This window comes from Syzygium oleosum, unplaced genomic scaffold (genome assembly GCF_021117445.2).
Source record: "Syzygium oleosum isolate NSW1041296 unplaced genomic scaffold, Sole_v2.1 Sole_v2.18, whole genome shotgun sequence".
Taxonomy (NCBI): domain Eukaryota; kingdom Viridiplantae; phylum Streptophyta; class Magnoliopsida; order Myrtales; family Myrtaceae; genus Syzygium; species Syzygium oleosum.
In genome coordinates, this window is record NW_026607502.1 from 1,679,855 (window position 1) to 1,737,875 (window position 58,021).

The 58,021-nt window shown below is 39.6% G+C and overlaps 3 protein-coding genes across 7 annotated transcripts; 2 read left to right on the forward strand and 1 right to left on the reverse strand.

Moving 5' to 3' along the window:
- The first annotated feature begins 2,933 nt into the window (after positions 1-2,933).
- On the forward strand, positions 2,934-6,393 carry LOC115686598 (NAC domain-containing protein 73-like). Its single transcript, XM_030611950.2, has 3 exons — positions 2,934-3,244; positions 3,386-3,578; positions 5,699-6,393. The coding sequence occupies exons 1-3, from the start codon at positions 3,101-3,103 to the stop codon at positions 6,265-6,267; spliced, it is 906 nt and encodes a 301-aa protein (XP_030467810.2). The 5' UTR covers positions 2,934-3,100; the 3' UTR covers positions 6,268-6,393.
- Positions 6,394-15,334: 8,941 nt separating this feature from the next.
- LOC115686597 (NAC domain-containing protein 73-like) lies at positions 15,335-19,345 on the forward strand. Its single transcript, XM_030611949.2, has 3 exons — positions 15,335-15,552; positions 15,721-15,913; positions 18,612-19,345. The coding sequence occupies exons 1-3, from the start codon at positions 15,409-15,411 to the stop codon at positions 19,178-19,180; spliced, it is 906 nt and encodes a 301-aa protein (XP_030467809.2). The 5' UTR covers positions 15,335-15,408; the 3' UTR covers positions 19,181-19,345.
- Positions 19,346-21,304: 1,959 nt separating this feature from the next.
- LOC115686600 (uncharacterized) lies at positions 21,305-31,597 on the reverse strand. 5 transcript variants are annotated; one of them, XM_056319659.1, is made up of 14 exons: positions 31,175-31,597; positions 29,212-29,373; positions 29,004-29,069; positions 28,642-28,785; positions 28,422-28,535; positions 27,770-27,871; positions 27,483-27,668; positions 26,125-26,214; positions 25,920-26,054; positions 25,173-25,295; positions 23,781-23,866; positions 23,079-23,691; positions 22,878-22,955; positions 21,305-22,642 (listed from the first exon to the last, which is right to left on the reverse strand). In XM_056319659.1, exons 1-14 carry the CDS (start codon positions 31,427-31,429, stop codon positions 21,602-21,604), a joined length of 3,195 nt encoding a protein of 1,064 aa, XP_056175634.1. In that variant the 5' UTR covers positions 31,430-31,597; the 3' UTR covers positions 21,305-21,601. The 5 variants fall into 5 exon arrangements, with proteins under 5 accessions (XP_056175634.1, XP_056175638.1, XP_056175636.1 ...); XM_056319663.1 differs by having other exon boundaries at positions 29,212-29,376; positions 31,175-31,315; XM_056319661.1 differs by lacking the exon at positions 27,483-27,668.
- Positions 31,598-58,021: the final 26,424 nt, after the last annotated feature.

Here is a 58,021-nt window from a genome sequence, read left to right on the forward strand (position 1 = left end):
CCAATCAGGGAAATTTATTCCATTGAATAAAGGAATAGACGAAGCATGCGAATGAAGAGAAACAGGTATAGATACTGCAAATATACAAGAATATACTCATACAATAATGCTTTGAGAATATCACATTATTATATTCAAATTAAACATTACATGTATATCATAGTTCTCTTTTGGGTGATCCTATAATATACAAACATACAATAAACCACAATGATGCTAATAACTTTTATTTGGTAATTATAAATACACTCCATTAAAATTTATTTGATATCTTTGGATATACAAACAAATTTAACAAGACATATTAATTACCAACTATTATGTTCATAAATTATAAGAAATTGATTAACCTTTGGGTTAATCCCTAAGTCCTTATAATAAATAAACTTCAATATACCCACGACACCAATAAAGATATGTAATATATCAATTCCAATCATAGCATCAATTAATCATGGATAATTGAAAGAAACATTATACAATTTCAAAAATTCAAGACATCATGGTTCGGCCACTTTGGTGACTGATAAACCACTCATAATTGAATTCGTGAAATTGTAAAACACAATAATTGTTTTATTTACAAACATTCACCAAATTGCATGTAAGGGCAAAATCATAAATTAATGCGTAAGGGCAAAATTGTAAAATCAGAATCGATAGGGGGCAGAACCGTAAATTCAGTAGCCAGTTGCAAAATGGTAAATAATTCGGTCAATGGTAAAACAGTAAATCAAACGGTCAAGGGCAGAACCGTAAAATCATGTGGAGAAGGGTAGAATCATAAGTAACCAGCGGAGAGGGCAAAAACATAATTAGCGGAGGGGAGAGAAGGCACGTGCACGGCACGCGCCCGTGTCTGCCCTGCGGGCGGGTGTAGTGCATGCGCCTACATCCGCAGTGCTGGCGTGTGCGTGACACGCGCCTCTCCTTCACTGCGCGCGTCAACGCGTGCACCCACGCGCCTGCAACAGCAACGCGCGTGTGGAGGCCACGCGCCTTCTTTATCACGCCCTTTCACTTTCTTGTTTTTTTTCGCCTCGTTTCCACTGAAACCATTTCAACAACAGGCAAATAACAAGAAAAGAGCAATATGAATCTTTATCCCATAAACCATAATCGAAATAACCATGAGATCCTAAACCACGCTCTGATACCAACTGTAAGTTAGAACGTAATCCTTTTATGCGGAAAATTTATGAAATCTAAGATCTTAGATCTTCATAATTTTCACAATAAGAGGGATGAAGACATACCTTTATCCATAACGTTTCCCTTGAAGATAATTGTTGCAGAAAATGGAAGAAACAAAGAAATCTAATTTCTCTCCCTTAACCCACTTTTCACTTAATGTATTTTATCGATGGAGGATAAAAAATACAGCGTTCTTTTTGTACGTTATCGTAGGTGGAGAGAGAACCAGACTCTTTTTATATATATCCCTTCAAGTGATGCCTTCCATCAAAGCATATCCCACTTCATAAGAATTGCACATCTTTGGAGGAATTTTAACTTATCAATAGAATTACACATTTTCATCTATTTTTCATAGGCAATACGTTTTAGCACTTAAATATTTATTAAACCATTAATTCATAACATCATGTTGGTCACATTATTCTTACATATTATACATATGTCAATCTAGTTCAAACTTTTGAATTTTATCAATTTAATTTTAAATCTTTGTATGAGATTTCAATGTAGTCATTTTGGCCAATCTTCACCTGAAAATCGTTGACGTGACGATCCAGTCATTGCCAGCTATCTTGCACGGTGCATCCCAATGTCAGTAATTTCCAATGGAAATTGGCCGGAAAATTTATATTGAAATTTCGCACAAAAATTCATCACAAAAGTTTAAGATTCCGTCGTACTCCCTGAAAAAAGTTTAGAATTGATTTTTCAATTTCTTCCGCAAAATCCGTCCGCGGGCGGACTTAAGTCAAAACGAATTGATTCTGATGTGGATGGTCGGGTAGCCGACTGAAGGAAACTTCGGCAGAAAGAGACCAAAAGTCGACGACAATCAAATGAAAACCCTGGTCCCTACGTTAGGGTCGCTGTCCTCACGAAGCTTAACGCTTAAGAGTTCCCCTCCTGGCCGTGTATCTTCCCATGGAAGCTAACGACGGACCATTCCTGTCCACACACAGTAAGTCGGCGGGGGCAGCGATCCAGTGCAACCGGTCTCATCTCTCGCTCCCTGCAACTGCTTACGTGGAACCAACCAGCACCCGCCTCGAGATCCTCCGTCCAGGCCGGGTGAATTTTACTTGCGCGGCTCCGATCTTCCGCCCATCTCCGGCCACCGATGCCGGCGTTGCAGCTCCAAGCTACGTCACAGCGTCTCCGCCGTGCCCCTGAAATCTCTCTCTCTCTCTCTCTCACTCCCCGGAGTTGTTGATGCGTCGAGCTCCGTGTCGACGGCGTGCAGCCAAGTCCGTCGAGTCGATGGCATCCTTGAGCTCTGTCGACGGCATGCAATCGAGTCCCTCTGAGATCTGGATTGAAACTCTGCATCTACTGTATCCCCCATCTCTCTCTCTGCGTGCGAAGGGAGAAGTAACAGAAATAACGGTAAAAAAACTGTTACTCGATCTTCTACAAGATCTTATGAAACGGGTTTCATGGTTGACTTTCTTCTGTTCTCTTTTGGTCAAAACACGGCTTTCTTCCGTAATCTCCTGCCTTTTCACCGAATATGTCGTAAAAGCTCATGCCAGTCGACAAAAAGAAAGGAGAGGGGGTCCCACGCTCCTGTTGAACAAAATGAAAACCTGATCGAGGGACGCGATTCAAGTCCGCCGTACGCTTGCATATACGTAATCCGAACCCAAACTTGCCGTGCAAGCTATTCTCTCCTTACGCATTGCATCTTCCCTATTAATAAATTATCGGGTTCCGACCTCCCCCTCGTAACATGCTAGTTTCTATAAGAACTGAGTTCTATAAATAGTTCAGTTTAGAAAGTTCAAACCCTCTTCTTTGCATGCAGTAATTTGTAGAGGTTTTGCTCAAACTTGACTTTGGAGCCTAAGGAGATAGATGAAATCTTGGTGTGGGATGTGCAAGAGAGCCAGAGAAGAACAGAAAAGAAATGGCTTGGCTAACAGAAGATGCAAGAGCCATAATCCCATCAACTTATAATCCTAGAGATGATGATGATGAGGATGATGACAGTAGTCTTCTTCCCACCGCAACATGCCCTTCATGTGGCCACAGCTTCCCATTATTTGATCAGGTATTTATCACTTACTTTTTTTCTGTTTGTTTTGGTTTTGTGTTGTATGTTTAGTTTCCTCTTGAGGGTTTTATTTATTTTTTTGTTATTATTAAGGATGTAAGAGATTAATGTGTAATTTATGAAATAATTGTGGTGTAGAGGGGGGTTGTGCATGATTTGGTGGGACTACCAGCGGGAGTGAAGTTTGATCCGACGGACCAAGAAATCTTGGAGCATTTGGAAGCGAAAATAATTGGGGATGTGAGGAAGATTCATTTTCTCATTGATCAATTCATTCCCACATTGGAAGGAGATGATGGTATTTGTTGTACACACCCAGAGAGACTTCCAGGTAATTCTGGAATAATTTTATGATAATTAATGTGTTAACCTAAATGTTATCAATCTTTTTGAAAAAAAAATGAAATTTTCCCTTTATAGAAAGAAATTTTTGCATTTTAGTTTTTCATTTTTTTTGGGGCCTTTTTGAATGTTTGGGCTGTATAGTGGGAGTAATTCCTCTGCCTAAGCTATAATTTAGAGGAAGAGATGCATATGTTTTTTATCCAAATTCTTTTTCATATGCAAGTCGAAGAGGTTTTATCAGTTAATAAGCCAGATATTTTTCAGATATAAATGCAAATGCGCACGATATTGGCACATAGTCATGGCACGCATAAAGGAAATCGCGCCGTTAATGCCATTTGATTCAAGAAAGTATAATCTTCTTCCGTATACCGATGTCTTAGATAATCAAATACCTGAATCGTCTGCAAAACATATACTACTTTTGGTTTAGAATTTGGCAGTTTAGGATCATGATTGCGTATTTCCATGAATACTCTGTATGATTAATGCTATCCATAATATACTGGAAAGAGAATTGTTTATGTAACTGTCCTTAATTCATTGCGAGAATAACAAATAATTACAAATTATTATGAGGTCCACTCCTTTAAGAATTTAAGAATTTGTGGCTCACAGCATGCTATTACTCTAATAGTGGCCCAAATACTGCTATGCTAGCAAAGCCCTACTGGAAAATATATCTCTATTGGCAGTTCGTATGATGATGTTTGAGCCTGTTCTGGGTTTAACTGGACATCTTTGGTCGGGGGATTTTACACTAATTGAAGAAGTAGCAACACTTTCAAAATCTTGTTGCATATATTGTGGTCTTTTATTGATTGGAACATCGATGTGTCTCCTCTCTTTTAATTGGAAATTTGTCAAATTATTATCCTATCTTCATGATAGGGACACTGCTTTTCATGTGTCATCAGTTTAGGTAAACCTTTCACAGAACATAAGTCTCTATAATTATATGGGTGCGATTTCTCTTTAATGAACTCTTTGAAGATTACCATGCATATTGCTCAATCCCAAATCACCTTTCTTGTTAGAAAGTCTTATCCCTCAACAAATTAGTTTAAAACAAAACATCAAATCGATCATCTTCGAGTCTATTATGCAGAAGTCTTGTAGATACAACTATTAAACTTCTGGTTTTGTGATCATAGGAGTGACTTCTGATCTATTATATTCTTTCCAGCCTGCGTAAGTTTAGTTTACAAGATTGTGGTAAATGCATGTCACGTATGAATTAGAATTTGTAATGTATATTGACCTTGCTCTCAAAATAGATAAACATACAAGATGATACACATTCACGACAATTTGTGTAAACCAAACTTGACATGTATACAAAAAAGTAACCCATTTTAACTTAGCCATGCATCAAGTAGGACTTTTGAAGGAGCTTTTCAAATTGATATCACGTGTCTCATAACTCCTATGAGATCTAAAGTTATGGCTCATCGCATCAACAATGTGAAATCTAATTCAAAGCTCATCTCTTGTGTTTGCCTATCTGCAATTGCGATTGCTTCAATTTGTTATGCAATTTAGAATAAAAGCTAGCTTAATTTAGTTAGAATGACCCAAAAAAGTGCGTTTGATTCGTATCAGTTGCATTGAGTAAGTAGTTTACGTTAAGAAAATACATATAACAAATTTATGGGGAACAACAATTCAAATTTCAGCTTTAGAATTTTCCCTTCTATATAATCAATTGCTCTTCAAATGTTCACATGCTCATGTTGATAGTAAGAGATATCATGCCATGCCACATACTGTAGACTCTACATCGAAATGTCGCATGACAAGTTCTGTTTGCATGCAAACTATAATGACGAGCTCAAAATTTAAGTTCTTCATATGTGGATGTAACAACAAAATCGAGACTGCAACTATCCATAGAAGGGTGAAACAATTTGCACTTTTTATGTGTTGAAACTGAATACGCAACCGATCGATGAGTTTAGAATCTTAAGTCTATAGAGAATGCGAATAGTAGGAAATATGATTACAACTCACCTCATCTTTATCAGTTAAATGAGCTAATCAAGTTTACGACACTCAGAGTTCCATTTTCTACAAATCTCATTTGAGTCTTCCATGCGCATTATGCAGGTGTAAGCAAAGATGGACAAATCCGCCACTTCTTCCACCGGCCTTCGAAGGCATATGCCACTGGGAATAGGAAACGGCGCAGAGTCCAGAAGAACGCTGATGAGTGTGAGACAAGGTGGCACAAGACGGGCAAGACAAGGTCGGTCCTCGCAGGCAGAGTCGTGAAAGGGTTCAAGAAGATACTTGTGCTCTACACCAATTATGGGAGGCAAAGGAAGCCTGAGAAGACCAACTGGGTGATGCACCAATACCACGTCGGTAAAAGCGAAGAGGAGAGAGATGGAGAGCTGGTCGTGTCCAAGGTGTTCTACCAAACGCAGCCTAGACAACCCAGTTCGACGACCCTCAAAGATCCAAAGGACACAACACCGAAGAGTGCTCAAAGCTTGAATCAGAATGTTCATGTACCTAGGAGCTCTATTAATGGGATTGAGTATTATAAAACTCCACCTTGTCGCGTGTCTTGCGACCAGCTAATTATCCCTAACTTCGCTGTTCATGGCGAGGCTGCTTCTTTGGTTCCGCTGACCGAAGATTCGAGCAAGGGAAAGCTTGTAAGATATTCATAGATGAATTTGGGTGATAGTTTTTGTTATGTGGCAGCAAAATCTCGAGCATTATTAGTTGAGTGTTATTGTATAGCTTTACAATGAGTGATTAGGTGTTTGATTGAGAATAATGAGGAGAGGATAAAAGAGAGGAATGATGGGACGGGTTCTCTCAAATCTTGTCTCGCGCAACTTTGGGATCTTCATTTCATTTGATTTGCCTATGAGAATTTTATCTCAAGGGGAGTCCCCACTAGCCTATTGAGATCAGCTATAAACCGAGTAAGGTATGTGATAATACCTCACTTTCTATACAATTAGAGAATTTAGATACATGGACTTGATTACATTAGTTGTACAACTAATGTTTTTTTGGTACCTTAACTCGATTGATTTATTATCTTGGTGTCCATGTGATCTTTTGTTCAATTATGAACCCTAGAGGTCTTGTCCACTAAGTGATCATGCCAGTTCTTGTGTGTTCATTGTGGTCCTAATGTTTAGTCTAACCACTTCACTAAAATAGGAAAAAGCACAATCAAGGAAACAAAGGAATGAAAGCACACATATCGAATATGGTGATAACAACTAGTAAGAATGCTAGTAAGTACAATACATAAAGTAACCCGATACAATGTTGAGCAAAGAATATTACATGAACTTGTTACATAGCCCCGAGACAAAATCCCCTTGTGAGCTATGCAGATATACTAAACATGCAATTAATTCTAAAGCTAAGTAATAAAAATTCCCAATCTAAATGATAGACACAGACATTACATCATGATGAGATGGGATAAACAAAAATAACTCTAAACATTAAGTCTACTACTAAATGAGATACCAATTTTCGTCCCTTATTTATTTATTTTTTATTATATATGTAACAAGAGTGATTTAAATGAAACTTCAAATTACTACAAGAGAAATGCAGCCCCCGGACTACAATGATGAATAAATATGAAATTATATGCAATCAATCAATGCCCATTTTCTTTTATCCTTTTTTCAAAAAAAATCTTTCTCTTATTTTTATATTGTAAACAAGGCCAATTGAACATGAATATGACTACATGGAAAAATTAATATCTATAAAAAATTATTTTTCAGTATTTCATTATTTAAAAAAAATTATTTTCTTTATTATCAATAGGAAATGATATAAGTTAAAATCAAAGTTATCCTAAAGTCCACTAAATGCATCGTAGACATTAAACTATGATTTAAACAAAAATGAAACTAGTTGAAGTTAATAAAAAAAAACCATTCCTAGATTGTACATCAACCGTTCAATGAAATGTTACAACCAAAACAGTAGTTTACCGAACCTGGTGCATCCATACATAAAAAATGACGGGAAAATTCCAAATTAGTACCTAAAGTGGGGTCATTTTCTCAAAAAAAAGGTCCAAAGTGGACATAGTGTCAAATAAGGGTCTGAAGTACACAATCAGTCTCAAATAGGGGCCCAAAGTGCTCAATTAGTCTCAAGTAAGGGCCTGAGTTCGCTGGCCGGTCAAATGCTTACCGGCTGGCGAGCACGTCACTGTTCTGATTGCCGGAATGAGAGCAATTTCGTCTTTTACTTTTTAATTTTTTTTATTTCTTTTTCCTTTTACTGTTTTTTTCTTTCCCTTTTCTCTTTTTTTCCTCTTTTCCCTCCGTCGGCCATAGCCGGGGCCAGCAGAGGTTGCCGGCCTCAGGCGAAGGCTGCCCTCGCCGGCATTGGACGAGAGCAAGGGTTGCTCTCGCCGGATCTGGCGAGGGTCGCCCTCGCCCGCCCAGCCCAGGCGAGGGCAGCCCTCGCCTAGCGCTGGCGAGGGCGGCCCTGGGTTTCCCTCGCAGACGTTGGGTAGCCTTCGCCTGAGGTCGGCAACCTCCGCCGGCCCCGGCTATGGCCAGCGGAGGGAAAAGAGGAAAGAAAAAAGAAAAGGGAAAGAAAAAAACAGTAAAAAGAAAAAAGAAACCAAAAAAATTAAAAAGTAAAAGACGAAATTGCCCTTATTCTAGCGATCAGAACAGCAACGTGCTCGTCGGCCGGCGAACCCAGGCCTTTACTTGAGACTAATTGGGCACTTCGGGCCTCTATTTAAGACTGATTGGGCACTTCAGGCCCTTATTTGACACTATATCCATTTTGAACCCTTTTTTGAGAAAATGGCCTCACTTTGGGTACTGATTTGGAATTTTCCCAAAAATGACTAAACCTAGCTCATGTTGTCAACCATAACTCACGGATTTATCATAAAAAAGCACAGAAATCTGCTGTGAGAAGCGGAATTCCTAGAACGCACTCCAACTGTTCGACGAAATGCAACGACCAAGAGTGTTCCAACCCATTTATACTCACTGTTTCTCTGTACAGCATCCACATGGCATATACTCCTCTCATGCACTCTTATCATCTACAACATATACAGCAGGTATACACAGCTTGTATACACATATCACAAACTTGTGTCAGTCCATTCATTCACAGCTCAGGTCCATAACTCGCTCATCGAACTCGCACAGCACAAAGGTGATGTACAACAGCCAACATACTCACTTATTTGTAGCATGTACGACAATTGTTTGCACATAATGCACATATGGCTTGCATACACAACCCATTCGATCCACCCATAGAGCTTGTATACATCCATAGCATCTTAAACTAGCATGGTGAACCCTTAGAATTCACTGACAACGTCTAGCTACCCAGCATGCCATTTGCAAGTGAAACAAGTTCAGGCTAGGGAATTCTTCATACCATGTTGATTGTTTTTCATTATTCTCATTAAATTCATGTAAAAACTGAAATAGAACCCTAACCTTGATTCCTAGTTGATGAATCTCGTGGTCGTTGTCTGAGAAAATCAAAATTTTGCCCTCCAAATGGTGATGGAAATTGGTTCTTTTGAACTGGAAAGGGGAACCTGCAGAAAAGAGAACTGACCATGAAGGTTTTTGTTAGCCTGTAAAACCCGACTCCTGGACCTCTCTTGCCCATTCCCTTGAAATCTACTTCAACTAGATGTATCCTAGTTTGATCCCTGAGTCACGGTTTGCCACAATTTTTGCCTAATATATTTCAAGAACTCTCACTTTCCCTCACTAATGATCGACTACCTTAAAATGAGCTTTTTGGGTTCATGGGCTTAGGCACTCTTCACGCCCTCACCCATGCAAATATAAGATTAAGGGACACTATCAAGTCTTTATTAAACTATAACATACAACAATATGTTTGGTTCAAAATTTCCTAGTTTTCCTCAAAGACTCTCTCTTTCCCCAGCCCACGGCTAGCCATTCAACAATTCCGAATTTTTTTGAGACTTCACCCCTGCCAACGAGATGACGTCACTTTCAAGGGGATTTTGACTGCTCTCTCAACATCCGCTTGGGACGAATCACCTACGGTTCGAAATCTCTTTGAGGCATTTTAACTCCCCAGTTGAAAGTTTGTGCTAGTTTTGGCTCGAAGGTTGTGAAATTTTCATTTTTCCTCAACATGTCACTCTGGAATTCTCTGGGTTGAAGTTGGTTTTTCTGTCTGTTTTGTGCACGAATTGATGGCTTATGGGAGAGCTCGATAAGCATGTCATTTGAACGAATATAAACCGGGATATGTGAGGTTTCTCCAGGTCCTCTCCTTCTCTCCGGAGCACACCATTTTGACTGGATGAGAGCCTCTCCAGTCCCTGCTGCAGCAGCTGCCCATGCTATTGCTTTATCCTTAATGTGTGCCCAGCTTCCTTATCCTCTCGCGCCCTTATCCTTTCAATTCAGACAAAGTTTTTGGTCAATTGTCGACCTCATATATTGCATTTCATGGCCCTTGTTGAATTATGGAGGTTTCTTAGCCATATTTTGCAAAATGGCACTTCAAATCTTGCCAATGTAAGTTCCAACACCTCCTTTTTGCTCTAATTTGACCCTTGACTCATTTTCTGGTCTTTGAGGTTGGGAATGATAACCATTCTGTTTCTCTATTTATGTTCCAGAAATAGGTTTGGAACAGAAATCCGTTTGATAACGCAATTCTATTTTCTATTTCTGGAACAAATTTTTGTTCCAGAAATAGATTTGAAACATAAATCAGAAATTAAAATATTTTGCTTTTCTATTTTTAGAACAGAAATGAGAAATTAAAATTCTTCTTATCGCTCGTCCTCGTTACTAGTTGGTTGCCCACCCGCCACCCATCGCCACCCACTTGTCGGCCGCCGCCGGTTGCGGCCACCCGCCACCGCCGCCCACCTCCCACCGCCGCCCACCGTGGGCCGCCGTCCATCGGCCACCGTCTCCTGCTGTCGGCCGGCCTCCTCTTGCCGTCGCCCGCCTCCCACCGTCGGCCACCATCTACCACTGCCGGCCACCCTCCTCCCGCCGCCTGCCACCGTCTCCCATCGTTGGCCTCCCTCTTCCCGTCGTCACTCGCCTTCGGCTGCCGCCACCTCCCACCGCCGATCGCTGCCCGCCGTCCACCGGCCACCGCTCACGCCTCCGGCCGCCCTCCTCCTGTCGCCGCCCGCCTCCCGTCTCTGCTTGCCGTCCACCGGCCACCGTCTCCCACCACTGGCTGCCCTCCTCCCATTACCGGCCTCCCTCCTCTCGCTGCTGTTGGCCTTCGGCCGCTGCCCACCTCCCATCACCGGCCGCCGTGGGCCGCCACCCACCGTCCACTGGCCACCATCTCCCGCCGCCGATCATCCTCCTCCCACAGCGGCCGTCCTCCCGTCGCCAACCGCCTCTAGCCGCCATCCTCCACATTGGCCTCATCGCTGTCCACCGCCGCCTCCCCCCTCCATCCGCTGCCCGTCATCCACTTTCCAGCCACCCGAGAGGGAGAAATTTTGTACCGTTATCAAACAAATTTCTTTTTCTGAAACAGAAATTTTGTGTCGTTATCAAACGTGTTTTTTTGCTCAGAAACTCCTCTAGGAACAGAACTAGAAAAATCAACTTCTTGTCAGAAATCTGTTATCATTCGCAGCCTGATTCTCCATTTGGGCTGAAATTTTGGTCGATTGTTGACCAAAATAATTCATTAGTTAGATGCCCCATCTGACCACCTTGCTAGTTTTTAGGTGAGTTTTGCAAACTGGTCCCTCAACTTTTGCTTAATTGCATTCGGCCCCTCTCATTTGTTTGGATTTCAATTGCAGCCACTACTTCCTTTCGATCCAACCCAATTTTGACCTTTGTTTGGTCTGATTTCATGGCAAATGTAAGGTCAATTCTACGGGACAGGATTTAGTGGTGCGAAGTGGCGCTAGGGGTTCCTTCGAGATTTTAGGGTTTTGAGAGTCTTGTCATTCCAAATCTTCTGATGTCGAGTCCGAGGTATTAAGAATTACCTTGTCTCTAACCACGAGATGCAATGAAATGAATGCAAAATCGTGCGGGATGGGTGCTTTTGGTTAGGGTTCGAATTACACCATTGTCAGTATTTTTTTATAAAATTCATTATCACTAAATTTTTTACCATGATGCTCCTAGTTTCAAAATGCAGAGAACTAAAATAAGAATGAAAGATGGTGAAAAAACAATCAATTTTTGGTTACAAGTTGAATTCTAGCTTTGTGGATGAATGTGGTCCCTAGTTTTTTTTTAAAAAAAAAAAAGGCAATAACCATCTATCCACCAAAATTTAGGTGTCAACAACTTTGTAAAACATTGTAGTTAAAAAAATCCAAATTTACGATTTTTTATTCTTAGTCATTACAGATTGTCGTCAGTCTTTATAAACTATCATTATTTATACATATCGAGTTCTAGTATTAGGTGTCCCAATTATAAAACACCAAACCAGTCTCAAATGCTGTGGTGATTTTAGCAATTCACCTCAAACCCGTTTCACTAATCTAAACCAAAAACTCGTTCACCAGACATTAGCGTGATCGGATCCCCGGTTATGTACCTGCCCCCTTCCATCCCTAGGGACGTCCTTGACCATTGACCAAGAAGCTTCACAAACCCCCTATTTTGCAGTCAAATGGGCAATCACCCAGCGGCTAAGTTTTGGCTTAGAAGAGAAAAAAATGAACTTTGGATCCTAGTAGGGAAATTATTGTCAATCTTTAGAACAGTCTGTTTCAGTACATTATATTCTTATTAAACTTCAAGTTGAAATAGAATCAAGAGATTCCAACTTTGATTTATGATAGTCCATTCATTCACTTGCGGATTTCCCTTTTTATCATAGAAATGATCCATTCATGCACTTATGGGTTTCTCCTTATGCATTTCAGATATAAATTACAACGCCTGTCATTCTCCAACTGTTTAAACTTTCAATAGATAGTGTTCTGCACTAAATTTTGAGTATAACCCAACACGTGTCATCTTATTGGAAAAACGACATGCTCCTTTTGTCGTTCGAAATATGTAGGAGAGCAACGCGTGATGATAATATCTCCTCGTGCATTCGGCAATTCTTAAATAGAAAAGCTTGTCGCTCAATATCATTCTATTCACGACGTTTTGTATAAATGCTTACCCGAACGGTGTGTCGTCATTTCGTGGAATCTGTCCTGCGCTCGCACCGATGACAGGTGGACCCCATTGAAGAAACTTTGGACAAGGAGACAAAGCTGGCGAGAATGAAGAAAACCCTAATTCTTACGTTGCAAGTCGTTGCCCTCGCCAAGCTTGATGCGTAAGCCTTCTCTCCTGGTGAGCCTTCCTCCAGAAGCTGCTGACCGACTTTCATGTGTCCACACGCAGTAAGTCGGCGGATCCAAGGTCTACGTGATTCAGACAGCCGGTCTCATTTTCTCCTCATTTCTCGCCCTCTGCAACTGCTTGCTTGGAAGCGACGAGCGCATAACCTCGCAATTCTTTGTGCATTTTCTTCCGCTATAAAGAAGAAGACGCGTTGCATACGTTACTCAAAAGTTAATTACCATATGATTTCACCTATGAAGTAATTATTCTAGATTGAGCTTCGTGAGAGGAATTTATCAGATCTTTCTGTGGTGGGTAAACGACCATAACGTGATTTTTAAGTTTTGGATGGAGCATGTAAACGCGAGAAACATATTTCCCCACTTTGCCCGATGAGATTGTGATGCTTATTGATGACTTCTTGTTGTCGATGAGTAGCTGACATTAAAAGGTTATTTTTGTTCTTACTTTTTCTATGCAAATGAGTTATTTATTGGCTTTCCCGCCAAAATTTAATATATTTACTTAATTACCCTTGTTGATATGATCGCATATGACCTTAATATGTTATAATATTTGGAGAATCCGTTGTGTTCAATAGCAAATAAAATTCAAGAGGGTCGAGCCTTAATGACACTTATATAATTTTGGAAATTCATTTTACATGTACAGTGTATTTCCTATTACTCGCCCCACTCTCCACTATCTAAACTCAAACACACCTGTCCTCCTTTTTTTATATACCGTTTTGTCAATCCAAACTCCGTCTCCGCTGGCTATCTCCGACCACCAATGCCGGCATTGCAGCTCTAGCTGCACCACATCGTCTCCACCGTACCACTGGAGACCCCCCCCCCCCCCCCCCCCACCTCCCGAGTTGTTGGCATGTCGAGCTCTGTCCACGGCGTGTCCGTCGACGGCATCCTCGAGCTCCGCACAAAACATTCAGAGTCATCTCAAATGTTTTCCAAATTTGATGTACCAATCACTTTTAATGACACGAAATGGAATTGCTTGGCTTATGGATCAAAATAAGCCCATCCAAACATGCTGGTTGTTCCAAGCGACGCTCGTAGTCGTATTCATTATCGTTGGTTCGTAGGTTTCATGTATCTATACTTAACTTCAAGGCCACTCTTGATTAAGACTCTGCATCCACTATATCCTCTCTCTCTCTCTCTCTCTGAGACTCCGTTTGTTTCGCAGAAAACATTCCCCTCATTTTCTGGCATTTGGTTCACTTAAGAAAATAATTCAATGGAAAATGTTTTCCAAGTCAACAGAAAACTAATACTTAAATTTAGGAAAATTATTTATTCTTTAAAAAATCGGAAATTATTTTTTAAATATCGGCGTTTAGATCTAAAACTCTACGCTTGGGCACGAAGACCCCAACACGGGTTCCCGGCGTCCTTCATCACCAGGCCCAGGTCCATCGAGGTTGGGCCCATGACCCTAGTGCACAACGCTTGCGCCCAAGTCCATCAAGGCCGAGCTCATGACCCCTAGCACCCGCACCTGGGTCCATCGAGGCTGAGCTCAAAGCCCGGGTAAGGTTGAATGCGAGATCCCAGTACCCGAGTTAGGATCCCCAACACCCGGGCCCGGGTCCACAAAAGACATGCCCCGGTCCTTGACGCTCGAGCTGGGTCCCTAGTGCCCAAACTAGGGTCTATCGAGGCCGAGGCCCGAAACCCCGACGCCAGCACTCGAGTCAATCAAGGCCGAGCCTGATACCTCGGCGCTCGTGCTCTGATCCATCAAGGTCGGGCTCGGGACTCAGGTGCCCATGCCCCGATTCGCAGTGCCCAGGTCAAGGTCCATCGATGGCGAACCCAAGACTTTGGTGCTCGTACCTGACTCTCCTGCTGCCCATGCACATGGTTTTTCTTTTTGTCATAGCCCATGCATTACTTGAATAGTATATGTCTATTTAGGAAAAAACTTAATCAGATATAAAGGATGAAGAAAATATTTAAGTTCATTTTCAGATTTCGGTCAAACAATGAAAAATATCATTTTCCTGGAAACTTTCTAAAAAGCATTTTTCATAATTATCACATTTTCCACGAAACAAATAGAGTCTTATAGATAATTTTCTTGCTTTTCTCATTTGGTCAAAAAGATAACTTTCTTCTTTTTATCTAAAGCTCGTACCAGTCAACAAAAAGTTTTAAAAAAAGGGTCCACGTTCATAATTAAAATAAACCCTAATCAAGGGACAAGATTGAAGTCTGCAGTACGCGCATATACTTAATCCGAACCGAACTTGATGTCCAAGCAATTATTGTTTTCACATATTGATGTTCCTATTAATATCATCCCCTTCTTTCTCCCACACCTCCCTCCTCATAAAAAACTCTCTTTCTCTCTCTCTCTCTCTCTCTCTCTCTCTCTCTCTCTCTGTGGATAGTCTCTAGAAGTATGCAGTAACCTGAGTTTGGAGCCTAAGAATATAGATGAAATCTTGGCGTGGGATGCGCAAGAGAGCCAAAGAAGAACAGAAAAGAAATGATGTGGCAAACGGAAGATGCAAGAGCCGCCATAATCCCACCAACTTATAACCCTAGAGATGAGGATGAGGACGATGACAACACTCTTCTTCCCACCATAGCATGCCCTTCATGTGGCCACAGCTTCCCATTATTTGATCAGGTATTCATCACTTACTCTCTTTTTTTTTTCTGGTTTTGTTTTGTATGTTTGGTTTCCTTTTAAGGGTTATATCTTTTCTTGTTATTGAAGGATGTAAAGGATTAGCAAGTGTAATTATGAAATGATTATTGTCTTTCTTTTGGCCAAAACTAAATGATTATTGTGTAGAGGGGGATTGTTCATGATTTGGTGGGACTACCAGCGGGAGTGAAGTTTGATCCGACTGACCAAGAAATCTTGGAGCATTTGGAAGCGAAGGTAATGGGGGATGCGAGGAAGATTCATTTTCTCATTGATCAGTTCATTCCCACATTGGAAGGAGATGATGGTATTTGTTGTACACACCCAGAGAGACTTCCAGGTAATTCTGGAATAACATTGCCCTTTGAATGATTTCATGATAGTTAATGTGTTACCCTAAATGTTATCAATCTCTTTATAAAAATGAAAATTACCCTTTTTAGAAAGAAAAATTTCCTTTGGTTTTTCATTTTTTTGGCCTTTTTGGATATTTGGGCTGTGTAATGGGAGTAATTCCTCCGACTAAGCTTTAATCTAGAGGAAGAGATGCATTTCTTTTCGACCCAAATTCTTTTTCGTATGCAAGTCTAAGAGGTTTTAACACCTATTAAGCTAGATATCTTCGGACATAAATGCAAATGCGCACTATATCGACACATAATCAAGGCACACATAAAGGAAATCGTGCCTTTAATACCATTTGATTCAAGTAAGTATAATCTTCTTCAGTAGACCAACATCTTAGATAATCAAATACCCGAATTGTCTACAAAACGTATACAACTTCTGGTTTCAGATTTGGCGGTTTAGGATTGTGTTCGCATAGTTCCTGGATATACTGGAAAATGTTTATCTGTTGGGAGTTCATATGATGATGTTCGAGCTTGTTCTAGGGTAAAGTGGACATCTTTGGTCAGGGAATTGTATACTAATGAAGAAGTTGTTGCACTTTCAAGATATTGTTGCATATATTATGGTCTTTTATCGATTGGCTTTTATTGATTGGAACATCAATGTGTCTCCTCTCTCTTAGTTGGAAATTAGTCAAATTATTATCCTCTCTTCATGATAGGGGCAGTGCTTTTCATGTGCCATCAATTTTTAGGTAAACCTTTCACAGAACAAAAGTCTCTGTAATTATATGGGTGTGATTTCTTTTTAATGAGCGCTTTCAAGATTGCCATGCATACTGCTCAATCCCAGATCACCTTTCTTGTTAGAGAGTCTTATTCCTCAACAAATTAGTTTAAAATAAAACATCAAATTGAACATCTTCGAGTCTTTCATGCGGAAGTCTTGTAGATGCAGATATTAAACTTCTGGTTGTGTGATCATAGGAGTGACTTTAATCTTTGATAATCTTTCAAGACCGTGTAACTTTAATTTACAAAACTGTCTTGAATGCATGTCATGTATGAATTTGAATGTTTGTATGCTTTCAAAATAGATAATGTGATCATACATAATGATATTCATAGCAAGACAGTTCGTGTAAACCAGACTTGACAAGTATACCAAAAAGAAATCCCTTCTGACTTACTGGATGCTGTGTAAAAACATTGAAAGGACTCGCCCACATGCATAGAGGCACAACATACTCAAAGCAAAGCGCAACTTGCTAAACTATCAACAATATTATGTTCAGAAAAAGAAGCATGTCTTTACAAACTAGAGCCAGGTGAATACGCCCTTGAAATCCTACTTAATTCAGAAATCAAGCATAATCGAAATATTTAAAACGAAAAAAATAGGGATAATGATACAAATGGTCCATGGACTTTGGCCTAATGTGCAATATGGTCTCTCAACTTTTAATTTGTTCAATGTGGTCCCTGAAGCCTAATGTTCAATATGGCCCCTGAACTTTTAAATTGTTCAATGTAGTCTTTAGACTTTTGGTACTTGTTCAATGTAGTTCTTGAACTATATGAAAATGTTCAATGAAGTCCTTCCATTAATTCAAGATTAGGGACAACGTTGAATATTTTCATACAATCCAGGGACTAACTTGAACCTGTATTAAAAGTTCAAGGACTACATTGAATAAATTAAAAGTTCAGGGATCACATTGTACACTGGGCTAAAATTCAGGGACCACATTGAATAAATTAAAAATTCAACGATCACATTACACATTGAGCCAAAATTCAGGAACTATTTGTGTCGTTTCCCAAAAAAATAAGCAAATGAAAAATGGGCCAAAATCATGTGAAAACAAGTCTAAAATAGATTGCTGCGGATTATTTTGAGACTGTAAACAGTCTCAAATAAGTTACCCAACTTAGAAATGCATCGAGTAGGACTTTGAAGGAGCTTTTCGAATTTGATATCACGGGTCTCCTAACTCCCCTCAGATCTAAAGTTGTTGCTCATTGGCTCGACAATGTGAATTCTAAATCTAAGCTCATCTCCAGTGCTTATCAGATCGCTCAAGAAACTCTTCTGCATTTCATCTGCGTCAACTTGTTATGCAATGTAAATAAAAGCTAGCTTAATTTCTTTAGCATCTCCCAATTAAGTGCTTCTAATTCGTATCGATTGCATTGAGAAATCAGTTTTGGTTAGGAAACTACGTATAACAAATTTATGGGGAAGATACATTTCGAATTTCAGCTTTAGATATTCACCTTCTATATAATCAATTGCTCTTCGGATGTTCTCATGCTCATGTTGATAGTCGAGTTATGTCATGTCATGCCAAACACTGTGGACTCTACGTGCAAATGTTGCACGATAAGTTCTATTTTCTTACAACGAGGAGCTCAAAATTCAAGTTTTCTCCATATGTGGATGCAACAACTAAAACGAGCACTGCAAATATCCGCAGAAGGGTGAAACAATCTGTGGTTTATATTGAAATGGAATAGCCAACCGATCAATAAGTTCGGAAGCTTAAGTTTATACAGAATGTTGAATAGTAGGAAATACAATCCCAACTTATATCATCTTTATTAATTACATGAGCTAATCGGGTATATGACACTTGATTTTTATTTTCTACAAATCTCATTTGAGTGTCTTCTATGCACATCACGCAGGAGTAAGCAAAGACGGACAAATCCGCCACTTCTTCCATCGGCCTTCGAAGGCATATGCTACCGGGACTAGGAAACGGCGTAGAGTGCAGAAGAACATGGATGAGAGTGAAACAAGGTGGCACAAGACGGGCAAGACGAGGCCGGTCCTCTTCGGCGGAGCCGTGAAAGGGTTCAAGAAGATACTTGTGCTCTACATCAATTATGGGAGGCAAAGGAAGCCTGAGAAGACCAACTGGGTGATGCACCAATACCACCTCGGCAAAAACGAAGAGGAGAGAGATGGAGAGCTGGTCGTGTCCAAGGTGTTCTACCAAACGCAGCCTAGACAACCTAGTTCGACGACCCTCCAAGGGCCAAAGGACACAACACCGATGAGTGCTCAAAGCTTGCATGAGAATGTCCATGTACCTGGGAGCTCTATTAATGTGATCGAGTATTATAGTAACCCATCTTGTAGTGAGTCTTACGACCAGCTGATTATTCCTAACTTCGTCGATCAAGGCGAGGCGGCTTCTTTGGTCCCGCTATTGGAAGATTCGAGCGAGGGAAAGCTTGTAAAATATCAATAGGTGAATTGGGGGTGATAGTTTTTCTTATGTGTGGCAGCAAAAACCCTAGCATTATTAGTTTGGGAGTGTTAGTTATCGTCTAGCTTCGCAATGACAGTGATTAGTTGTTTGATTGGGATTGAAGAAAAAAAAAAGAGAGTAATGAGGGAAATTTTAGCTCCTTTGCAGGAAGTTAAGTAACTTTTTGAGTGTTCAAAGAATCAAAACCAAGGCAAGGAAGATTTCGGGCCTTTTCCGTCAATATTGAAAGTATTATTCATATTTCAAAATATTATGAACAAATTTATATATGATTCTGCATGCCTGTACTTTCTTTTTTTGGTCAGAGCATGCCTGTAGTTACATTCGTGAAAGTCTCAAGTATTTCGGGTTTTAAAGGAAATCACATTGCTTACGTTGCAAGATTTTGATTTTTGCGAAAATATCAAAGAGTAAAAGTTAATCTATGCCAGACAGTTAAACCCATTCCTACGTTAGCATGCCATGTGAAATTTTTTGCTAGAAAATTAAGAAGACTATATTATTCTATGATCTCTCTCACTTTGCTGATTTGGTCAGATTGCATTCTTTGTTGAAAGAGACGTTTGACTAAGTAAACGGTCTATATCTCTCATGAATTGCTCAGCAAGAAATGCCCTTCCCTTGCGCAAGAAGTCCGGAGTTGCCTTCCTAACTACCAGATAAACAAAACTTTAACTGAGAAGTCTTACATATTTTGTTCTCTTTTGAGTTTTGTTGGTGCGTAATGCCTTCCTAGCTATAAAAGAAAATAATGAAGCTATTTCAAAATGCCCACCGGAAATTTTGCCCAATGACCATCTACCAAACTTCAAAACAAACCAAGAGGAACCTAAGTCCGAGCCAATTAATATCACACCTTTACTCAAAAACTTAAGTCAATAAGTTATGAGCCAACGAGGATATATTAATTGTACTATACCAAAATAATTCTTCGACGTGGGATTTTCTTTAATGCAACCCACACGTGCATACTAACATAAACAGAGCATTTTGATAGTCAAGTATATCGGGTTTGGGTATTGGGTTTCCTATAAATTCCCAAACCCTTCCAAAACCTTGTAAGGTTTACAGGAAATGACCCCAAACCCGCTATCCCTATACGTCCTATTAGGATTTATATGGGCCATCTGACCTATTATCGTAACACGGCTCCCATCCTTCGCAAGGGCAAAGGTCAAAACCCTCACCTCAAGATTCCCGGGAGGAGAACTGACCAACTGAGCTAAGTTTGTACGATGGAATAGTTGATTTGGTTGCTCCCTGGTTAGGTTTGCTTGACGGAACGGTTAATTATGCATCATGCCTACATGTTTTACTAACAATCGAAGAACAATGGTGTGACTTTTAAGTCGAAAGCATAGTTACTGATAAACAGGTCATTTGAAATACAGTAAATTACAAAATACTGTTAATCTAGGATCATTTGAACAATTAAAACCTAGGAACTACTAACAACTACTCAGAATTACAAATAAGGCCTCTGACGACTATTTCTGACTCTGAATTCCTGTTTGTAATAGAAGGCAGCTATTCCTGACGAACTTCCTAACCAAGGAAAAGAATAGCTCCTAACGAAACCTGCCTGAATCCACCAACAAGATCATTGGAAATACCATCTAGATAGGTTTTGCTTTAGGGGGTAGGGATAAAAATCATTCTCTATCGACAAGCTATGAGCGTAAAAGTCACTGGAATCCCCCTCGCTCGACATATCTCGTGGAATTGCTATATTTTAAAGACCAAATTCTGATATTTTACCAAGCTTAAACCATTTTACCAAGCTTAAACCAAACAACGCGAGAACCAAGAGACGGACCTTGAGCGCTTCGACAAACAAGACAACAGGGGCGTTTTTTATTGGATATAGGTCGTGCTTATGACATGAACAAGCCCAGATCAGGTCGCAATCCAATTCTGGGTATGAGAACAGCCGAACATGCAGACCAGCAGCAGCACTCACTTCCACGAAGAAAAGCAAAAGGTAGTCCTTCCTTTCCTTACCGGCAACAAGAAAATAGTTTTGCATCCTACAATTACTTGTTACACTTGTCATTAGACTGAAAAAATGCACAGGCACACGAACACAAGAAGCACTAGGTCACAAAACCAAGCACACCAAATACTAAGTCTTCCTTTAGGGCACCATGGAAACTATAAAAAATAACTATCCAGAGAACAACACTGACGGAGAAGCCTGACAACACACTTGCGCAGAGCCAATGCCAATAGCTAGCCTTGCATGTAAAAGGGAGTTCGCTCACGGTAATATTTTGGACTAATCCCAAAGAGAATTTCAGGCAAAGAATCTACAGAAAGAAAAAAGCTCACCCTATGTCATACATGATCTACAACTCAAACCCTTTTTTAAGTTATATGCACTTCCCTGTACATACAAAATGTTCACAACTTCTGGAGGACGAGCTTCTGGTATAGTGCAAGGAGGTCCTTCTTGCTAGGATTCTTCAATTGGAGCAACTCAGCACCGAAATTGTGACTCGTGAGTTCTTGCCTCAGTTTGAGCATGGTGAACTTGGTATAATCCTCCTGCGACGATTTGTTGCTGTGGTTGTCCTCATTGCCTCTGTACACGGATCCACCGTCTTCTGGCTGAATGTGCTTTAGGGGACTGGTCGTGCTTCGCATCCTCTTATTTCTTCTGGAGGCCTTATCGATATCCATATCTTGAACAGATTCCATGCCAATTTCACCATAGTCTGCTCTGAGCCGTTTCCCGAGAGAAGCAGTCTTGAGCTTGCTGTCCAGTGCAGTTTCATTTATAAGAACGGTAGTTAACTTTTGTTGGAGGGAATCAATTTTTGCCTGGGCAGATTGTAGCTTGACCGAGAGATCTTCTGCTCTACTGTTGGCTTCTGCACGGGCCTTTCGTTCAGTGTCGAGGAGACTTTCCAGGACCTTAACCGTACTAGCCCTTTGCTCATTATTTGAATCCAACAAGGACTCGATTTCTTTCTCCCTTTCCTCCACTCTCGCCTCTAATAAAGTGACTTTTGAGAGGACCTCTGTCTCTGATATACGTGCTTCCTTAAGTTGATCTTCTAATGCAATTTTATCTCTCCCCAAACTCTCAATAAGCCTCTCAGCTCTCTCAATCTGGACCAGTCTCTCCATTGCCAGCCTTTGGATATCGTTCTTTTCCTTTTGGGCAGTGACTGCATCTGCTCGTGCTTTGTCAGCCATTTCAGTAGATCTTTGAGCTTCTTTTTCAGCATTTCTGCACCGTTCCTGAACTTCCTCAAATCTTTTGAACTCAGATAAGTACTTCTGTTCAATATGGATCTTCTCCTGCTCCACAATCCTAGCTTCTCTTTCAAAAGATTGGGCTTTAGCATTTGCAGTTTCAAATTTCTCACTCAACGCGCTGATTTCGTTCTTCAGGGACATAATCTCCACAGCATAATTCTCTATTTTTGACTCAGCAGCCTGGAAAGCATATTAATCATCAAGCACAAGAAAGTGCAAAAAGATGAACAGGAGATATTATCCCACAGACCAGGACTGATGGAAAAATAAAGAAGTTATCAGAATGGAAAATTCAGATTAACAGGTTGCTTTCCCATATGTGTTTATTAAAATATGTGCTAAACCCTGAAACTTCAGCAGTAAAATCATCGCCTTCATTTTTCAACACTCCTAGATCAAAATGATAAGAGCTTACCTTCAGCTCTGACTTTATGGTGATCAAGCACTGCTCAGCATACTCGATTTTCGCCACCTTCTCTTTCACTTCTTCCTCCTGCATAATCATTGAGAAATGGTAAACAGATCGATTCCACAATAATAGGGTACAAGGAACACGAAGAAAGCTACATGTGTTCGCACCAACACAAATGTGTGTGCGTGTGTGGGAGAGAGAGACCTTTGCAGCCAATTCAATGGAAAATTCCGCCCTTAGAGCATCTTCCCTCTTTTGTGTATCCTTATTTGTGCGCTCTTGTGCAATTGCTGCCTTCTCCAAGGCTGCTTTTGCTTCTCTAGCAGCAATATCATACTTCCTTTTCCACTCCTCTGCCTCCTCTTGTGCAGACTGAGCTTGTTCCTTAGCAGCAGCTAGTCTTGCCTCAGCAGCACTGCTCCGGGACTTAAGGATAGCAATTTCAGAACTAGACTGGTCTTCCTCAGTTTTCTGTTTAGACAACACTTGCTCGTATTTCCTTTTCCAGTTCAGAGATTCTTGCTTTGTAGACTCTAATGTTTTCAGCAAGCTAGAAGACCTCTCTTCAAGTAAACTACAAGTACTCTGTAATTTAGTTATACGGCTTGAATAATCATCAGAAAGCTTGTTCTTGTCACTGATAGCATCTTTATATTGCTTCAGATACTGAGATTTATAATTCTCACTGGCTTCCAGTTGCTTATTAAGCAACCCCACCTGATCTTCAATGGCCCGACATTTCAACATGAAGGAACTCCTCTCAGATCCAACCCGATCAATTAGCCTTTTGGCAAGGTCGAGTATTGGGCCTTCCAAGCTTGGTAGTTTGAACACAGTAAGTCAGGGATAGAGATGAAGATAACTAGCTCGGGAAATGGGAAGAAAATGTTGAAAGAAAGGGAAAACCTTTGTTGCAAGAACTCTGCAAGCTTTTGCCATTTCGATGGACCATGAGATGATGCTTCATATTCTGACAAAAGAGCATCAAGAACCTGCAAAATATCAATAGAGCACACTGAAGATGATGCCCAAAATGACATAAAAATCCATGCTTTTCCAAAATATACGATGGGCACAACAAGCATAAATAATAGTGGCATTTATTTTTAGACCTCAAATTTCGACATATGACGGGCTTGATTTGTTATTTTCTCAATAAAAGCTATGCAATAGAACTTTAGGATAGAAGTGAGGATGTTTATCAAGCAAGATTACTTTGTGGTAAACATATGTTAACTGCACCTCCATCTAATAGCTTAAATTTTTACAACAATTGGAAATGATTCCACATAATTTTACATAGTACTAAAGGAGGACGTCATGAGTTCAAATCTTTGTAGACTCCTTATTTGCCTCCCCATTTATAATTTCCACGCTTTAGTCTTAAGCCAAAGACCAGTCTTTACATGAGGGGAGTGTTAAACCATTCAAATATCAAACTGCACCTTCATCAGATAAAACCTTTTACAACTGTTGGCAGTGGTCCCAAAATTTTGCACTTAGTAATCCCAAGCAATGTCTATTCAAAGAGTGAAACAATGATCCAATCATCTGGCATTATAGAGTCTTTGATCTGAAATGGGTAACTCTAAGAGCTAAGACATTGTAGAACCAAAGATCTGTGCAATAGAATACAAAGTGGCCTTTTGTACTCTTATTTTACTTGATCCAAACTAAATGCTTTGCAAAGAGGAGAATCCCATCTTTAAGCATCACTATACTTGCTTGCAACAGTTAACTTGAAAGGTACTCGTATTTAAATAAAAGCTCAGCATGTTTTTATGAGATTGATCAACCAATAAATAGTCTACCAACTTTAGCATTAGATAGAGAATCATCTTTGATATACTGCACTCCATGTCCATGGCCCTAGTGGTCAATACATCACAACATTTGGAACTGGACCTCGTTTGCATTTGGTACAAGCATGGAAACTTTCCCAAATGCCCTCATCTCTTCTACCCTTTCAACACATCTAAATCTACTAGACACTAATCAGACCCCACACCAATGATGGCCGCCTCACAATTCACCATCATCAACATTCTAAAAGATTATTTTTCAGTCAAATCTGCATTATTGAAACACAGCCCAAATGCTACAAACATAAGACACGCTCTGATTGTTAGAAGCAATTTGATCTAACGAGACATCAATGCAAAATGAGTTCACAATATCCAAGTTTCATAAACAAACAAAACAACGTATTCAAGCTCATAATATAAGGTATACCGAGAAAAGAGGGAAAAAGAGAAAAAGGAATATCCTTTGTAGGTAGCATCAAACATGACTACTAACCTTAACAACATTATCAATATTAGCATCAGGTGTATTACAAGCTGCTCTCAGCCTCTTTTCCATGCTATGTATAGCATTTGAACACTGCAAGTCTGCCTCCATAAATGCATTCCTCTTGTAATCCTGCATGGACCAATTTAGTCAAGAGAGCATTGCTTAAGTTATCGGTCCGAATACAGAGAAATCAAAATAACCTAACAAAAACAGACCATCTTCATCAACCACAATTAGTCAACACACCACAGCTTTTTTATGAAAAGGATATTACAATTAAACCTTATCTACCAATGCCAGCGTCATCTTTTAACCGCATCAAACTCCCTATTCCAGAACTTGATACTAAGTTTTTCAAAATCCTGCTAAACAAGATTTTCAAATATGTTGGCCACTCAGTTTATGCACTTTCTGCACCATAGATCAATTTTTAGACCAATTGTCCCATAATGTGAGAAAAAATGTATCGTGGAATATGGATGTCCATAATCTGACACGACAATGCACATCAAAGGGAGCAAATCAAATAAGTGTTGACCCAAAAAAAAACCAACAGTGTCAATGTCAAACCCATTGCAACCACCTAATCACAAGCACAAAGGAAAAGAGTAAACAGAGTCCATAGAGACTTAATTTTACCAATGTAATAACCATCACAGTGTCAAATTACTGGGAGCCACCCATGATAAAATAGCACTACAGATTCCACTTCATTGCAGCAGAAAAATGGTTAGCATTTTGTAAAGACACCACCTCAAAAGCCATTCTGAAGAACTTATGGAGAAGCTCCTCATGTTTCTTCCTTGCTGAACCAACACCAACAGCACTTGCATTGAATGCAGCTAATGACTTTTGTACTGCTTCCTCATGTGCCTCCCTCATGCCAACCTACATTAACTGAAATTAGGAAAATATAGAAATAATAGAGCATTCATTTCTCTGGCAAAGTGTTGCTTACTTCCACTGGTGGCTTAGATCGGTCAAAAGTAGACATGTAGACCTCAGTAGCTAAATCATAAGCTCTACGACACTCAGCTTCTTCGACACTCTTGCAAAAGTAAGAGGTAAAATAAGAATGAAAACATAACTACTGCACATTTCAATAGATAGCAATGACAAGTGATGATCAGCACCACACAGTTCTTTAGCTTTGCCCTGCTAATAAATAATTCTTATCAAAAGATGATAAAACCATTTTAAATTTATCTGAATGCATTATACAAATAAACAGAAAAACACAGATTTAGGACAGACATGTCAATTTGCAAGATGAAAAAGATTCTGACATCAAAACAAAGTGGAGAAGTTCCTTAGCTCATTAATATGAAACAACTCAATCTTTAATAGAAGCTCATGAAAAAGTATTCTATTTTTAGTGACACAAAGTATACAGTGTAAGGTAGTGAACATATCAAACAATCTATTTGTCAGGCACCAAAACTATTTTAGTCAATAAAATGCATCGTATTGCCCAAAATTAATCAAATGTTCATCTTTATTACCTTAGTTTTAATTTGTAAAAAGTTATAACCAGGCTTGTTAATTAGCTGACTAATTTTGCCTTTTCTATATTGTGTGGATGAAAAAAAATATGCACCAAAAAATAAAGGATTTTCTCTCTTAGGGTGTGTTTTGATAACCAAATTAAATCACTGAGAATTAAACTTTCCAATGCTTAATGCCATTAAGTGCGTTTGATCACATTTAACTACACAAATATCGTTTTGTGTAAAAATCCCTTAATGCAGTAAGGAAGGCCCTACTTAATTGGTTAAGTGATAAAATATTCCATGGAAATTAAAACTTTACCCAATCATATAACCAAAACCTTCCAATAATGCTCACTATTCCATGTTTGGTAAAATATTAATAAAATTTATTTTCTATTATCAAACAACTTTTTACTTTTATTTTCAGTACTCGAAAGACTTTAGCACTTAATATTCAGAAATTAAATTTTTTGCACTCATTTTTTAATGTTATCAAACGAGCCCTTCATTGCAAACACCCATTTAGTCATGAGTCAACTTGAGACAAAAACCTGAGCCTCAACCAGCCCAGGAAAAATAAAAAGAAAACAGAAAAACAATAGGGCACGAGGGGATTCCGAAGGGCTCTGTATCATGACTAAACATGGCAGACAAGATGTATAAGTTGCAAACACCACTAAAGTCACTAGGTGTTTCTTTTAACACTTCTCAAGATTGGTGTACCAATTGTTGGAGAAAATTATCACACCTACTCAGATCCAACGCAATTTGGGAGACCACCCAAGTTTTAGATTGGAAACATAAAGAAATTCAAGATATTACCAACCTGCCATGAAGATGATATTGTAGGCACTGCGCCATTATTCAAGGCCTCTAAGTAAGACTCTGTGATACCTACTAGAACAGGGCCAGTCAAGACAGTGGCCCCGACTTGCTTGGGCCTTGTTCTCTCAAAAACAAACTTTGTCAAGGCCTCCAACCCAGACTTAAACTCAGGCCTCAGTTTATCCATCTGTATCCAACATCACATACAAACCATGATAAAAGAACTACAGAGTGAAAAATATGTGCTGAAGTAGATAAAAGCACATCTAACAATGACAAGATACTCACTGATATTTGATCAAGCCGCTGGAGATCATTCTCATTATTCAAAGGCCGCACAAGGGTGAAACATTCTCTATCTGGAAATAGAGCTCGAATAGAGTCCCGAATCTGGAAAGCATTTGTTTAAAAGATTACAACCTCTGACAACATAAAGAAACACTGAAAAGATGTATGCATAGACACAAGCAGGAACAGGCAAAGAAGAAACCGATAACGCACCGAAGCATCACGTTAAGTTCCTTTAACACTAGGACTTGACAAAAGGAGCTTTTAGCCCTACCATTATAATGAATCACCTCTTAAGCAAGTGGTCTAACTTCAAATAAATATGAAGAAAATTTTTATATAACGATCATCTACTCCCAGTACTTTTTTTTTTTTTTTTTGTGGGGGGGGGAGGGGGGTTTGGGGTGGGGTCCAATACCTGTTTGACCACCTAAAATTATAACAGCACACAATTAGTTGCAACCAAACAAGTTCAAGTAGTACTTATAATTACAATGACACAAACACAATTGTATGTGGAAACATGCCACTATCATAGATGTATATTTGCCTCGCATAAACCAGGCTTAAATAAGGTCAGAGAAAATGTTTATGGGAGCTCCTATTCACAAATCCCACACTAAAAGGGGAAAAACAAAAAAGCAGATAGTACCTCATTTTTGGCACCTATATCTCTTCCAGTACCTTGAACGGGCCTCAAAGCAAGTTCCAGGTAGTCACGTGGTGTTATTCTCCTATTATCTTCCACTAAATCCAAGTAGAAGTCCTACGTAGCAACAAAAACAATAGTTTCAGTACCCAAACAATCGCCAGTCTAAATTTACAATCACAGTTTCCAGAGTAAAAGAAGCAGAAAAGTTTGGGGAAATTACTCTCAGAAGCCAAATAAAGATAGGGGAGAACTGTCCCAACTCAGAAGCACTACTCTTCCCCCCAGACGCTCTCACACGAATGTGCTTAGTCATCTGAGTGACAAGAGAAAGCCGATCCAGTGCAGCTTCATCAATCCCCCCCATCTGAATAAGAGTTATACACAAGCAAAATGAATAGCAAGAAGATATAAAACTGAAGTGTGAAGTATCTTAGAAACTTCAGCAAAGTAGCAACAAAGCTGAGAGAAAGGAAAAAAGTTTAAGACGTGATCAGTAACCTATAACTACAACTAATACAACAAATCTTAAACATCTAGGACTTGAAAGAAACATCACTATAACTTTGCAAGACTTGGACCAACCTGGTTGTAGATGAACATGCTAGACAAGAGGACGGCCAAAGAAAATATCTGGGTGCTGTATGTTCCCTTCACATAAAAAAAGAAAGCAACGACAACCATAAGAATTATTGTTCGGAAAAAATATGCTTAATGGGACAATATGTCATCATATTACAACAATCAAATCAATGATCAACAAGGAATACTCGGTTCATTTAACTTGGCATACCGTTTGATCATAAGCATCAATCCCTTCACTGTCCAAAAGTAAGAGATTGTACTCCGTTCCATCAAGAGCTCTTCTCTTCAACGGTGCACTCCACAACCAAAGCCCTTTAGTGCATGGCCGGTGGGTTGATGCTACTTGAAATCCACTACTCTTTCCAAGAAGCTACTGTACAAAATAAACATCATAATAAATATCATAGCACCTTGACATCTTACTGGATGACCTGACCAGACCCAACAGAGACTTGTACAACTAAAACCAAAGCAGAAATCATGGCAATCGAAGAACTAATACACTAATAAGAAGATTAGGGAAAAATGAGATTTAAACATGATCTAGGAGATGACTGATTTGTTTATTTTCCCTACACTACGTTTGGCTGCCAAAGAGAGGAGATTTCCTTATTGTGCTTAGTTTTTCTATTAAGATCTTCTATCTTAATCGTATTGCACATAACTCCATTTGTTTATGCAATATTGTCCACAATATGACTTTTTCAGTATCTCCTCACCATATCAAATCCTGGCATTTGTATTCAATCGTTTGTTATAGGCATGCAATTTCTACATGTCAAATGCACTACAATTGGAAAAACTTCCATCTCCCAAAAAATAAGAGATTTCCCAATAGCAAGGTGCCATCTTAAGGTTATTTCGAGGTTCATACAAGGAATATCTATAGTAGGTAGGAAATCTTCTGTGTGACACTCTAAATTTTTTAACATGCTGTTGGGAACGAAGTTTGTCTTCTTTCTTCATTTCTACTGTCATTTGCATCATCAAGACCTTCAACCTTACGAAAACCTTCAACCATGCTCCGATCGTCAATGATACAATTAGTATTGCATTATGTACTGGGAAACTTTTCCTCATTCTCCAGAACTGGTTATGTCTTAATGTCTCGGTAAATGATTCTGCTCTCACCTTGCCGTGACAATTCAAAAATTTAAAGAAAGGAGACTTTCCACCTCACGACAGCCTTCAACCATGCTCCGATCATCAATGATATAATTAGTAGAGCATTCCGTACCATGAAATTTTCCACCATTCTCCAGAACTGTTTACGTCTTAATATTTCCATAAATGACTCTGCTCTCACCTTGCCATGAATATTCATAAATTTAAAGGAAGGAGGATTTTGCTAAATAGATAAGACAGCAATGGCCCACTTTTAACATACCTTGGATGGAAACTGACGAAGGCTATTACCACATGCCTGTATATGGCACTCGCCACAAACGAAGACAACTAAACCCCAACTGGCCACAAATGAAGACTACTAAAAACACACTCTCGGATTGCTACAAATCGCTAGTTGAGTCAACGAAAACTGACCATAAAACCAACATTAGATCCTTGCCAGAACTCCGATTCCGAAAACACGCAAACCACTATTTAAATGAGGCCTAAATTTGTCAGACAAAAAAAAATTTGTGGCCTAAGCTCACACAACTCAGATTACAAAAACCTAGCGCCTGAACCATAAAATCACTATCCAACATAGAGATAAACAGCAAAGCCTGCTCATCCAGCCACTAAAGGCAGCTCGCGCACAGCTAGAATTGCAAAAACATAACACTCAGGCATATTATATCCATTTCAGGCCAAATTTACCCAGAATTTACACATCGTAGCCTTCACCTAGCCTAAAAAACAGTGTTTTACTTCACACTTGAGCAACGCAAATGCTCACCAGAACTCGTCTTCCCAAAAGTACAACACGAGTCCTAACTCAATTAGTTCCGGATTTCGCACACCAAGCGCCAGAACACGGGAGTTACTTCAGAAATCAGCAGAATGGAGTTAAAACAAAAACTAGCAAAGTCAGCCCTCATCGCTCTAGAACTACAATCAGAAACTCGAGCACTTCGAATCCGCCAGAGAGCTCAAACCCTAGCAATCCGCCAAATACTCATAAAATCCACATCCACCGCCAAAAATCGGCGCATTGAAGAAAAGCTCACCTGGTTCAAGATAAAGCTCTTTCCCTGCCGAGCACGGCCGCAGACGGAGACGACGCCAATCGGCTCCTTCACCAGCTGCAGCACCGCCACGGCCTCCGGATCCATCCGGAACCTCCCCTTCTCGTCGCAATAGACGAGGCGGATCGGCCGCGCGGGCCCGGTGACCGACGCCGGCGAGGGCGACGGGGAAGGAGGCGAGTAGGCCGGCGAGGCGTCGGAGGGGGCGTCCCTGCCCCTGTTGAACAGCCTCAGCATCGCCGCGCGCGGAGGTGCGCTCGAGGTTCGTGCTCCTCGATCGATCTGCTCGATGAGCTCGCCGGTGTAGTGCCTCCGATGCGATTGTCTTCGCTTTCCCAGTCGCCAGAGAGGGAGGGAGTTTAAAGTCGGGGAGGGAAAAGCAAGATGAAGCGTGACTTTTTGGAGAAGGTGAGGGGAGGACTCGAATTTACGAAAACGGACATGGAGGAGGACGGATGTGACCAAGTAATCTATAGCCCAAGCCACCAATTTTGCCTCGGATTGTGGGCTGAGCTAAGTTGGCAATCTGGCCCGTGATTAGCAAGACACGATTTTTTTCTTTTTATCTCAAGATGGACACAAAAGCAATGGACCTAAGTAAAGTTCTTAAAAGGTTTCATTTAGGGTCTCGTTCGGATCTTGGGATCTTCGGGATGTAGAGAATCTAGAGATTATTCCCTCTCCCTAGAAAAGATAAACATACAAGGAGAATTAGGGACGTGAGGCGTGCTGGCACTAACATATTAAAATAATCATATTGATTGATCAACGTTTTTCTCTTTAATCAATCTTACCATTAATGAACTCCAAGTGAGGGTTATTTTGGACCATTTAAACTTTAGGATGTGTGGGAAGCTATTTGAAGGGTGGAAATAGCGTGAGAAAAAATAAAACCTACTTAAACGGGAAAAGCGCAAAAGAAGTCTTAAACCTTTTGCATTAATACCAATTCAGTCTTAAACCTTTTTTTGGTGTCAATTCAGTCCTAAATCTTTTTTTATGGTGCCAATTCAGTCCTAAACTTTTTATATTTGTGCCAATTCATTCCTAAACCTTTTGTTTTTGTTTCCAACTTAATTATTCCATTAAATCCATGTGACATTTTGATTTAAAGCATATTTTGATTTTAACGTGAACGCCGTCCCACTAAAATCTTAATCTTCGTGCCGTTTGTGGCCACCACGCCGTCGACATACGCCATGGACATGGACAAAATTAATAATATTTTAATATTTTTTTGAATTTTTATTTATTTTTTCTTTTTTTTCCCCCTCTCCCTCCTTCCTATGGGAAAAAAGGTTCGGCCAAAACCGACCTAAAGTGCTTAGAACAAAAAAAAAAGGCCAAAGGCCGGCTTTATGGAAGGTCGAACTCGCCTCGCCACGGGCGAGGCTCACCCTCGCCGGCCACTGGCAAGGGCGGCCTCGCCGATCTGGCGAGGTCGTGCCTCGCCCAGCCGCCGGCGAGGTCGGGCCTCGCCTAGCCATGGCGAGGCTCGAGCCCTCATCGAAGGTCGCTGGAGAGGGCTCGAGCCTTGCTGACGGCTAGGCAAGGCTCGCCTTCGCCGCTACCGGTGAGGGCAAGCCTCGCCAATGGCTGGCAAGGTCGACCTCGCCAGTGGCTAGCAAGGGCAAGCCTCATGGCCGCCCGCCGGCCTCTCGGGTCTCTAACACTCTGGCCTGTTCTTTGGACTAGGGACCTACTGAAGAAGGAGGGAGGGGAGAGAAAAAAAAAGAAAAAATAAATAAATATTAAAATATTATTAAAGTTGTCCACGTCAGCGTCGGTGACCGGCCGGCATCCGCGTCAGCAAAATCCGGCCAAAATTGGTGGAAGGACTGAATTGGCACAAAGACAAAAGGTTTAAGACTAAATTGGCACCAATACAAAAGGTTTAGGACTGGATTGGCACAAAAAAAAGTTTAAGACTAAATTGGCACTAATGCAAAAGGTTTAGGACTGAATTAACACCAAAAAAAGGTTTAGGACTAAATTGGCACAAATGCAAAAGGTTTAGGACTTTTTTGGTACTTTTTCCCTACTTAAACCATTCTTGTCAAGAACATTTCACATTTACACATCAAAGGAGAATAATACAATAAAGGATTAGTTTCAACATTACTCGATTAGGCATTGGAGAAAAGATATATATGAGAAGGGTTCGTGCAAGGTTCACACAATGTTCGTGCAAGGTCGTGAAGTGTGTCGCATGTATTTGAATGAGCTTTGTTTGAATTGAAGTTAATGTATAATGTGTTAGAAATATTAAAATTGTTTTTGGCATAATTCTCAAAAACTAGAACATGGGAATTGCTTCAGTGTTGAAGTCGGTTGTATTTCCACGAGGAGCAGAGGTATTTAAGTTTGACAAGAAGACGTCCAGCTGGTATCTTGAAGACTTCAAGAAGCCATAGAAGCCACACGTGGAACTCCTACTTCTCTTCACCGACTCCAACATTAATGGCAAAGAGGACAGCTTGCATTAGTTGGAACAGTTTTTTGCCGACTTCACTTGGCGTGGAGTCTTTTATATATATGTTCACTTGGTAGAGTCGTAATATATAGAGAAACAGAGTTAAGCTTGAGAGAAAAACTTGTAAGAGAGGGACTTTTAGTGTGTGTTCTACAAGTTGTAAGTTTACGCAAGGCATTTTAAATATTATTCTCTTCATTCTATATATTTGTGTTCTCTCGTCACCAAACTTTCAGAATTTCTCTATATCCTTTTTGTTCCAACATAATGGCATCACCGCGCCTTATATCGCTTAGAGAAGGGATGATAAGAAGCAAATTGATCCCAAAGAGGTAATGAAGACCATCACGCAGTCCCTAATGAGCAATGATTCTCGCAACTTGGATAATGGGAGAGCTTCTTAAACGTTAGGTGAGCTTTGATGTCAGTTAGCAAGGATGCAATGCAGAAAATCTTCATCCAGGTAACTGACTACATGACCACCGATGCAGCAATTGAGACCAAGTTGATCCATCTTCCATGCGAGGGTACAAGTACTTGGTGAGAGGGGAGGAACAGATAAAGGTGCACTCGTGGTTCTCATCAGCGTTGCGGAGGCAATAGTCACCGTGGCTTGAGAGAAATGCGCCACGGTGGTTGAGTTATCGCCATTGAAAATATTTGGAATTGCAGAGGGAGACTTTTAAGCGCGAGTGGGAGGAGGCCCAGATGGTCAGCTCAAGGATCTCTGCCTCTCTTTTTCAATCTTCAAGCTTATATGTCTGGGATTTGACGGCTATACATTGCCCGAAGAAGGTCACGAAAAGTTATGGACCCCGATTCGGCATAGCTTGCTTCCTGAAGAGAATGGTTATGAGCTAGTTTAAGAGTTATCGAGGTAGAACTTCATTCCGGTAGCTGATTACATGAGCACTGATGCAGCATTTTAAACCAAGCCAATCCATCTTCTATGTGAGGGTACAAGTACTTGGTGAGGGATAGAAAAGACAAAGGTGCACTTGCGGTTCTCGCCAGCGAGGCAACAATCACCGTGGCTTGATGGAGATGCGCCAGAGTAACAATCATCACAACTTACGATGGATGACATTGTCACCGTCGAAAAGTTTAGAATTGCAGAGGAAGGCTTTTGAGCGTGGGAAAGACTTAAGACGTGTTTGATAACGTTTTTATTTTTTTATTTTTCAGTTTTTTTATTTTTCGGTACAGAAAAAGAATAGAAATTCGTTTGTATACATTAATTAATTTTTCTATTCCCCGGAATAGAAAAGTGGCCAGAGAATATATATTTTGAATAGAAATAAGAAGTAAAAAAATTTTACTTTTTTGTTCCCAGGAACAAAAAGAGAAACAATGTCATTTTAGAAAAATAATTTCATAGACCATTAAAACCCAAAATCCAAAATACCAAACCCTAAACCCTGATAACCCAAACTCCAAAACACTAAACTTTAAACCCCAAACCCAAAAATCGAAATCCTAAAACCCTGAAACTTATACCCAAAACCCCAAACTCGAAACCCTAAAATCCTAAAACCCAAAACCATAAAACCTAAACCCTATATCCCAAACTTGAAACCATAAAACCCTAAACCCCAAAACCGTAAACCATAAATCCTAAAACCCTAAACTGCAATTTCCTTTGTATTTATTTTATCTATAAGGAGTAATTTTATTTGTGATTGTATTAAGGTCATCTAATTCTATATCATAATATATTTTGATTCTATTTCTAGTCCAGTTTTATCCGAACATAAATTGTTAAGTCTCCACCGACATTTTTATAATTAAATGAAAAAGATGGGAATAGAATTTTTTAGGATCGCACCAAACACATTTCTATTCTTTTTTTATTCCAGGAATATAAATTTTGTGCAGTTACCAAATGCATTCTTCTGCTCAGAAACTCGTCTAGAGAATAGAAATAGAAAAAACTATTTCCGAATAGAAATTATTCCCAAGAACAGAAATGTTACCATACGTACCCTTAGATGTCAATCAAGAATCTTTGCCTCTCTTTTTTCAATCTTCAAGCTTATTTATTTGAGATTTGTTGGCTATATGTTGCCCCGAGAAGGTCACGACAAGCTGTGGACCCTAACGGTGTGTTTGGCAACCGGCCAAACAGTAACTATTTTTATTCTTTTATTCCCAGAATCAGTTTTGGAATAGAAATCTATTTGGTAAATTTTTTGTTACTGGGCACAAATTTGCAAAAATTTATTTCCAGAATCAGTTTTAGAACAAAATCAAGAAGTAAAAAAAAGTTAATTCTTGATTCTGAGAACAAGAATCAGAATGGAAAAGACAATTTTTTTCTTCTTCTTCTTCCTAGCCTGTGGCCAGTCGCCGGCCGCCAGCCACCGGCAACCAGCCACAGGCCAAGGCCGGCGAGGGCGTCACGGCCCTCGCCGGATCTAGCGTGGGCGACCCTCGCCGCCGCCCTCTCCAGATTGGGCGAGAGCCACGTCACCCTCGCCGGCCCCGGCCTGTGGCCGGTCGCCGACGCCGGTGACCTGGCCATGGCCAAGGAAGGAAAGAAGAAGAAAAATAAAGAAATATTAAAATATTCAAAATATTATTAAAATGTTATTAATAAAAAGAAATTTTTCGCAGTTACCAAACGCATTTATGTTCTTTTTCTATTCCAAGAATAGAAATTTTGAGCAATTACCAAACACTTTCAAATGTTTAGAAATTATTTCCAGGCACAGAATAAAAAAGAATCATTTCTGAACAGAAATTATTTTCGGAAACAGAATGGTTGTCAAATGCACCCTAATTTGACATAGCCAACTACCTAAAGAGAATGGCTATAAGCGAGTTTTAAGAGTCATCGAGGTAAAATTTGCATTTCTTTTTTATCTATTCTATACCAACTTTCCGGTTAATCTGGGCACCAATCATATAGTGATGAAAGTACTTCAACCGTTCACCGTGCTTGCTTTCTCAAATGAAAGCAGTGGTCCAATATTGATGCTTTGGTAAACCTCTTTATGACGATCATGATCCTTGCCATCGAGGTTGTCCTATTTGACATTAGGATTTTCTTGGAGTGGGCTAAGATAGCATTTATATATATGCTATCTTAGCCCACTCCAAGAAAATCCTAATGTAATATTTAATATATATATATATATATATATATATATATATATATATATATATATATATATACCATAAGTGGCCTAGGATCTGGGGATTAGTAAACAGTAGAAGAGAATAAGGAAGATGTATGTAATATTTAATCGTCTTTCTAAATATAGGAAGTATTCTATATATTGAAGTATCTTTATGTTTATCTCAGATATATCTCTAGTTCTACTTATAGAAGCAATAAATTCTAATATAAATGTAATGATTTCTACACAAAAGACTATGAGATAAATAAAATTAAATAAAAGCGCGAGCATTATAAATTATAAAGAAACCATAAGCAATATATAAAACTAGAAGTAGTATCACTAAACCAACCATGTAGGTGGTATTGGTAAATAGTAATTAAAAGGGCAAAACAGTAAGAAAAAGTAAGGATATATAATGAATGCAATAAATTGCTTTAAAGTAAAGTACAGACCATCCACAGGCGGTTCGACCTGCCGATTGTGGGGTATGTATATGTAAATGCAAGAAAGAAATTAAAGAAAGATAACTGTTATTAAACAAGATCGAAAGATTACAATAACAGTATTGAAAGATTACAACTAAAATGTAGATATTGAAGTGCAAGTGCGAAAATATTTAAAAGCCTTAGTATTCTCGGATGATGAGCAAGATCTGGAATACAAGACTATTCGGGGATGTTATAGAATCTCCAGGAAGTAATGAGACTTACTGGTTATGAAAGAAATATGGAAAGGTTATGAAATGAATGATCTCTTATTTCTTCGAAGAAGGAGTGGAGAGATCTGGAGAAACTGGAGAGGTTTTGAGAGATATGGAATTCTGAGCGGAAAAGTTGTGTGTTCTATGTCAAGGAAGGATGTCTGAATATATAGGCAGACTGGCTTCCTGTAGAAATGGTTCATGGGTAGTCCTGTAGCGAATAGTAATAAGTGCACAGTGTTACAGTGAACAGACAAAATTATGAAAGCTTATGAAAAGAGGAAATAAAAGGACAGACAGGCTTCTTTCTGTGCTCTTTTCTATCTAGAAATTATGACAAATTATGAAAAGAGCAGGAGTCTTTCGGTGCCTTTCATCAGGAGTATCTGGAGAGATCTTCCGGTGGTTCCTCTTCTTCCTCGTCTTCATCCTTTACATCTCCCCAATTGGCAGGAATGGCGGGTATTCCTGGAATGCCGTAACAATCATCCTCGTTGGAATTCCCACTGTGATGAGAATGAGAAGAGCTGGAATCTTCAATTTGGGAAAGGGCCTGTTTTAGTATTCCTGCTAATTGCTGATGGGATTTAGTAGATGCTAATTTGGACAATACAAACCCCTTATCATGTAGGAATGGAGTTATGTCATTTGATTTTATAGGTTACAGTCCTCTAGAAATGAGCCATTGGTGAACGACTTGTTCAGTAACTCTATTGAAGAATTTAAATCTGTTCCACCACTTGACTTTGTATCTCCTTATTAAGATGGGGATACCAGTGTCATTTGATTTTCGGTAGTCAAAATGCCACCCGAGAACCCAAGATATTCCGAAGTGATAGAAAAATAGCAAAAGTTTGGGGAAATTTTTCTCAAATGGAAGGGGATTGAATTTGTTGAGAAATATTGCATAACTAGGCCGAATTTTTGGATAGAGAATTTCATCAGTAGGTCCAAGATGTTCCCACCACTAAATGAACCAATATGGAACTTGTTTTATATCAAAATTTTTGAAAGAAAAATAGCCAAGTATGAGAATTATTGGCATTTTATCTCCAGAAGGTGTTCCACCAGGCTTGTTTGTAGTCAAAGTATGAAAAGGATGATCTGTATGGAAGGGATTCAGCCATTTTGATATCGAATTTTTTCAAGGATAACGGATCAGGTTTCCATTGGGAAGGGTGAATGACCCTGTGAATCCTGGCCGTGGAGTAGTTTATGTGGCCTTTATCAGAAAAATGTCGGAAAGTAACAGATTTTGTTTCTTCCAAAATTTTCTCATAAAAGTCTGTTGTTTTATAAATATCATGAGGAGTATAATAAAATTTTTCAAAAAACATAGTTGTGGCAAAAAGATATGGATCTTCATTATAAAAGCCATTTTCAACATTGCAAATATTTTGAAAGATTGTTTTATGGAAAAATTTGTTTGTTGGAGGGGTTATCTATGTCAACTGAATGACCACCTCACTAGAAATTCTTTTTCCCGTCGCCTTTTGAGTGGCTATGGGAGAAAGATCACGACTTACTATTGCCATGGAAGATTGAGGTTGATTATTGAAGGCCTGTTGAAAAAGTTGTAGTACTTCTTCATGGGACAATTTTGTAATATCAAAAGGAGTACCTGGTTCTTGTTTGGCTTGGTTAGAAATGGTGGTGATATTCAAGGATGGTTGAGTTGCTTGAAGCCAACTCCTGATATTGGTGAGTTTCGCAAAGGGCTTTTGTTCTGAAGAGGTCTCGGTAATTTCTTTGTCTTTGTCTCTCCAGGTGGGCTTGTTGGGAGGTTTGGAAGGCATTTTCCCTGTAAGAATTCTCTTGTGAGAAAATCTGGGAGAGAATTCGAAGAACCATTTATGAATTCTATATCAAAATTAAAAACAGATAAAATTGCTTGCCATCTAGCAAAGATTTATTTAGAAGCAATATTTTGAACATCTTTCTGCAAAACGTCTTTTACAGATTTGCAATCAATTCTTAATAAAAAATTTTGATTCAAAAGATCTCCTTGAAACTTTGAAATAGAGAGGACAATAGCAAGAATTTCCTTTTTGATAGTAGAGTAGTTCTTTTGACAATCATTCCAATGCTTGGAGACAAATTGAACAATTTGTTCTTTATTGTCTTTGGATTGTTTAAGAATTCCTCCGTAACCAATGTCAGAAGCATCAGTTTCAACAATTTTAAAAGCAAAAGGATCAGCAAGATGTAAGCAAGGAATTTCCTTGACAATTCGTTTGATTTGTTTCACAATATCAGTGTGAACTTGAGTCCACGGGGGAGGATCTTTCTTGAGCCTCTGATGGAGTGGTTTGCAAATTATATTTATACGGGGGAAAAATTCAATAATGTAATTCAGACTTCCAAGAAATCTCTGCAATTGATTTTTGTCTCTGATTTCATCAGGAAATTTTTCAGAATATATTATCAATCTTTCAATGGGTATGATGGTTCCTAGATGAATGTAGTGTCCTAGAAATCTTATCCTAGTTTTGAAAAGGGATATTTTAGTAGGTGAAACTACTAAGGGCGCGTTTGGTAACGTTTCTACTTCTGAGAACAATTTCTTTTCAGAAATAGTTTTTTCTATTTCTATTTCTTGGATGATTTTTTGAGCAAAATAATGCGTTTGGTAACTGCACAAAATTTCTATTTTTGGAATAGAAAAAGAACAGAAATGCGTTTGGTAACTGCACGAAATTTCTATTCTTGGAATAGAAAAAGAACAGAAATGCGTTTGGTACAACCAAAAAAATTTCTATTCCCAATTTTTTTCATTCAAGTCTATATATTTTATTTAACTATAAGTACAAGTTATAAGTGAAAAAAACCAATAAGCATTGTTTATTGATTTGTCTAATCCTTTTTAACTCATATATATATATATATATATATATATATATATATATATATATCTTTAGCATGCTCTTCATGGATAAAATTAATTTTCTTAATCTCTTTATTATTCTGAATACCATATTTATCTATTTCAAAAGTTTCTTCACAACCGCTATTATAAAGACTATTTATTCTCATATTAAATTACCAAAACATAAAAAGAATGCTTACATCTTAACCATGTGTTAGTTGTTTTTATTACCAATAAATAAACAAAACGAGAACTCATTCTACGAATGTGAAGAACTCTTCGGGTCGACCTTGACAGTGCTATAATATACAATAGCTGACGTCACTAATTTTTGTCACTTAAGAAGATTATACCTTTCTTTCTCTTTATGAACTCTTTCTTATGATTCATAGAGTTCCTTGCCATTATATATATATATATATATATATATATATAAAGAACATTCAAAACTCCATATACGACATTATAATAACACGTGGATGATGATGTGGATTTTATTGGGCGCTTGAATATAATCCATTCGCTTTATTAATCACTTAAATAGTCACAGTAACTTTGAAAATTGATTTATATAGACATGAATCCTTAATTTCCTGATAATGATTAAGTTTATAAAATCAATTTAAATTTGATTGTGACTTTTATATATATTATATACATCTTGTTTTCGCCCAATAAAATTGAACATGTAGGTGAAGGAGTAGTCTTCATTTGCAGCAAGAAAAGTGTAGTTGAATGCCAACACTCCAAAGAGATTCTCTATACTCCCAATACTAAAATATCCCATCGACTCATGCTTTGCCAAATATTCAAAGCTTGCCAAACCTCTGTTTGAAACGCTGCATAGGCTTTGGATTTGAAAAATACAACGATAATAATACCCGCTAATTAACAAAATGTTGCTAAATATTTATAAACAACATTACATAAGTCATAAACACAAAGTCATGGAATCTCAGGCATATTGTGATCCCTTGCCATTTTATTTGCAATATTTTTCTTAAGCATGTTCATCTCAACTGCCTCCTCATGCCACTCATCTGCATCCTCCACTTGTGTAGGTCCAAATGGGTACTCCGGATCTCCATATAGGGAAAAGTTTTTGTCCATCCTGTCTTGATCACGAATATAATTATGGATAACACAACATGCAATTACAATACATGCTTGCTTTCGAATTGTAAATGGAGGTATGTGTCTTAAAATGAAAAAGCGATTCTTTAAGGGTACCTGCCAAGTTAACGGAAGATACATATGAGGATCCACGCCTTCATAAAATTGAAACCAATTAAACAATAGATTGCTTCTGGGGGTAGCTTCTGCAAATTGAGTGCTGCAAGAACACAAGAGAGCCTTAAAAAAGATCCTGCAGCATTAGATGCAAATGATGGCACAAGATTTCAGAACTCCAAGATTTTGAGAAGGATTTAATATGCGATTCGTTAGAGTGTAAAGATATACTCGAGAACAAACATAAAAATCTAGTTTACTGGCCATGAATGGAAATTGCGAGCTCTCTACCAAGCCTGATCAGTTGATCACCTATTCCTTACAAGATCCCATGAGCAAGCAAACGCAGCAATGACAAAAAATTGTTACCATCTTTCAGAAACGGTAATTACCTGCAGTTTTGAAAACCTAAGGTTATTCATGCTAAGAACAACCGGCACTTCACATAAAGTGTCAGCAAGTAGCCGAATTGCCAGATATTACTCGAAGAAATTCTTCATGAAACTTATCTGTCCCTCAAAAAATAAATTATGTCCACAAACTTCAAAATCAGGAAACCACAAGACGCATTTCACTGACTTCCACAGAACTTGACTCTCTGCAGATTTCCCTATGATGGTTTGATATGGGTGATGGAGTCCCCACATAATCTTGACATGAGTCAATGACAGGTCAGATATGGAGGATTCCAGAAGACGTGTGGTGGCAACCATTCTAAAAGGATCATAACTCCGGGCAATGTTGGAGGTAAAATGGAAGGTGGTGTCATCCAAGATATGTAAACCATAAGTTCCTAACGCAGTTTTCAGGGACAACATTCATCCAATTCACAAGGAGGAGACTTTGCCAATCATCATAGAGCTCATAGAAAATCTTCCCTACGTTACACTACCTAAGTTTTTATCAGATGAACTATCATTTCACGGAAGTTCCAGATAAAATTGACTATGTACTCAAACTAGAAAATGCTTTGGCTGGTTAGGTCGACCTAATATTTCCTGATTATTTGAAGCATTGCTTCTCGCGGGCTTCGTTTCATGCCCAGAGGAAATGGGTATTCGCTGAACACTCAAGCGAAACCAAACTCCGAAAATTTTATCTATTCTCACACAGAAGAAGCTGCAATGACATCCATCCATCCATCCATCCGAATCCGGACACACACTCCACAGATCAACTAAAACATCAACATTGATCAATTACCGAATAGCCAGACAACCCACACAATCAAAAAAACAAGACTATTCCATCTAAAAGGGTTCGCCAAACCAACTTCACGACACAAAAAAACCCCCACGAGCAGCCGAATCCGACTCCAACCCAATCCACACCAACAATAACCCTAGCTCGAAAGGCCAAGCACCATCTAAACAAGCACACGCGAGAGGCTCGGAAGGGAAAGAAGAGCATCCAATCAGTGAAGCGGAAGGTAGAACCATGACGAGTACCTTGCAGATCTGGGCGCGAGGGCCGCCGTCGCCGCCGTCGAGCGAGGGTCACCCTCGCCGATCTGGGCGAAGGCCGCCGTCAAGGGCTGCCCGCGCCCAGATCTGGGTGCGAGGGCCGCCCTCGCTCGACGGCGTCCCTATAGAATCGCCACACTATCAAACAAAGACGAGAACAGAAAGACGTACTGGCGGCTTTCAACAGGCCGCGGCTTCGCCGCGAGTGACGAGGTGGTGGCCGGTGCTTTGAGACGGTCTGCAGACGACGGAGGATGGAGGAGCTGGGAAGAAGACGGTCTGCAGACGACGGTCCTCAGTTTCTCTTCCTTTTTACCTTTCTGTTTTTTTTTTGTTTCTTTGATTCTATTCCTATTTCTATTTCTAGAAACAAAGAAGTAGATTTTTTCTACTTCTTATTTCTGCTTCAAATCTATTTCTTAGCCACTTTTCTATTTCGAGAAGTAGAAAAATCAATTGACGTTACCAAACGGATTTCTATTCTTTCCCACATAAAAAATGGCCATGGTTCAGACATCTGATGCAATTTATTCGGAGGAGTATTAATCTTGTCACCATGGATCTGGCATTTGTGACAACTCCGGACATGCTGAATGCAATCACTCTCTAAAGTGAGCCAGTAATAACCCATCCTCATTATCTTCCTTGCTAGCATATAACCATTCATGTGCGGCCCACATACTCCCTCATGCACTTCTAGCATCAAACGAATAGCCTCGGTTGAATCAACACACTTTAATAAAATCGAATCATAGGACCGCTTGTATAGGCATTCTCCGCTCAAGAAGAACTTCGATGCCATTTTCTTGATATACTTTTGGTCAGATGCGGTACTTTTCTAAGGAAACTCCTGTGTTTGAAGATATGCCTTGATATTGTGATACCACGGCTTGCCGTCAGGCTCTTCTGTCATGGCCATGCAATAAGCCGGTTTCTGTAAGACCTCTATCTTTAAAGGTTCAACTTCTAACCCACTTGTCACTCGTAGCATTACCGATAACATAGCCAGAGCATCGGCAAAATGATTTTGAGTCCTTGACAAGTATTCAAACGAAATGTCTTCAAACTCTTCCACCAACTCCTCTAAATAGGCGTGATAGGGCTGCAACTTAGCATTTCTAGTTTGCCACTTACCAACGGTCCGAAGAATAATGAGGGCTGAATCTCCGAACACCTTAAGTCGAGCTACTCCCATTTTGATTGCAGCTTGTAACCCGAGAATGCATGCTTCATATTCAGCGATATTGTTCGTGTAAGGAAATATCAGTTTCGCCGCCACCGGATAATGTTATCCACCTGGGGATATTAAAACTGCCCCGATACCTGATCCTGACAAGTTTACGGCCCCATCAAAATACATGGTCCGGACATACTCATCAATTGGCATGACTCTATCCTCTAGTGGACCCAGATCCACATTTTTCCCAGGATTTTCGGCCAGGACATCAACAATTACTCGTCCTTTGACTGATTTTTGAGACAAGAATTGAACATTGAATTCTGAGATGAGAATCTGCCATTTTGCCAGTTTTCCAACCAAAGCGGGTTGATTGAGCAAGTATTTGATGGGATCACACTCGATTACAAGCAATATCTGATAGTGCAAAGTGTATTGCCTCAACCTGTGTAGCACCCAGACCAGTGCTGCACACGTTCTTTCTGCTTCAGAATAGTTCATCTCAGAGGCGGTGAACTTCTTACTCAAATAATAAATCGCACGCTCTTTTCCATCCTCTTCACTTTTCTGAGCAAGCATGGCGCCTAAGGACTCACTATGGATTGTAAGGTACAGGGTCAGAGGTTGCCCCGGTGTCGGCGGAACAAGCACCGACGGATTCATCAAGTAGTGCTTAAGCTTGTCGAATGCCTGTTCACATTCTTCATCCCATCTAACCAGACCTCTATCGTCCAGAGAGGTATGGAAGGAGGGGCTTCGTAAAAAAAAAAGGGCGTGAGCAGAGAGAGTGAATTGGAGAGAAAAAAATACGCTTCACAGTACGTCCAAAAAAGGTGAGAAAAAGTTAGGAGTGAGGGCTTGGTCAAAAAAGAAAGGAGAGAACAGACGTGAGGAAAAGAAAGAGGGTTTTCGATTTCCACTAGCCGAGAACCTTGCATCGGCGTCTGTTGATCCATCCGCCGCTCGGCCCGTTGCCATCGTCACCAGGAAACAAGTTCGAGCTACTGCCGGGGTCCTTCCTTCTGCCATTCACGTTTTTTTTTTAAGGCTGGGGATCGAGCATTGTCACCTCACCCGTGGATCAAGCAATCCTTGGTGTTTCAATTTGACAACTTTGTCAAATTAGGTAATGAATGTTCTTAACTTGTGATATTTGTCGTGCATGATTTTTAGGTAATGATTACTGTTTGGATTACGAGAGAAACTTGCGTAAAAAAATCCTGATTTTCCTTCTTGTTCTTGTTCAATCCGAAAATTCGCATTATATTGGTGATCACGTTAAAATTGCAATTTGACTTGCAAGATGTTAATTGGATCATTGTAATTTCGAATCCGTTGATGGTATGGACTTGTGGATGACTATTGTTTGAATCTTTATTCAAAATTAGCGGATGGACGTTTCCCTTGTGGATGAGTTTATCTTATTTGAATTTTTGGTGATTGCAAGAGCTTCATCCGAATTTGCTTATGAGTATAGTGCACACGAAGATATCTCTAAAGGATTAAGCATTGTTTGTTTTAAATAAAAAAAAACGAAGGTGCCTCACTTAATTTAAAAACTGCGATTTAACTGAATATTCTTTGGAAATCTTGGATGTGTATTACTTGTCAAATTTGGATAGAATTTGAAATTTTCAAAATCTTTTGAATATATCCAAGATATTCAAGATAGCAAAATTTTTTCAAGATGTGATCGGTTAGGAAAATCTCCTAATACGCAACCGCACACATGGGAATAAGTCTATCTATCAGGCTTTAGATAAAATTATTTTCATAGCGGGTATTTCGAATTTTTAGGGTCGATCTGTCGGGCTTCAGATCGAAACTTAGTTCGAAAGATTTAACGGTTATAATCTTTCTACTAAAAGATTTGCGACTTAAATTTAAATTCAAAAATACATCAAAAATACAAAAAAAAAATCATAAAAAAGAAAATCAAAAAAAAATTGCACCTTTGAACTCTAAGTCATAATTCGTCAAAATTGCCGAATTGAGCATTTTTCTTGAGATTGGTACCGCAAGGACGTTAGGATAATCTAGCGTAACCAAGTCCCCGGATTTATAATCTCTGGTTCGTAGAAATAAAATAGTACTCCCGCTATTTTATTTAGGTTTCTAATCAACTTACCTTAAATGATTAGTGGCGGCTCCCATTGAAAATATTTGCATGCTCATAATTGGACCTAAGTTGCGAATTGGTAGAGTTTGGGAGAATTCGAGCTAGATTAGTTAATTTAATTGATCTAGTAATCCATTAGCCTAAGATTGGAAAACCTGATTTTTAGGTGGCGACAGCTGGTGAGCTGACAATGCTCGATCCCTAGCCTTAAAAAAAAAACGTGAATGGCAGAAGCGAAGGACCCCGGCAGTAGCTCGAACTTGTTTCCTGGCGACGATGGCAACGGACCGAGCGGCGGATGGATCAACAGACGCCGATGCAAGGTTCTCGGCTAGTGGAAATCGAAAACCCTCTTTCTTTTCCTCACGTCTGTTCTCTCCTTTCTTTTTTGACCAAGCCCTCACTCCTAACTTTTTCTCACCTTTTTTGGACGTACTGTGAAGCGTATTTTTTTCTCTCCAATTCACTCTCTCTGCTCACCCCCTTTTTTTTTTACGAAGCCCCTCCTTCCATACCTCTCTGGACCCCCTCCCTCTTTCGCTTTTGGGTCCCTTTTATAAGTGGGGAAGACTTAGGCTTTCAAGGAAAGAGAATAAATCAAATTTCCTCATATTATATTCTGGCTCTTTTCATTATTTTGGCCTTTTTTGTTCACGCCCATGGATGCAAGATATTGATCAGAATATACGTCCCTATATTGACCGGATTCCACTTTCCTCTCTTGTATTTTTTTATATTGTTTCCCTTTTGCACGGAGATACAAAGGAAATCAAATTCACTAATCCCCCTCCCTGTCCACCAGATTCGATATCCTTCAATTTAGCTTCGCCTTTGTCGTCGATCCAATTCAAAACATAATGCATAAAATAAACTATCCTATATGAAAAATGATTTAAATACTTTTTACTAGGGATTAAGGTTAGTCCCTAATTTTATGCAAAAAAACTAGTGACTAAAAAAAAGATAGCTAAAATTTAGGTGTCAACAGCTGCCTCTCTTTGAGTGGAGGCTCGCAGAGGTTTCGCTCAAAGACTGAAACCTAAATTTAAACCATGCAAAATGATGAATGATCTTCTTCTTCTTCTTCTTCTTCTTCTTTGTTGGGGGTTTTAATTCCAATTTTTCAAATGCAATGATGCGTGATATGCAAAAAATAAGGAACGTATGCTAAGGCTTCTCACTTCATGAAGAGCGGTGAAAGAGCCTTACATACGGATCGCACAAAAAGCGCCCAAGTGAGGGAAAGCTTTATAATGCTGTGAACTCCCTCGATCTCCAAACTTCTAGTCCACTGGAAGTAAGGTTCTCAAAGTACAGGATTGCCTATATGTCACTTGTAGTTTCCTACAGATGCGAAATAACGTATGATATGAAGAAAGAATTAAAAGGGACGTGTTGCCTATACCACTCGGCAATCACGAAAAGGATCATGTCACATGTTCCATTGGGTGAGCATGAGGTTAGTTGTGCCACCTATTCCACTGGGTGAACACGGAATGAGAAACTATGCCGCCTGTTCCACTGGGCAAACATGAAATGGGGTGTGCTGTCTATTCCACTGGGCAACACAAAGAGATATGTCACCTATTCCACTTGGTGAACATATGAGAGAGATCATGTCTCCTATTCCACTGAGTGAACACGAAAAGAGAAACAATGAAGAATAAATAGCAGACGTACCTAAATTCTTCTTATGTTATAAAAATGACAGAGCCAATTGCATTGCACCTGTTTTTACTTGAGAAAAGGTTAAAATAACACATGCGCATGGGCAAAGAAAACATAATTCATGAATTTGCCTGCATTACCGAGCTTCACTGGGGAATTTATCAATAAGAACAACAATTTCGTCCTTTTGACAATTTGATCACATTAAATGAGAGACCTTTAATCAGAAAGGACTTTTCACTCACTTTCAATGAAAGGCTTTTGACCCGACCTTTGATGCGGGTATAAGAATCACTCAAACTCTCTTTATCGTGCTTGACAAGGGTTCGGATATTCTCAAAATCAGTATGACTTGGCCAATCTGAGAGGTCTTTATAAGGACTGAAACGCAGGCTTGGTCAAAGGTTTCACAATGGGGACTCATGAGAGTCATAGCTTTGAAAGAATTACTATCACCAGCTGCTCCGGGTTTATAAGTCAGGAATGCTGCAAAAATGAGATAGAAAAATCTTGCTCGCACTTCTTCGAGCAACATTTATAAGCATTTGAAACTCTACGTTAACTCAAGTGCCCTATTCTGAAGAGACTTCGGCAAGGGTTGTAACGTAGATTCGGGTAGGCTTGAAATGAATGACCTATTTCCATCAAAGGGGGTATTATGAACATGGAAATTGGTGATCATCCAATCATGCTACTGGTACCATTGATCTAGCTCTAGCAATTGCTCCACAACTAAATCTTCAAATGGTCTTTTCCTTGAAGAATGATCTTGCATATCGACTCAGTTCTTGCCGAAGCCTTTCTTTCTCTCATTTTTCTTTTTTTTTTCTTTGTTTTGAGAGAGAGATTTTCTTTTTGAGAGATTTTTCTTCCTCTTTTTTTTTAATAGAGCTTTTTCCGAGAGAGAGAACTTCGATTTAATGGAGTCCTTTTGCGTCCTTTATGATGAATTTTCTTTTGAGCTCCCATTTGCCTCAAGTCACCTTGAACTTGCTTTGAGATGATTTCATTTGTTTATCACAAGAATGATCATCAATCGGGTTGGAATGAATTCACCGCTCAAATTGGGTATGCAAAGGGTATAATGTGTAGGGATATAGAAAGAAATGCTCTTCGTCATATCGAAGGCACTCGAGCTAACACAGAATTTGCATGCAATAAATATACTTGAAGATTGATGCAAGTGAAAGCAAGAAAATGCTAACCATTTTGAACTTTCTAAGAAATTGCCCTAGTATGGGGTTGTTCCTGACATGGGTAAGAAATGAAACTCCGTTCAAAGGGTTAAGCAAATGATAACCTGTAGTGTTTAGATAGAGGGAATGAATGCCTCTCATCATTTTGGTCGTCATACTTTTCGCGAGATAATCATTTACCTTGTCAGCACAGAATTTTCACTCAACTCGTACTGGGGATTATTATTCAGGACCTGTCTATATTTAAAGGTTTATAATTTATTACCAATCTCGGAACTCCTCTTTCTAGTTCAGCATTTTTGTTGACATAAAAAGCTGAGCAGCTCCAAGGTGATTGGCTTTTCCTAATAAGCTTTTTCTCGAGAAGTTCTTGTATTTCCTTTTGACAAAAATTTAGAACTTCATGATTCATTTGAGAAGGCCTAGCTTTATTAGGAATGTCTTTTTCTGAAAATCCTGGTTCATAAGGTAGATCAACTATATGGCATTTTCGAGACCAAAAAGCATTGGGAATATTTGAACATATGGAATTTTTTATCTGATTTTCAAGACTGGAAATCTTTTTCTGAAGACTGGTTTCAGAAAGATTTTTGTCTATCTTTTTATATTCAAGGTCTTCTTTAAGAAATTGAAGGTGAGTTTCTTTATCTTGAATAATACAATTGATTTCATAAATAGAATGTTCTTGAAGAATATTTAAACTTTTGGTCTAGGGTTTTGAAATAAAATCAAAACATATCCTTTTGCCCAAAGTTTCTGTTTCAATGCCTTTTTCAGAAACTTTAAAGGTTGAATTAAACTAATAAAAGGTGATCCAAGAATAACATTTTGTCTGATATTTTCAACAAGAAGAAAAAGAGTTTTATAAGAAATTTGGTCTTTTACAACTTCTGCTTCGGGGATTTTAAAGCTTATATTCAGTTTATTGCCGAATGCTGATTTGAGGGACTGCGAAGTTTTTTCAAAATATTTGATTGGTTTAAAACCTTCTTTTATACAATTGAGATCTGCACCAGTATCAAAAAGGGCTGTTGTTTTTAACACAAATTCATTGTGGACTTTTATGGTAATATTGATAATCCATTTTCTAGTTGTTATTCAGAAAGCATCAAAAGGAAGTTTGTATCATAAGGAGGAGGGAGTTCGTAATTTTTAGTTTCCTCAAAATCTTCTTCCTTTTGTTTTCCTTTTAAAATATTCATTTTAATATCTAAAATTTCTCGTTGCATAATTATCTGAGCAGCTTTGAGATTTTGAATTTCTTGTTTTTGTTTATTGATTTCGTGATTGAGATCACTTATAGAAATGGGTTTACGACTTGTCTTTTTTCCATGATTAAGAATGGTAGAAATATTATAAGGATTGTCAGAATGGAAAACTGGTTTGGGTTTTTGGAAATTATTTAAATATTTTATTTTGATTTTTGGGTCAGTGATCTCATCAAAAGTTTGTAAAAGGATTTCTTCTTCTTTTGTTAAAACATTTATTTCAAAATCAGTAGCGCCTTCGTCTTCACTTTCTGAAGTCGATGATAAAGAGGTTTCTAAATCACAAATCTATAAACCTTTTTCAAGCGTAGACTCATTAGAAGAACTACTGTCAGCTTCAGCCATTATATGGTTGAGCTGGTTGATAGTTTCTTCATCTAAATCTAACTCATTAACCTTTTTGCTAATTTTACAAAATCGAGAAGTGTGGCCTTTCTTACCACAATTATAGCAAGTAATGTCTTTAAAATTTTTCTTTGGTTTCTTAGTTTTATCAAAACTATCATTTTCTTTCTTTTTAGAAAACTTTTTATCAAATTTCTTCTTATAAGGTTTCTTATAAGATTTCTTTTGATCTTTTTGTTTAGAAAGACATTTTCCTGAACACTTGGATTTTTCAAAGGATTCAAAAAATGGATCATACTGGGCACAAAAATCTCCTAATCCTTTTTTGGAAAGTTTTTGTTCCTTTTTGATCTGTTTTTGAAGGCATATATTGGTACACATTTGTGTTCCTATTTTATAAACATAAGAGGTTAATTCACCATAAGAAAGATGGTCATATGGAATTTGGTTTCCATATTCTTCTCTTATCTTATTGCGAACTTGCTCTCCTATGAGTTTTGGTAAACCAGCAAAAAAATTTTCTTTCCAAAAGGGTTGGTTACAATATGTTCTTTGGAAAACTCTTTGTAAAAATATTTCTTTATATTCTCTGAATTCTCCTATGGATCTACATTTCATATTGGATAAAAGATGTTGGTTTTTATCAAGAATGTGAGAAGAATCTCCTAGAAAATGTTGGGATATAGAGAATATCAAGGTATTGACAGCATCTTGAATGGGTTGGTCATTCTCATCAACTATGCTTTGGCCAAAAGGGTCAAGTTTATAAGCATTTAAAATTTGGGATCTTTGCTCATCATTTAGGTAGTTATCCGACCATCCTTTGAGCGGACCCGTAAATCCGGCTATTAAAAGATAGGCAACAGAATGATCGGAAGTGTCTGGAATAGTTTTATAAGTATTAGCAAGCATGACCATTTGAGTCAAAATATTTATAAGGTTATGTTCAGAAACACCATTTATATTCCATTCATAAATTGCATCAGAAGAATATTTTTTTGGATTTTAGAAAAGGTTTCCTCTGTGAGAATATCAGGAGGAGTAGCACGGGAATAATATAATTTTTGGGGATCCTTCCAAGTGATGCGATTTATTTCGGGAATTGATTCAGTATCAGATTTATCCAAAAGATTGATTTGATTGGAAGGTTCAATACGATCAGGAGTGTCTTTGACACTCAGGTTTTGTATCGAATGAGTGTCTAGAATCAAAGGGTATTTGGGATTTAAAACTGCTTTTCCTTTGAGAAGTTTCCTCCTGTCTTCCAAAGCTTTAGCAAATTCGAGATTGGGATTTTTTGGAATTTCGAAATTCTTAAAGAGTGGTGGTTTTAAATCTTTTCTAGAAGTTAATTTTGAAGAAGATGAAAAACTATTTTGAACAAAAGTTTCTATTCTGTCTAATTGTTTTCCTATAGTATGGAGATGTTGGTTAGAAAAATTATTTTGTTCAACAATTTTCTTGATTCCTATGCCATCTATTTCAGAGGCTGCTTTGAAAGGAGAAGCTATCATCTCAGTTTCTCGATGTTCGAATTTGATTTTTCTAAGAGAAGGACGATTAGACTCAATGACTTGGTCATTGTCTAATTTCCATTTATAAAATTGATCCAGAACAAAAACTTGTTTTTCTTCTAGAAATTTATTTTCAAACCAATCAAAGAAGAATACTTGGACTTTATGTTGGTACATATAATCATAATACTCTTTTTTGATTTTGAGTGCTTGGTTTCGAAAATTCTCGAAGAACCAATCTCTCATCTGTTTGTTTTCAAAAGAATTAAATTCTTGATTTAACAATATTTTGTCAGGTTCAAAAACCGATTCTAAAACATTGATTTCAGGATCTTTCATTTCAAAAGGAGTTGGATCAGGGAAATCAGGAGTATGCTGATAAACTGACCTGGAAATTCTGTCACGCCCCGAGCCTTACGACGCGCAAGCATCCCAACCGAGGTCGATTCAGTGCGACGTCCCAGGACGCGTCACCGACCCAACGCCCAACACAAAGAACAATGCACAAGCAGAAGCAAACAAACACCCGTACAAATAAAAAAAATCACAAGACCAGGGATAGCAGTAATACCATAAATGCAACTTGCACTAACATCGGGAAACATATACAATATTCATTTACACCCAAAATATACACCACCAATCAAAAACGGGTCAGCGGCCACTGCTAGCAAAAATGGGATGTAAGTGGCCCGGGCGGTCAGGGGTACTAAAACTAGGTATGGCTCCGGTCAAAAAAGTACTGGCCCGACCTATCTAAGACTAAGGCTAAACCCTACGGAACCCAGTCCGGGTCGGATCCCGATGACTCAGAGGAACTGTCAGACAGCTCAACCTCGGAGTCAAGGGAATCCAGCTCGGACTCGGCCTCTGCCGGCTCCTCCTCCGAATCCATTTCCTCAGACTCGCCCTCCAGCTCGGGGTCCTGCTCCATCGGCTCTGGCTCCTCGTCCGACTCCGTCGACTCCGGGCCAGAGTCCCAATCTACCGGCTCCTCGTCCATCGGGTCAAACTCGTCGACCTCCCAAATAACAGGTCGGCAGCCAGAGCTAGAACTCCCCTCGGACATATACTCGGGGCTCGCTAGGTCTCCATCCTGACACTGGGGATCTACCTCGCCTAGCTCGTTGAACGGGACGTCAAAAGTCCTGAGGGGCTCGAAGGTCCCGGAATAGTCCCTAAAACACCAGGTGATATACACGTGGGCCTGGAAATGCTGCTCGCCCGCATCAACCCATACAGTAATGAAATGCCTAATATATGCATCCCCGTTCCCTACGGGGTACTCGGTCACGTCCCGGTCTATCCGGGACGGAATTCCAAAACGGATAGGTACATCTGACATCTTCAGGGCCGGGGGTCTGAAAAGTTGGGTTTTAACAACAATGAGAACGAATCTCAGCGAGTAAGACCTCATAAACCTAAACTAGACTAACATGCACCTCCTGACAGGCAGACAATCACATGAACAGGTCAAAATCAATTGACCTAGGCCCTCGGGCTCAGATCGAGCACACAAATGACCCTGCAGGTTAGACATATAATAATCACAACAATGGCACATACGCGACAGGCTTAGTCACACGTACGTCATGCACATGCTCATGCTCATTAATGCCTGCATCACACACGAGTCACCGATACTCACGAGCTTGCACACTTGCCAATGCACTCTTGCACACATATGCCATCAATATGCCATGCTCATGAACCGGCTCAATAATGCACACTGACACTCTGCTCATTTCTCAATTAGAATTCGACCCGCGTAAAACACATCAGATCTATTGGATTCCAACACTTCCTGGCCCGCGTAAAACGCATCAGGCCTAGTGTCTCTAGCCCGCTTAAAACGCATCAGGTGCAACACCGATCACCATATACGGATCGAACCCGCGTAAAACGCATCAAGTTGGCCGTCTTCCGGCAATCCGGGCATCATCCCGCGTAAGACGCATCAGGACGGGTTCAATACCCCGCGTAACACGCATCATGGCTTATGGTGATCACACATATACACACAACAGATTTTATCTGAACCCCGCGTAAAACGCATCAGGGCAATTAGGCGATCACATGCTCATGTCAGGCACGCATACTCGCACGAGTCTCGTCTCAAGCCAATGCTCAGCATGTGAAATGCGTGGCTATGCATTCCGGCACTCGGGCAATAACATGATGTACAATGAGCATCCAATTCCAGCATAGACACATAATCAAATCACGCCGAGTCATGCTCAACAAATGCCACGACGTGCTTTAGTAACGATTCGACATGCTCAATTTAGTCATCATGTGCCCAATTAATCTACTAGCATGCCCAATCAAGCAATCCAATTCAATCTTGCATGGCACATAATTCACACACATAATTCACGCAACTAGGGCAATATAATTAGGCACACCCGAGGCCCGCCATGCTAGTACATTCTTGGCCACACTAGGCACGCGACACGGCATCACAAAACCAATGTCCAATCAAGCATAAATCAACCACCAAATGGACGATTCGAGACATGCTCGGGAATTCGCGATTAAACCCCAATTGACCGATCTTAGTCCGATTAATTCCCGATATGGACAACCACTTACTCGGTCATTCTAGGCCACTAAATCTCCACATAATCAACAACATAATCCACTAAAAACCATCACATAGGCAGCCACAAAATCCAGCCACTAACTACCCCTAAATTACCCTAATTTAACCCCTAAATTAACCTAAACCTATCTAGAAATGCTTAATTAGCCTAATTAGGGTTTAGGGATTAATACTCACCTAATCCTAAGCTCCAATAGGTGGGCTGAACAGGTGGGGGAACGGGCGGCTGATCACCGGCTCACGGCGGCGGACGGGGGCTTCCGCGGCGGTGATCGGCGGCGGCAGCGACGGCGGCGACGGGAGAGGGTGGTTCTGGTCGGTGGTGCACGGGACAAGGGAGAAGGAATGAGTGGTGGTGGCGCGGCGGCGTGGAACGGCGGCGGCTTGCGCGGACGGTGGCCGGCGGCGCTTGCACTCGGCGGCGACCGGCTTGGCGTTCCGGCTAGCGGCTCTCACGCGGCCGAAGGGGAAGAAAAAATGGAGAAGGAGAGAGAATGGGACGGACTGGTGGTGCGGTGCAAGGCGGACGGACGCACGAACGGGCGGCGGCGGCGCTGCTGGACGATGGCTCCGGCGAGCAGCGCGCGGCCGAGAAAGAGAAAGAGAGAATCGGCGAGAGAGAGGAGAGGGGGAGAGAATGGCCGGAGATGGTGAGGAATGAGGGAGAGAGAGTGAGTGGGAGAGTGTATAATGGGACTTAGTGGGGATGGTTGACCAAATTTTACCAAAAGACCATCTTGCCCTCAATCCAAGGGCTTGGATTTAATCTAACTATAATATCTAGGGGCATCTTGGTCCAAAATTCGAGCATTATTGGGCTGATACAAACCAATTTAAAACCCTAAAATACTCTCCAATTAATCCCAAAATTCGGAATACAAGGCTAGGGGCATAGGGGCAAAACGGTAATTTTCCGGTCCCGGGTCAAATTTGCAATTTTCAACTCTACTGATCCCAAATATAATCGGCCACATAAAAATGACGTCGTCCTTGCAAAAATAGTCGCGTACATCCGTGAAATGCGACACCGAAGTCCGGACTCAATTCCACGATCGATTTCGCTCAAATACGATTTTAGCGTCTCTCACTAACCGGCGGCTGTTTAGGGGTTACGCGTATCGACCTAGGATTACTCGAGTCTCGACTTCCAAGACAACGTGAGGATTTATCGCTAGTTCCTAAGGTCACGATCGTTTGGAATAAGTTCGGGGTTGTTCGCCACGCGTACTCTCGGTCGTGCGGAATCACCCGAGATCCGATCGTACAGCGTTGGTCAAACTAAATCAGTCACTCTCCTTGGATCGGCCCACATTGGCCCAAAATATTACCTCGTCGTTTCTCGGAATCGGACTCAATTCACGGTCGAGTTCTTGGGTCCACGTACCCTTTTTCCTAGTTATCCATTCCCTATCGGTTAGTATCTCGAGAATGATCAGTTCCGGGCGAGACTCGCTAAAACGAAATGAGAAATACATATCCATTTTATTGATCACGAAAGTGGATCAAATTCAAGACGTTACAAATTCCTTACCCGTTATCTATCCCACTGATGTTTGGAAGAGGAGGAGCACTTGCAGTTGCTTCCTTAGGATTATTCAAGGGGATATTAGGAATAGTATCTACTGATCTTCGAGAAGAAGAGGAATGCCAAGAAGGAATTGATTTAATGTCATAAGACCTCCTAGGAATATCAACAGATCTTTTGGAAAATTGAATAGTTACTCTTCCTTCAGGGTGTTGAATAATATTGATAGGATCAGAATTTTGAATGATTTGCTAGGGAATTCAGTTTTCTAATTCCCATTGGTCAGGAAGGGTTATTTGATTCCAAGGAATGGTCCTAGGAATGGTAATATTTGCTTTAGAAATATCTGTTTGTAAAAGAAGAGTTTCTCTATTGGAATTTAGTTTAAAAGCTTTACTACCAAAAGCAGAATTCATTACTTTGTAATAAACTCTGTAAATAAGGGCTATGGGGATAGAACCTTCAGCTATAAAATAATTATGGTTTTAATTTGAAGAGTGAGAGATTTTAAAATATTTTTGTCTTTGAGAGAAACGGTAAGACCAGGATGACTATCAAAATGAATTGGTCCACTACAAAGACTTGTTTCTACGGCTCCAAGAATAGATTCATCATATTTTAAAAGTCTTGCATCTTTTAAAACAAGGAGCAAAGAAGTATCTAATCCTTCTTTGGTAAGGGGTTTTTGCGCCAACCTATACCAAACTTATATGCATGTAATTCCATTTCTGAGAATGTTTCTTTATAGAATCTTTATTCCAAAGCTGTATTGAAGCAAAGGAATTAGAAAGGGGTACATCTCTTTCTTCAGTAACAATGACATAATCATTATGACCAAAAATTTTAAATTTTGAATGCTCATAAATTTGATTAAGCTTGATTTTTGGGATGAACCAATTTTCAATTGATTTATTAAAATCTTCTATGCTAATTTCTTCTCTATTTACTGGTCCTTGATCTGAGGACATTTGTGATAAAGAACTGGAAGAAGACTCAGATCTTCTTAACAAGTTCATTGCAAAAGACTACTTTCTTCTTTTCAATTGATTTCGACGATGTTGACCAATGGACTCACTACCCCTCTAGGTTTTACTGCCGGGACCACATCCAGAAATCACACGAAAAGATCTCCACGAAGGAAATCGCCTTCACTGCAAATGACCTTATAAAGAACTTTATCGACCCTTTAGCTCTGATACCATAAGGTCACTTATGCAGCGAAGGTAAAACTAAGAATAAGGGAAATACTGCTGTCTATCAATGGTATGCACATGCTAGGATCTGCTCAATACAACAGATAGACAGCATTATACCCCCTATCATTGAGCATTTGATCAAACTTGGAAGGTGAACTTTGTAGTCCTATCGATCTCCAAGTCGGAGTACTTCGCGGCTCCATAGTCCACCACCTCTGCAGCTTTGTCAAGCTCCTCCTCTCTCCACTCCTTATCCGCGCCACGTTCAATAAGTGCCGCTTTACTGTGAGCTTTGGGCTCATACTGTAAATCCGCAGTTCTAACGACTTCATTTATGCGAGTTCAGAATATGAGGGTTTGGACTG

Coding starts and splice junctions, on each gene's coding strand:
- LOC115686598 (XM_030611950.2), top strand. CDS start 3,101: ATGGCTTGGCTAACAGAAGATGCAAGAGCCATAATCCCATCAACTTAT. Junction 3,245..3,385: donor GCTTCCCATTATTTGATCAG/GTATTTATCACT, acceptor ATTGTGGTGTAG/AGGGGGGTTGTGCATGATTT. Junction 3,579..5,698: donor ACACCCAGAGAGACTTCCAG/GTAATTCTGGAA, acceptor CGCATTATGCAG/GTGTAAGCAAAGATGGACAA.
- LOC115686597 (XM_030611949.2), top strand. CDS start 15,409: ATGATGTGGCAAACGGAAGATGCAAGAGCCGCCATAATCCCACCAACT. Junction 15,553..15,720: donor GCTTCCCATTATTTGATCAG/GTATTCATCACT, acceptor ATTATTGTGTAG/AGGGGGATTGTTCATGATTT. Junction 15,914..18,611: donor ACACCCAGAGAGACTTCCAG/GTAATTCTGGAA, acceptor CACATCACGCAG/GAGTAAGCAAAGACGGACAA.
- LOC115686600 (XM_056319659.1), bottom strand. CDS start 31,429: ATGCTGAGGCTGTTCAACAGGGGCAGGGACGCCCCCTCCGACGCCTCG. Junction 28,786..29,003: donor GCATGTTCATCTACAACCAG/GTTGGTCCAAGT, acceptor ACTCTTATTCAG/ATGGGGGGGATTGATGAAGC. Junction 27,669..27,769: donor AGCGGCTTGATCAAATATCA/GTGAGTATCTTG, acceptor TGTTGGATACAG/ATGGATAAACTGAGGCCTGA.